General features: G+C 53.8%; 1 protein-coding gene across 3 annotated transcripts; it reads right to left on the reverse strand.

The window, feature by feature from the left end:
- Positions 1-32,992: 32,992 nt before the first annotated feature.
- On the reverse strand, positions 32,993-60,665 carry WNT9A (Wnt family member 9A). Of its 3 annotated transcripts, XM_053911692.1 has the most exons (5): positions 60,454-60,665; positions 39,091-39,347; positions 38,040-38,290; positions 36,506-36,647; positions 35,683-35,979 (listed from the first exon to the last, which is right to left on the reverse strand). In XM_053911692.1, the coding sequence occupies exons 1-5, from the start codon at positions 60,546-60,548 to the stop codon at positions 35,822-35,824; spliced, it is 903 nt and encodes a 300-aa protein (XP_053767667.1). In that variant the 5' UTR covers positions 60,549-60,665; the 3' UTR covers positions 35,683-35,821. The 3 variants fall into 3 exon arrangements, with proteins under 3 accessions (XP_053767666.1, XP_053767665.1, XP_053767667.1); XM_053911691.2 differs by lacking the exon at positions 36,506-36,647 and having other exon boundaries at positions 32,993-35,979; positions 60,454-60,663; XM_053911690.1 differs by lacking the exon at positions 36,506-36,647 and having other exon boundaries at positions 32,993-35,979; positions 38,028-38,290; positions 60,454-60,661.
- Positions 60,666-69,902: the final 9,237 nt, after the last annotated feature.

Genomic DNA, 69,902 nt, shown 5'->3' on the forward strand with positions numbered 1-69,902 from the left:
TTGCCATATGACCATGGGAGCTGTTGGGCCCACCACCTCTAATGCAGTTCAGAAGCTGCACTTCACTGGCCTCTGGAAGATGCAGCTGAGGCACCAGTTTGGTGGTAAAACCCTGTAGGACAGGGTGCCGTTTCAGGGTGTGGCATGCACCTTAACCGATGGCTGCCATGCAGTGCAGAGATCTTGGCTCTCAAAAGTGAAGATACTGCCCTGTTTTTCCCCGTTCTCTCTCCCTTATTCTCTCTCTCTCTGAAAAAAAATTTTTTAATCCTCACCTGGGGATATGTGTGTGTGTATATATATGTAGTGCATATATGTACTGCATATATATATACACACACATATCCCCAGGTGAGGATTAAAAAAAAATGTGAAGCTGCCTTCACCAGGGAATGCGGTGAGAGTCCCACAGACTTCCAGCGATGGCTTCCACCTGATCAGCCCATCTGCTACAAGGCCTAGGGGCCTTGTCACCATGAGGTTATGGCCTGGGGCCACATAACAGAGGGGGGGCAAAAAGACATGTGTAGGACCAAGGTGAACCCTAGGGGTGTCCCTCACTCTTCCATGCCCAGCTTCAACTTTAGTGGCAAGTGAGGTCACCATGTCCTAAGAAGGGTCTCAGTATCCTCAGGGAAGAGGACCTGTGTTAACCCGTCCCCAGGCAGGCCAGAAGGCCAGTAGAGGGGAGTGAATGTAGAATGGAGGGGTGGGAGGGGAAACGGCTAGTATCAAGACTCAGCACCAACTGCCATAGCTGGATCATGGTTTATTCCATTAACTGTCGTTCTCAACCTTTTCTCAGAAATTGTGACCAGCAGAACCCCAAGGAAGCTGTCTAGATAGAGTGGATCCACAAGGGAAGCAAGGGTGTGGCTTCCTCCCAGATCCTCTGAAGGAGTGGTACCCACCAGCCAGCTGCTGTTAGTATTGGCTGGAGCAGCGCACAGCTGTTTCCTCTGTGAGTGCAATCCTCACCCAAGTGGGAGTGCCTGGCCTGAGATGCAACACTGCCCCCTGAGGGCAGACTGTAGCCTGCTAGGCTGAAGGCATAGCCAGCTACCAGCTCTCGGACAAGAGTTTCCTGTAGCTTCAGTGCAGACCACATTCTGGCTCTGCTCTCTCCTCTGCCTGGGTTGCTCCCCACACTTCTGAGAGTGCCCTTCCCTCCACCAGCCTGCTCTAATCATTTAGTCAGTTCAATCCAAGACAGGTTCATCTACCCAGGAGTAAATCTAGCAAAGTTATGTACAAGGCCTCTACTCAAAAAACTGCAGATGGTATTGAGAGAAGTGAAAGACTATGTAGATAAACCAAGAGCTGTGTCATGGCCATGAGTTAAAACACCCAATCCTGCAAGGTGTCAATTCTCCCCAAACTGAACTATAAAGTTCATGCTATTGAGACAAAAGTTCTATCATGTCACGTAAATTGACACGCTGACTCTAAAATTTATATAGAAGTGCAAAGGGACAAATAGCCAAGACAGAATTATCAAAGACAGAATGTGGTGGAATGATTTTCTCCACTGGGCATAATCACCTGCAGAGTTAAGACAGTGAGGTAGGTTTAGTGTAGGATAAAACAATGGGCTGGGGGTGGAACAGAAAGCTGACAAGTAGACACATCTCCATGTGGACACCTGATACAGGGAAAAGGAACTGGGCAGGGTTGGGGAGAAGGGGGTATTTTCAATGTCTGTTTGGAAAATAATAAAACCCAACCCCTCCTTCCCACATTGTCAATGCCAGGTACACTTAGATCCAACTGTGAAAGACAAAACAAAGTTTTTAGAAGATGATGTAAAATATCTTCACCACATGGTTGTAGGCAAATATTTCCTTAAAAGGGTGTTCATACACAGAAAAAGCATTCGCCATGAGGGAAAATGTAAAATTTTTGAGATTATAATTAGAATTTTCTATTCATCAGAAGACACTATTAAGGCAGTGAAAAGCCACAAAATTTAAGAAAATATGTGTAACTCACAAAACTGACAAATATAAAGAATTCCCAAAATATCCAGAAAAAGATAACCCAATAGAAAAATGGATGAGACTTTAATGGGAACTTAGTAAAAGAATTCAAATGACCAACATCATTACTCATCAGGGAAATGCAAATTAAAACTATAATGGGATACAATTACATACCTACCTCAATACCTAATTTAAAAAAAACAAAAACCTGACTATGTGGGACAATTAAAATTTTTTATGCACTGCTGGGAAAAATTTAAATTGGTTCAGTTGGTTTGGAAAACAGTTAAGCATAATCTACTAAAGTTGAATATGCTTCCATCCTTTAACCTAGCAATCTATTTTTAAGTGTATACCCAAAAGAATCACATGCATATGTACACCAAGAAATACAAAGTTTTGTTCGTAGCCTCATTATTCACAGTTGTCTCAAACAGGAAAAAAGAATCTAGTAACAGAAGAAGGTATTTAAAAAGTAGTGGTAAATTCATACAATACAATACTTTCATCAGTGAAAATACACAGACTACAACCGTAAGCAGTGACATGCAGGATCTGACAGTTCTAGCACTGAGCCAAAGAAGCTGAACACAACAGAATATATACTGTGAGGTTCCATTTATGTAAAGTTCAAAAAATAGGTGAGACTGGGCTAAGGTATGTAGGAATGACGATGTAAGAAAAACAAACAAACTGTTATTGTAAAGTCAAAATAGTGGTTTTCTGCAGGAAATTACAAGGAGGAATAAAGACAAAGTTATTGGGAGGGGCAGAAGGATGCTTCTGGGGTACTGGACACATTCTGTTTCTTGGTCTAGGTGGTGTTCCCACCATGAAGGTATTTCCTTTAGGATGACTTTTCAGTTTAACAGTCTTGTTTTATGAAATTTTCTGGATAGATACTATTTTTCAGAATAAAATGTTTTTTAAATGAGAAATGAAGGTTGCACTTACACAGCACACAAAAGCAAACCTCCAGGAATTAACAGACTTTTTAAATGTAACTTCTAGAAATGTAAAATATCACTGAAATTTAAAAAAAGACATGGTGGACGGTAGCAGATTAGACATAGTTGAAGAGAGAAGTACTGAAGTAGATGGCACACCCAGTGAATTTATCCAGAAGGCAGCAGGAGATACAGAGATGGAAAATACAAAAGACAGATTAAGAGACGTGAGGGGATACAATAAGAGGATTTAATCTGTGTCTATTTGGCATCTCTGAAAAAGATAATGGTAAAAATTGATTTAGGAATGGCCGCATACATTGAAAGAATTATGTATTAAGAGAATTTTCCAGAACTGATGAAAAGTATAAATCTACAGATAGAGGAAGCACAACATATCCTACACCTAGATATATTATGTGAGATTGAAGAAGAGCAAGAACACAGTATCTCGCAAGAACCTGAGAGGAGAAATCACCACTCAAGGAAGTGTATGCAGACTTCTGAACCTCAGCAATGGAAGCAACTGTGGCAGCCTCCACAAGAGCCTCCAGCAGTTCTCCCCTCCTGAAAGGTGTGCCTTTGTGTTGACCAGTCCCTGTGTGACCAATAGGATATGGAGGAAGTGATGATGTCAGGCTAGGGCATAAATAGCACTTTGGCACTTGCACCTGGGTCTGTTGGGTTGCAGATTCTGGAGGATTGTGGAGAGATCCTCATGAAGAGAAACCCACAGCCCCAGTCAGCACCTGCCTGCAACCTCACAATAGATCCTGAGGCCAAACAGACCAGCCAAGCCGCCCCCCAATTCCTGACCCACAGAAACCATAGACCATGAAGTCTGGTAATCCACTAAGTTTAACATAATTTGTTACACAGCAGTAAATCATCGGTTCATTAGAGTAACAGCTACAAAGTGTTGAACAAATATGAATGTCAACCTAGGATTAGGAATTTAACACCAAGGCCTGCTCCCAAGGAATTTTCAAGTGTGTGCTTGGAAAAGGACACAATCTGGAGGGAGATGGAGAGTGTGTGAGCGATTGATGCACCAACAAAACACTAACGTGGATGAATCCAAGCAAACGTCCATAAAATTAGAAACAGCATCTAAGGTGTGAGGTTAAAGATGGAACTGAAACATTCAGCAGCATTAAGTTGGAAAGCGTGTTTTCCAACTTAAAACGCTTAAAGCAGTCATTAGAACTAAAACATTCTCAAGACCTTTTATGGCCTTGGAAGTGGTCAAGTATTATTTAAGTATTTGTTAACTTAAATAGGCAAGTAACTGCTCAGAGGCCAGCACTGAAAGAATAGTCACCATGCATAAATTTCAAGCCCATATAGAGAGAAAAATTAATATGGGGAAAGAGTAGTAAAACAAGATCGTCACTTAAAAACAAGGGAAGAGAGGGGAAAGTGGTAAAACTGGAAATAAAAATGATAGAAATAATTCCAAACATACCAATAATTATAGTAAATACATGGACTTTTCTACCACCTAGAAAACTTTGTCAGATGGACTTTTAGAAAGCCACAACCCCTAGCTCTGTGCTGTTTTCAGAAAACACATTTAAAATAATGCCACGCAGGGACAGTTAAAGCCAGAAAGGGAATGGTGCATCAGGCCAATGCTGGTGGAAAGAGAGCTGGTAAGCGACGTTCCTGTCTTACATGGTCAGGCAGGACCGGCACTGATGGAGAAAAGGTGTCCCAGCAGCTCACCCAGCACGCAGGCAGTCCGCTGCCGTGGGCACACCTCCCCAGGTGCCCACAGTCTCTGTAAAAACCAACCTTTTCTTAAGCCATGAAACAACTTTCCACACATTTCCAGCAGCATGGACCATATAGACCAAAGTCTCTGGCTGCAAAACAATTCAGTTAGTTAATACCACACAAAAAATTTTAAATCCCCATACCTTTAGAAAGAGAACTGCTAAAGAAGTTTACAAGGTGGCTGGATTTAAGACCGGTACAGTCATTTGGAGCAACAAACCATTAGAAAATACTTTTTAAAATAAAAACACCATTTACAATAGCACCAGCAACCGTCCAAAATAATGTACACCTGGCAATCAATCTAGATAACATGCCAAACCTGCCTAGGTCAGAAAACCACGCACACAGCCAGGAGGTCAGAGGGGCACTGTCGTCATTGGGGCACGAGGGGTGCTGGCAGGGGCCAGTGCAGGGCTTGGTCTGAGAGTGGGGCTGGGGCCGCCTGGAACCAGCAGTTCCTCAGGTCCTCAGAACCCCTACCAAGAGGCGGCCAGGCCAGGATGGTCGTCCTGAGTACGAGCCCACAGGGGCCTCTGCCCTGGCGGCTGCTCCCTGCAGGCAAGCCTCGCGATTCTGCTGCCAACGCCGGTCCATCTGCCCCACGTCCCAGCTTAAGAGCCACCAGGGGCCGGGTGGCAGCCGTCCTGGAGGCAACACCCGCGCAAGCGCATGTGAGAGGGACAGGTGTAGCCTACTCGCCCATCCCTGTAGGAACAGGAGCGCCCAGTTCTCTGAAGACCTGAGAGCCGGGGTGCTGCAGGGTGGGGAAGGACACCCCAATCGCCACCCCCCTCCGACCTCCAATGTATGCCCAAGGCAAGGTCATGAGAGCCAGGACACACCTCCAGGCAGGTAGTCCCGGCAGGTCAGTCTGCAGCACATAGGCCTCCACGCCGGCCAACTGCAGCATCACCACACTTCCCAAGGGCAGGTGGTCACCCCGCCCACTGACGCTCTTAGTGAATCTGCACTGAGCCTGCAGGGGCCCAGATCTGGGCTGGGGGCTGCGGGGCTGGGCTCTCCCAGCGTGGGGGCAAGCTCAGGCTGGGGGCGGGGCCAGTGGGCTGGAGTGCTCCCTGAGTGGGGTCGAGGCCGAGGCGGGGCCAAGCCAGGGGCAGGGCGTGCTGGGCCCCAAAGTGCAATGGGCAGACTGGCTAGCGCCCGTGGGCAAGGGGAAAGGGCAATGAGTGTCCTGGGTAATGGAGATGGGCTTCGGGGCCATAGCGCAGGGGTGGGATGTGAGGGCGAGTCCAGCGTGGAGAGAAATAGAGGATCTTGAAGTGGAGGAATGTCACATGGCCTTTAAGTACCCCTTTTCCTGAACATTTTCAAAATGTACTACAGTAAAAAGTAGTTTCTATCATTATCCAACGGTCCTGAGGGGTGCCCGGGGCTGGGCCATCCAAGACCATTTGTCCCCAGTCCTAGGGGACATGAGTCTTCCCGCATAGATGGGGCAGTAGAATGCAGGCTGCTCAGCAAGGATGGGGCACTGGGGTCTCCATCAGGGAGGCCACTGCCCCTTTCCCTGGCTCACAGTCACCCTTCACCATCTCCTGTGTCCACCCTAGACTTGCCCACTGGGATGGGGTGGGGGTCTCAGCCCATGGTAGAGCCTTGGGAATTAGTGAGGTCACTGAGCAGAGGCAGGTGGGCCCACTGTGAGCAGCCCCTACCCTGGGCTTGACTCTCAGTCACTGAACAAAGACTGGGCAGCAAGGGGAATAGGTCTTAGCAGGATTAAGTTGCTCCAGGCTAAAGCACAGAGGACAGGCAGTGGGAGTTGGGTGGAGGGGCCTGCCAGGCTGAGGGTCTGGACAGGGCTGTGCTCTGGATGGCCAAGTGGGGGTGGGGAGCAGGGGAGCAGTGGGAGAGGCAGAAAGGCTGGTTTTTATGGCCTGGCCACCACACCCTCCCTCTGCCTGCTGCTCCTCCTGTCTATTAGTTCCACTGTCTGTCTCTCTAGCTCATGCACACCCATCATCTGATAGGTCTATCTTCTCCCCTTGGCCCTGCCACCACTGTGGCCCAGGCTGACCACTCAGCCTCTCTGAGCCTCAGTGGACGGTGTGCCTGGTAGAGGCCTCATGTGGAGAGCACCTGGGTGTTGGAAGACAGGGTGTGGCCCCTGCTGGCCCCTTGCCTCTCACCCGGCTTCTGTTCCTCACACAGTGGTGTTGGGGGTGGGCTCCACAAGACTATCGCTCCCCAGGAGTTCTCACAGCTCAACAGAAGGGATGCTCCTGTGCCCCCAAATCCCCAAACTCACATAGCCCCCAACCCCAACCAACACGCAGCCAGCCTCTCAGCTTCCAAACTCAGGGATGACATGGCCCCATATGCTGCCTCCACCTGCCCAGTAAGGAGACCCCACAGGGAGTCTGCTCCCGGCCGCCCCTCTACCTGGGGATAAGGAGGTCTTTTAACCTCTGAGGCCATTTCCTCACCTGTGAGATGGCTCCTAACACACTGCCCTCAAACAGTGTGCTGAGCCAGGGCCCACAGGCGAGCGGATGCCTCCATCTCTGCTGGGGAACTAAGCCCCTCACTGGGCAGTCTGGCAGGTCCCTGGGGAAGGTGTTCCACCCTGGAGCCCACATGCCCAGATAGGCAAGAGGGAGTGGGGACAGATGGGCCTGGCACATCCATCTCCACAGAACAGACTGGGAAGACTCTCTAGGAGGCCAGGGGTTCAGCCAGGACAGCCACTGCCAGCTGTTCTGGGTCAGGGAGAAGGCCAGGCGCCCAACCTCAAGGTTGAGGCTGTGGCCTCATGGTGAGGCACCAGGAGGGTCACAGCAATCAGGCCAGCCACCCCAGGCACCAGGCTATCTACTGGTTCTGCTACCTTCCTGGGGTCCCACTGTGGCTGCCCCTTCCTGGAATCATTTGAGACAAATAGCGTTCAGATTTCCTGCAAGGCTGTGGCTTCTGAGTGGGTTTTTGTTGGGCAGTTCAGCTGGGGCCCCCGTCAGGGACCTAGGAGATGAGGATGGCAGGAGGAGGGCTCCAGGGCACAGGAGCCCAGTCCCCCTCCGAACTAGGCAGAACACTTGGATGGTGGGTCCCCCAGCCCTGCTGATGAGGCCACAGCCTCAGCTTTGATCACCCTGGGACTTCTGGGGCCTGCCCAAAGCCCTTCCTAACCCTCCTCGGAAGCTCCCTCCTCTCCTGGGAAAGCCCCTCTCCTCTCCCCACCCCTCCCAGGTACTCTCCTTGCTCCTGGATGACAGGCTTGGGGTGCAGGGCAGGTCTGGGGCCATCCTTCAGGGAGAAGCAGATTTAAGTGTGATATCTGTTCCCTGCAAAGGGGATTGGAGCGGCACTGCTGTGGGCCATTGTCCTGCTGCCCCTGGTCCCAAGGGGTCTGTGGAAAGGCACCTGCACACCCCAAGGCAGGGTCTTCTCACCATTTGCAGGTGAGTAACTTACAGGAATTCAAACCAGGCTACAGGCTTAGACCCCTGCAAGGCCCCTCCCACCAGGACTCTCCTTCCTCTCCTCAGCAGTGCTTGGGGTTCTGCATACTGTCAGTGCTTAATAAGTCCTGGGGATTGATGCCCAACTGTAGCCTTCAGAAGGGTTGGAGTAAAGCCACCCACCACAAGGAAACGAGTAGAGAGGATGCCAAGGTTACCTCACCCACCCACTGGGGCCTGGACCCCCCACCTACCCTGTGTGTGTATGGCAGAGGGAGTCTTCCACCCCGGCTGCCCCAGAATTGCTTCGAGAGAGAGGCCACGTTAAGTGCTGCACCCCCAGCCTACCTCTGTAGTAAGGCCAGCTCTCTGATCTGCCCCAGGTTGCATTGACCACTGAGCTCTGGGATCCCAGGCAGGACTGGGAAGGGGGTGAGTCGCCTTTGACCAGGTGGGCAGGACCCAAGGCCCTGCTTCCAGGAACCCCCACTTCAGCTTCTAGTCCCAATCCCAATCCCAGTCAGGCCCGCCACCCGCACAGCAGAAGGGAGACCTGAGCTGGGGTCATGGGGAGGTGGGTCCTCTCAGGCTCCCCTACCCCAGTGGCCCCAGGGGACACACACCCTGATGATCACAACCCTGACACACACACCTGCCAGTACCACCCACGCAGCTTAGGACCCCACACAGACCCAGGCCCAGGGGCTCTCTGAGGCTGGGCCAGGGGAGACCCAGGGAAGACTGCCGAGCCCCCTCCCTCTGTCTCAATTTCACAGGGTCATGGGTCAGCAAGGGTGGCCCAACAGGGGCGGGGGGCTGTTTTCATGATCCACCATCTCCCCAGCCCTGACCAGAGCTGGGGAAAATGCCCACGTAGGTACATACAGTTTTTAAGAGAGCTGGTACCTCTGTGTGGAATTACAGCATCCAGTCCCAGCCAGCCCCATGCCTGTCTGTCCTCCCAGAACAGGACAGGCTGACGCAGCAACACAGATATGGAAGAGGAGGGGCCTGGGGAGAGGATATGGCCCCCACAGGGAGCGTGTGCAGGACCAGCAGTGGGATTGTGGGGCTTCAGGTCCTCAAGACCCCACCCCCACTGGCTCTGTCCAGGAGAGGAGGGATACCGATGGATTCTGGAGCACCACCCAGTCTCCCCTCCCAGGACCCCCTCTTCCCCCACGAGTGCTGCCTGGGCCTCCCTCTCCCTGGCCAGGGAGCCAGCCCTGCTCTCAGCTCTTAAGTGGGGCTCTTGGTTCTTTACAAGGCTCCCACTCCATAAAAAGATCACCACTGTGCACGGTCCAGAACCTCAGGAAACAGCTGGCCACAGCCCCTGTCCCACCCACTCCACCCTGGGTTCTCTGGCCGTGGGAAGCACAGGCCCACAACCCAAGTGCAGGCGCTCCTTGGCCTTGGTCTTGCTCTCTCTGCAGGCCTGGGCCTGGTTGCAGTGGCCTCGGGCGCAGCCAGTCTGGCCTCAGACAGTGTGGACAGCTGCCACCCTATACTGCCAGCCCTCCGCTGACGCTGAGGCAGGCCTAGACAGTCCCCCAGGCCCAGGCCCTCTCAGGAATGTCCAGAGGGGTCAGGCAGGGGCTGGCTGCAAGTGCCTCCGTCAATAAAGGTTTGATGGGAATTTTGTGTGTCCACATAGATCCTAAATATTTTCCAGGAACACCTGGTGGAGGCAGAGCTCTGTTTACAATTCCCAATGAGAACACTTTTTTAGGTCCTCAGTCTGCCTCCTTCCCTGGGCCAGGCGGCCCACCTCTCATCTGGGAGAAGACACTCACTAGGATGGGCCCGGAACCTGCTCTGCCCACCTGCCACTCTGCCTCCTCCATCCCTGCCTCCTCTCAGTATCTGAAACCAGTTCCCTGTGGGGGTGGGGCATCTGTCCTGGACACTGCCATTCCACAGGTACTTGGCCTAGGAGGGACTGTGGGGGCAAGATGGGGTCTCCCAGCCTCTTCTCTGAGTGGGGGGTGGGCTGTAGCCTCCTTTTCTCCTCCCCCACTTTTCCTGGTTCCAGCACCCACCCAGGACCTGGGGCTTCAGGGGTCCTTGAGGGTAGGCTCCAGCTTAGAAAAGACAGGGCCTTGCAACCTAGGGTCTGTCTGAGGTGGTGACAAGGGAGACCTGAACTCCTGGGCAGAGGGGTGCCCAGGGCAGAGGTCAGGGAAGGGGTGTGCCCTGGGCTCACCTGGAGGTGAGAGGTCAGGGGTGAGGTTAGCACCACCACAAGACCAGCACTGGGACTAACCCCGGGACTGCAGGCCTTCTCTGTGGAGGCGTTCTTAGTTGGGGGGAGGGGGTATGGAGTGGGGTTGATCAGAGAAGATCTTGTGATAAGTCAGGCTCCAACCAGAACTATGTGAAGGAGATAAAAGCCAGGCAAGATGTGCCCTCCAAGGACCCCAGACCTCCAGCCCTAATCCCAGGGTGGGCAGGGGGACAGTGAATGTGGGATCCTGGGCTGAGGCCAGCATGGGCCCCAATACCTCCCTGGGCTGCCCTGCAGGGGCCATGAGCCTATACATCTGAATGTGCCAGCTGGGCCCAGCTTGCCCCTACTGCCCATGCCACGTGTGTGGTCCCTGTGGGACTTCTGTTTGTCTTCCCTCTTTCTTCTTAATAAAACGCAGTGGGGCCAGAGGGCAATGCCACCTCCCATGTCCTATAAACTGCCTGTGCATGCTGTGAGCAGGCGGGTGCCCCCTTGCCAGGCCACTGGACAGCCCCACTACCACCTCTGGGTCCTGATGGATCTCAGGGTTGGCCTGAGGACCACCAGACACTTGCACAGGGAGGGGCTGAGCCCACTGGACAGGAGAGCCACCTAGGAGGGGACTTTGGGCAGAGCTGGAGCATGGGACCCAAGAGCAGGATTGGGCCCACTGTCAGGGACCTTAGACAAGGTGCCCCCGAGGCTGTCACAGGGCTTGGAATTTAGCCTGCATCCCCTTAGAGTGACTCGGTGGAAAGAGGCCTGCTTTCTGCCCCACCCCCCACCACTGGGCCAGTGTGAGGGTGCCTGGCTGCTGTGGGTGGAGAGGGGGTAGGGAGTTGTGGGGAGGTGGGGCAGCCCCCATCTCAGCGTCAGCTCCTAAACATTTGCTCTGAACTACAGCTGACATTTCCTAATCTTTGCTGCCTCAACCCCCACCAAGGCAGACACCCACAAGATTACCCAGGCCCAGGATTTCTAGGCCCAGAGGACAGGAGAGCCCAGCGGGTAGAGGGGCCAGGCCAGCTCTTTGTCCCCACCCAAGGCAGGCAGGCAGGGGCCTGCCCACATCTACCCAGAAGCCTGTCCACCTGCCGGCATTGACAGGGCCTCCTCTCCAGCCCGGCACAGAGGGCTCATCTGTCAGCCCAGCGCCACCACCTCCATGGGCACCCACATCACACTCAGGCTGCTCCCTCTGTCCTTGGCACACCCATCCTGGGGCTCCTAGCACCTGGGTCAAGAGCCGCCTGTCTCCAGATTCTCCTGAGCCTTAGACCCTCAGGGCCAGCCCCTGTTACGTGTGCCCCTCCCTGTACCCCCACTCGTCAAGGGCCCCACTCAGTTGCAACTCCCCTGTCAGATCTGTCCACCCTCCCAACCCTCAGCCCCAGCCTCCCTCCTAGTTCTCAGAGACACCACCTCCATCCCGCACCCTGCCTCTTCCCCAGCGCCCAGCAAGAACCCACCTTTCTTCCTCACATTAGACTCAGCCCCGGGCAGCTCCTGCCCAACACCTGCTTGACTGCACTTGCCTGAGGTTTCCTAGAAATATTGCCCCAGCCACAATGGCAGCCATTTCCTCCCCTGCCTGCCTTCAGAAGGATCTCTGACACAACAAGACCCTGCTGGACTGGGGACAGAGCATCTGGGAGTGGAACTGTAGTCCCCGGCCTCTCCAGCCCCTCAGCTTCTCTCAGGCTTGGACAGGGCCTCTGCTCAAGGGACATCCTGATAGAGCTCAGTGCCTTGGGATGGAGGGACTCACTGGGGGTGGGGACATGGAGGATGCAGCTGGACCCCTGCCCTACAAAGCAACTGGAATCTCTGCAAGGGAAACATCTCCAGGATCTCCTCCCCTGGGCCTGGCAGTACTGGGGCCTGGGCTCAGGGCTCAGGGTCATGACTGGGAATAGGTGAAACCTCTCCAAAGCTGTCCTGGCCCTAAGCCACAGATCCTGCTTAGTGTCCCCTGGTTGTCAGCCACCTGTTGTGTTCTCTAAGCAACTCTGTGACCAGCCTTCTCCATGTGGAAGCAACAGATGGGCTTCCTGGACTTCATGCCCCAGGGGCTCTTCCAACTATGAACCCAGGTGGCCCTGTGGCCCACAGACTCCCAAACTGAGGTAAGTGCAGCTCAGGCCCCCTGGACTGCCTGCTCAAGGACAACTGCCACCATGCCATGGGGACTTGGGCAGCCTATGGAAAGGCCCATGAGGACACTGAGACCCAGCCCAGCAGTTGGGTCCCAGTCTATCCCAGCAGAGGACAAGGACTGCAGAGCTTCGAGTGCTGGCCCAGAGCACACAGGGTCTGCTCAGCTGCACTTGCATGCACACATACCCAGGAGAATGCATGCTCACACATGCATGCAAATGTGGTTGCCAAAGGAGCCTGGGTGTTCCCTCAGTTTCTGGCCTGTAGCTGGAGGAGGCAGTCACTGGCTGGCCCCTCCCTGACCCTGACTCAGGAAGCTTTGTGAGCAAGTGGGATAGGGGGCAGCTGGCACCTGGGCCCCAGACCCAGGCTGGAGAAGCCTGGCACTAGCCCCAGAGGCTATGCACACGTGTAAGAGACACACCAAGCCTGGCGTGTGTATACAGTAGACCTGGGTCTGACGACAGGGTCCTGCACATGTGTCAAAGGCATCATGCTAAGCACCAGCGTAAAAATAATATATACTTACCACAACGTTTTTATGACCTTCCCAGCCCTGCTCTGGAATGCTGGATCCAGCAGGTGAAATAACACCGAGTCGGCGGCTGCTTTGGGCCACTGCAGACTTGGGGCCTAGGAAGCAGGGATGCTGCTTCAGGGCCTACATCCTCTGGGAGAGCAGGATCCAGTGAGTGTGGGCGCAACCCTGAAACACAGACCCACGGTTTGGACAGGCTGGGCATATAGACAGTGGGGCACTGCCCACTGGGCCTCCCTTCACCCCCAGTCTGTGCCAGGGCAGGATGCAGAGGCCAAGGTGGGAGAGTCTGCACAGGGCTGCTGCTGCGGGGCCAGGACTCCGAGCCACTGCCAGGACCTCATTACAGGAAAGCATGATCCTGCCTTGGTGAGGCCCTCTGACACAGGAGATAGGGCAGGTGATATAGGTGAGGGGAAGCTGCAACCTCATCCGCCAGGAAGGCCGAGATGTATCAGCCAACTGTGGCTGTGAAAAAGCATCCCAGTCACACTAGGGACATCCCCAAGTGGAGGGTGTCCCCACACGGAGGGTGGCTCCATGCAGAGGGTATTTCCCCATGGAGAGTGTCCCCACACAGAGAAAGACCCTGGCCTGGGGTAGCACCCTTGTCCCTGCATCTGGAGGTAACTTTCTGTGTAAAGCTATGTGGCACAGAGGCCTGGTCATGGGCCCTCACAACGTGTCTGTCGGGTGACTGGGCAGCCCCAGCCCTGGCACAACAGCCACACAGTTGGCCCTTTCTCTCCAGGGCCACAGCAGCAAAGGTGTGACCTGCCCTTTGGCTGTGGCCCTTGTGCCCACATTCTGTTGCAGGCCCACTGCTCCCTCTGGGCTGCAGCTTCTCCCCTGAAGCCTGCCAGAGCTGGCCAGGCTGCTGCTGGGCTCCAGCCCCTGCAGTAGAAATAGTCTCTGGTCAGCTCCTACACCACCCTGGCCCTGCTCGCTGCCTGGCAGGACTTCGGTTCAGGGCGCTTCCTACATTGGCGTCTCACATACCAGGGTGCCTGCAGTCAGAGACTCAGTCTTGACCACACAGAGGCCATGGTGAGTTTGGGATGGAGGCTGCAGCCAGGACCCTTGGGACCAGGCATGGGCCAGCCCTGGAGGGACATGTCTATCCAGACGGCAGGTGTCTGAGGCCAGATGAAGCTGCAAATGACCAAGTGGTGGGGACAAGCGGGGAAGGTGGTGGCAAGGAGGATGCCAGAAGACCCCTGCCCACCCCCAAGTGCCACAAAAGTCTCCGGGTATGGGGGCGGTGGTGCCTGAGGGTCCTGCTGTCTGAGTGCAGAGGGATGGCCTGGTCAGGGAGAGAGCATAGGTGGCACACAGGGGTGGGTGGGGCACAAGAGGCAGCCTCATGCCCCACCCCAAGTCTCCTAGAATATGGGCCTCCCCACTCAGGCTGGCTGAAGGTGGCCAGAGTGTCGGCTCAGTCCTCTAGGCAGAAGGGCCCTGGCCTAACTCGGCCCTGGTGCCCTCCGCCCATGGTTCCTCTGAGCTCTGCCCAATGAGGGGGCCTGGGCGAGGGGAGGCCTCTCTGAGTGTGAGGGGGTTGGAGGTGGGGTAGGCCTGCCTTAGGTCACATCAGGCCTTTTGTGGGGGTCTCATGGGGGTCTGAGCACCCCATGCCCAACAGGCCCAGGACTGAGGGACCCATGAGAAGGTGTCAGCCCAGAAGCCTGTGCACCAGGGCAGGGTCTATAGAAGTGGCCGTGGGAGGGCCTGGTGGATGTCCACAAAGTAGGCAGGTCCCTCAGGAGTAGGAAGTGGGCTGTGAGGTGCCATCCACCCTGGAGGAACCCCTGTCCCCCGTAGGTTCCTAGGCCTCTCTCAGTGCTTCCATGGGGCACAGGCCCCCATCTGCACCAGGTCTGTTGGGGGCCTCGGGACACCACGGTGTCAAAGCTGGCTGGAATTTCCAGCAAGGGTGGGCTGGAGTTGGGGGATGGGAGTCTAACAGCAGACAAATATGGAATTAAGATTTGTAATAAATGAGGAGAAGGAAAAACGAGGACCCAGAGAGAAGGTGTTGGGTGAGTGGCTAGGACAGGACCCTCCGAGGACCAGAAGGAGAAACTGCCCACAAGGCTTCACTATGGGAGGGAAGGAAAGGGCCAGTGACGAGGTGCAAAGGCCTTGGAGGCAAGACTGAGGTGGCTTCCCCTGGCCACAGGTGTCCCTCTCCAGGGCCGGTGGGCTGTGTACCCCTGGCAGGGGGCAGTGTGCTCTTTTACCCACAGAGCTCCTGTGTTTTCCAGGAATGCTGCCAAGATATTTCGGGTCACAGTCTCAGACCTCCCCACTGGGAAGAGGGGAGCTCTGTGATCCTTGGACATGGGGATGATGACCTCCAAGGTCAGGCATCCCAGGGACACAGCTTCCACCTGGGTCACCACCATGCTGTGAGGAAGCCGAGTAGATGAGCCCACAAGTCCTGTGGGGCCCTCCAGTCCCTGCAGGCACATGGAGTGGGAACCAGCCATCCATCATTTCCTGTCCCAGCCAAGCCCCTGAGCAGGCCAAGCTCCTGAGCAGGAGGAGTGTTGCTGCTGGGAGTGAACCTGTCTCACATGGAGCACCACGTCCCCAACCCCCACTGGCCCCTGGATGATGGTGATGGGCAGTAGGCTCTGAGAGGCTGCAGGCACCACTGAACACTGTCCTGGACCTGAGCCTGGAGACCACAGGGCAAGCAATGGACGGAAGTGCTGGGCCTCGGCTCCTGGGCCCCCTGGCCAGAAAGACTGAGAAGGAATTCTGGGAATCCACAGGGAGATGGAAGAAAACCAAGAAGGGAGGAGGGTACCTTGCCTGCTGGTTCTCTGAGGGGTGGTGCACACTTTTCTTCTTCTTTCCTGGTCAACAGATGAGTCTGTGTTATGTTCATAACCAGAAAAAGCAACTTTTAGCCCTTAACAGTTCCCACCCTCAGGCTAAGGCCACACTTTCCAGTCCCTGCTGACCCTGCGGTCCCTGTGACTGCTGCTTCCCCCAGGTCCTACTCAGGGTCCACAGTGGTTTCACATGCTTTTACTGCCAGCAGCCAGGTGCAAAGGTGAGACAGGACCTCCACCCAAGGTCCCACCTCAAAGCTAGGACAGGCAAATCAAGGACACACAGCCAGGGCCAGCTCAGCAGGTGACACCGTACCCTACCTCGGGGTCTAGAGAGGACCCACAGGGTCTCAGGGCTATGTGTCTGGCCCCTAGCTCCTGAGCATGGCTCTAGCAGACAGTGGGACCAGGCTGGGGGCAGGCATCTCGCTTCCATACTGGCACTGTCAGTCTTGGGCCCCCTGGGGTTTGATGCTGTGGAGGGAAGTGGGTATGCAAGGCATGCTCACATCCCTGGGAGAAAAGGAGAGAGCAGCACTGCCCCAACCTCCATTCTTCAGCAGGCCATGGGTGCCCCAGGGGCCTATCTTCCCAGGCTACTAGGCAGTGGTTCAGCTGCAGCCCTGCTTGACAGTGAGCCAGAAAGCCAGGAGAAGGGAGGAGGCTCATACTCTGGCCCCACAGCCCCTCCCCCAGCAAGTTGCACAGGTCCTGTGAGAAAGCTTGCCACGCCCAGGCCAGAGCAGGTATTGCAGCCTCAGGGGGCACCTCCACAAGGTGGGGAAGTCTCCCAGCAAAGGGCCCTGAGAGGGCTCTGCAGAGGAAGGAACACAAGCCAGGTGTCCCTGTCTGGCATTTTGGGGTCTCTGAAGTCCCCTCCCCTTGGCCACACTGACTTCCTCAAAACCTGGGAGGGGGTGGGCATCATCCTGACCAACCATCACCTCCTCCTGTAGGAACCCCAACATCTTCCCCTTCAAGTGTCCAGACCACTGTTGGAGATGTAGGAAGAGTCTGCAGTAGGAGGATCTGGTGTTGGGTGGGGCAGGGCAGCCTGGGAGCTAGAGTCCCAGTTGGAGCATATAGGGTGTCTCCAAATGACCACCTCCAGACATGATTCAGGGGCCCACCAGCCTCCACCACCCAAGTCCCGGTTCTCAAACATTCAGACTCAGGAAACAGCAAGAACAAAACACCGAATAAGGCAAAGGAAGCTGACTTATCTCCTGGAGCATCTGGACATGTGTCTCCTGAATTTTAGGAAAATTAACTGTGTCTTAGAAATGTGGCTTGGGGAGAAGGGGAGCAAGTGGGTTGGTGGGGTGCAGCCTAGGGGCACAGGGCAGGTGTGACCCAGAGGGCCTGGGAGCCTGCATAGCCCCCACACACTCAAGACTCACTCACTATAGGGGCCCTCGGAGCCTGGAGATGGGAAGACCTGGAGGTGGGGGAACTTGGTGGACAAGGATGAGGGAGCCCCCATGAGGAGAGGCCTGGCAGAAAGAAGGGTGCAGGGCAGAGGCTGCAGCCAGCTTCTCCAGGACCACGGGCCTGCTGCCCAGGAGCCCTTACGCCCCGCAGGCCCAGAGGCCAGCTGGCGACCAGCGTTCAGGGTTCACATGGCATTCCCAGGTGGCCACTCTCCCTTGCCTGCCATGCTGTGCGACCCTCTGGGTTGTGGGTTCCCACTGCTCTCAGACCACATCATGGAGACTCAGGCAGTTTCCTCACCTGCCTCCCCTCTCCCAAATGCAGGTACACTCAGCCACAGCCACTCTTGGCTCCAGGGGCCATGAACTGGGCAGAAGACCAGGCTCCCAGCACCCCAGGTGGGGCCTGAGGCCTAACCCATGGCCCCTTGGACCCTGGGTCTTTGATTCCTCCAGTCTCAGCTGCCTTTCCCAGGAGGTACTCTGTGAGTGGAAGTGGCCACACAGGGCCTGTGGGGAGAGGAAAACCCAATGGAACTCCAGTCCTATAGCCCTGAGCTGCCTCAGCTCTGGGGCTTGGCCAGGCAGGACAGCACAGTCCTGCTGGGTTCCAGAGCCTCATTTCTGACTTTCTATCCAAGGGCCAGATCCGAGAGGCAGGAGTCTTCTGAGTATGCCCAGGCCAGCTGCCTGTACTGGACTCCCGCTGGGCAAAGGCACCAGCTTCCAGCTCCCCCCACCCCAGCCCAGCCTCACTCCCAGGAGCAGGGCCTAGCCGGCTGTCACTAGCAAAGCCTGAGGACAAAGCACGCTTGTCCTCAAGCTTAAAGTGAGCCTCATTTGGTATAGCCAGCTCCCTCCCCTCTCCAAACCAGTTTCTCCATCTGGGCATCCCCCTCCATCCATCTGCTCAGTCATTCGTTCATTAGTTCATCCATTCATTAAGAGGTTTATTCACTCAAACCCATCACAGGCCCAGGAGCCCAAATGTTCAGAGAGATCTGATCAGATCACTGGGGAAGAGTAGGGAGGGGCCACAGGGGAAGACTATGGTAAAGAGCCTAGGACAGGATTGGCTGAGAGGCTGAATGCCTCTTGAGCACATGGAATTATGGGTGAGAAGATTTGAAATAAAAAGGGCCCTGGGACTCTCAGAGAGGGGCTGGCTCTCTCAGGCTCTCTTTTCCTCAAAGATGCCTGGATGATTGGGCTGCAGCTGCGCATGTTTCCCAGTGGGCAGTATTTTGGATAGGAAGGAACTCCAGGCGCAGCCTAGGTAGAGTCCAGCTGGCCTGGCAGAGGGTGGCAGGGTTATTCGTCTTTGGGTGTTCTAGAGGGCATGGGCTGTGAGGCAGAATCCTGCCATTCTTCCAAAATTGTGCAGCTTTTGTATCTCATGTTTTAGTTTGTAAACTAATCCTATAGAAATAAGATAATTAAAACTAACAGGGGGAAATAATCAGAGAACCCAGGTGTTAAAGATTTTAGCCTTAATTGATAGGCTTAAGTGACGAAGGGGTGTAGAAACTGTTATTCCAAAATTGTGTCTCTTTTGAAGACTCCTTTCCTTTATCACCAAACCTGTCTCTGGAATTTGCCTGAAGGGTGGTGGCAGGCAGCAGGACTCCACTCCCTGTTTAGTAATAAGACCCCAGACCACCCTGGACAGCCCACAGTCAGACACACAAGCAGAGAGTGGGAAGAGAAGCAGCGTCCAGGGCCAGCAGCTGGCCCTCCCTCCAGAGTGTAGTCAGGCAGGCAGTCTAGGCAAGCGGGCTTTTGAGATAGGCTTTGCAGTGCAAGCAGGAATTCACTGAGCAGCTGAAGTCTTAAAGGAGGGTGCTGCTTAGGGGTCAGAGGCTGTGGGGCCCTGTGCCTGAAGCCAGAGCCTGGGCGAGATGTGCAGACAGACTGAGGGCCAGGTAGGCAAAGGCAGCTCCTGGCAGTGACAAGGAGGACGGGTTCACCCTTGAAGGCTCAGGTAGTAATACCCCTTCCTCCCCCCTTCTCCCAAAGCTGTGACCCACCCCTACCCCTATCTCTACTTGGGCTGGGCCTCTACATAGCTTACAGGGGACACAGCCTGACCAGTGGGGGCCCAGGTGGTCTCCTTAGGCCTTTGGGATGGCCTCAGCAGTCCCAGATACCCACAGAGCACCCACCACATTCGAGAGAGGGAGATTACGGGTTAGAGTCCCACGCATGAGGCCTGTGTCTGGGGCCACCCTCCACCCTGCCCCCCAGTGCCTCAGTGTCCTTACCAGGGAAATGGGCAAATGAAGGCCACCCCAGGACCTCGAAGAGGGCCAAGGGAGCCCTGGTTGTTGTCCATGCCCCCTCCCTGCCCACCCTCCACCCTGAGGCCAGGCTGCCCAGTCAGAGGGAGCAGGTCCAGCAGAGTCACCTCCCTTTTTATTGGTTCCCTTCAAACTGTTGCCTGCTTACAATGGGACTCTGCCTTCAAATCGTGTGTTAATTAACCACATTAATTTTTCTGTTTTTAAAAAGCACTGAAACTTGATTTTTAAAACCCCCCTCACATAGTAAGACTAGAAGGGATCAGAAAGGCCTGACAACTGGGAGTTAGCAGGCTTCCTCTGGGCCGTGCAGCCCCTGGTGGGGGTGGGGGCATCTCCCCCTAGCACATGGCCTCCTCTGGGAATTTGCAGAACACAGAACACGTAGCTCTCTGTGACGCTCCCTAAGCACCAGTGATGCCAAAGCCCGGCTCATACTCTGAGCAGCAGGGGCCATGACAGGACATGTCCGCTCTCACTGTGGAGGGTGGAGGGATGCTGCAGGCCAGGCAGGAAGTCAGTGCAGGAAGGAGTCTTGGCCCTTTCCTCATGGTCCAAAGATAACTGCTGCCCACCACATCTCACATCTATATCCCAGGCCAATGATGGGAGTGAGGACAAAGACCAGAATGGGTCAGACAGCCTCCTTCTTTTGTGGGAGTTTCACCCACACAGGTGGGCAGGCTTCCTCCCAACACCTGCTGATATCTCTCTGACCATGGGGCCCGAGGAAGGGTGGGGGGACAGTGCTGCCCCTCAGTGAGTCCCAGGGAAGAGAAGGCCCATGACTCAATGACTCTGGGGTTCAGAAAAACATCCCCAGGAGGGGTCTCCTGAGTGAAGGTGTGGAGTGGGTGCTGAGTTGGGGATTGCACCAGGCTCTGTCCCGGGGCCACAAACCTGGCAGGGGGAGCAGTGGGAAGGCATGGTACCCCGGATGTAGGTTGTTCAGTGACTTCATTATGTGACCAAGAGGGAAGGGGCATTTCAGGGTGGGCAGGTGGTGGCCCCCTGAATGAATTTGGCAAAGTGACCCTACTCATTGGGCGCCTGGTGCCACGGCAGACACCTCTAGTGTCAACATGGGCTTTGTCCACCATTGTGCTGCACAGGAAGCTGGCCCTGGTCCCAGGATGGCACACTGCAAGAGGCAGGGCCCTGGCCCAGCCCTGGGGCACCCACTGAGGTCCTGAGTGGCAGAAAGCAGAGCCTAGGTGGAGCCAGGGGAGCAGGCCAGGGTCTGGCCATGCAGGGTCCATGCCTGAGGCAGGCGCAGTCAGGGCACTGGGGATGCCACCTGAGGTGGGCACGGCAGACTCCCCTGGGGCACTCATCCCACTGCTCTGGGATCGGAGGGTCACAGTGCTGGATCCTGCTCTGAGCCAGATGCTGGGAGGAGGAACTGCCAACTGCTGACAGGTTCCAAACTGTCTCACAGTGGGAAATCTCTTATTTCCTGGGCTTGGGAAGGAGGGACTGGGTAGGGGGAGGAAGGGGGAACCTTGGGTGGGAGTGCATGGCTGAATTGGGGTATGGGGTCAACCTAGTACTCTGTGTCCAACTGACCCTGCCTGGAGACCCCTGCAGTCTCCTGAGCCATGGGAGGCCGCCCCCCTCCTAGAGCAGCCAGTGGTTCTGGGGAACCATCCTCCACGTCAGCTCTGCCAGGCATGGAGACCACCAGCTCCCCAACATGGGGTGGGTCTCAGGTGGAAATAGGGCTATGTTCTTGTTGCAGGCTGCAGGGTCCCTGACAGTGCTTTTCCCAGGCGCTCAGAGTCAGCCTCAGCAACGAGATGATGAATGGATGACTGGATGGATGGACGAATGAAGGAACGAAGGAACGAAGGAACGAACAAATGAGTAGATTAATAAATGAATACATTTGTGTGACCGAATGTCCTTAGCCCCCATCCCCACGTGTCTTGTGCATTCTCTGTTCTTGGCATTTTTGTCAAGTTATTTCTCCCTTTGTTGCTGGGTTGTCTATCACTGTGTCTCTTCCTAGAATGTTCTCTCCTGATGTTGGTTGGTACTGTGACTGAGTCTGGCAGGAGCATGGTGGCCTGGCCTCTCATTCTCTCAGCTGCCCTTTGCCGATCACCATTGTCACTGTCCATCCGTTTTAATGCCTACAAAATGGGAACAGAAATGTCTGACCTGAGAGGGCCCTCTGAGCAGCTGGGCAATAGGGAACATGTGCACTGCAGTGTGGCCCCTTCCAGCACCCTCCCCCCCCCAGCACCAGTGCCTCTCACCAGTTCCCCCTTATCCCTATGCAGCTATGGAGCACCAACGGGGTGCAGGCCCATTCCCCGGGCTCACAGTCTCCTGGAATAGGGCCAAATCACACAGGGGCCTACCTGGGTGTCAGCCACCCAGATGAGCAGCCCTCTCTCCCCAAGTCCTCCCTCCTCTAGCGCTGGAGCCAGGGAAGGAGAAGGCACAGAACCCACCCTCCAAGTCCCTCCCCTGATGTGTCCACCACCAGTGGACTCTGAGGGTTTTCTTCCCCCCATTTTGCTGCTGATGCTCCAGGTGCTGTAACACCCCCACTCTTGGGTGGGCTCTGGGCCCGTCCCAGACCTTCCCCAAGCCTCTGGGAAAGCACTAGCTCCCCTCCCTCTGCTCCCTCCCTCCCTGAAAGGAGGATGACCTCACCCAGCCAGAATCTGGCAGCAGGCAGTATTTACATAAGCACTTGGGGGGAACCCCCACCCTACCCCCTTGCCCCAGGAACTGAAGTGTAGAAAGGTGGGTAAGCTGCTCAGCTCCCCCTCACCCCTGGGCCCAGGCAGCCAGCCCAGACCACTGTCACTCTCTGGAGCTACTTCTTGGGATGCAAATGAGGCCAATTAAGCATCCCCTCCATGTGCAATCCCAGGTAGCAGAATGCCAGGAGTCCCGTGCTGTGCCATGGCTCTCCATGGCCAGTCCACCCTGACCCCAGAAGGGCCCCCTCTCCCTGGATAGATCTACTCCACTGAGAATAAAAATGTTCTCACTCAGGGGTTCACCTAGACCTGGATCAGGCAGTCTGGGAAGGCAACCTGCAGTAGGCAGCAGCATCATTGACTCTTGTGTAACGAGATTTCATCAGCAGATGAGAGGGTCAGGACCCAAGCAGAGTTCAGAGGCCTTGAAAGGGTTCAGGCCACAGGAAGGGAGGGGATGCTGGCCACTGTAAACAAAATACAAGGGTGGGCCTGAGGTCACCCAAAGGCAAAGGGCAGCTCCCAGCTTTCTGCATTTGAGAAGACTGGGTGGGGAGAGACTGCAGGGAGCAGCCAAATGGATGCGAATGCTCAGGGAGATGGTGGTGTTGGGGAGGTGCCCAGGGCAGAAGCTTGATGGCAACTTCAGTGAGGGTAACCGGCTGCCTCTGGGGCAAGCTGATAACACTCACTCCAGCACCCCCATGTTCTGTGGCCACTCCCCTCTGACCAGACTAGGGCTCCTGAGGGTGTCAGAGCAGCTTCTACCAGTTCCAGGCCTTTGCTTCCCGGGTGCCATGCCAGAGGGGGCAGCTTTGAGTGTGGACACCGCTCATCCAGTGGGGATGAGGGCCACCTGGACCTGGGGCCCAAGGGCCAAGGCCTTAAACCAGATACCTGGGCTCTTGAGCATCGTCAGGGGGCAAGAGTTATGCTGGCTCCAGCCCTTCAGGCCTCAGTTTCCTCATCAGTGCATTGAGGAAGTTGAGAAGGTCCCCCAGGGTCCATGAGGACCCGAACAGCTCTGGTCACTGGATAGAGACAAAGCGAGAGCCAGTGCAGAGAGGAGCGAGGAGTGAGGGGCGTTGGGTACTTGCTGCCATTCTGAGCCCAGGGAGTAGAGGCTACAGGCAAAAGGAGCTGTCCTGGACCCCACAGACCTACTTCTGTGGGTACCCGGCCTGAGACAGAGATGCTGTCCCAGGTGTGGAAACCCAGAGGGCCCAGAAGCATGGTAGGGCTCCCCACACCCCACAACTGCATGATGCTGAGGTGGCCACCAGACACCCAAGCTATGTGGAATGAGGGGATTGCCAGCTGACTGCTCATCCTCCATCTCCCCAAGGCCTCTGGGTCTCAGACCCCACCTGAGAGAAGTACAGGTTCAGGAACTTAGCCTGATCTGGAGAGGATCTGGAGCTGTCCCTGGGGCCTGGGGGACATGGCTCTGCTCTGGGTCTGGCCTGGGGGAAATGGCCCTATTGCCCTGGGGTCTGGGGAACATGCCTTTCTGGGTAGGTTTTGATGAGGGGACACAGATATGCCCTAGAGTCTGGTCTGGGGCTTCCAACTATAATCAGAAGGGCTGGCCAGCCAGATGCCCAACTGAGCCAGGAGCTAAGCCATTTCCAGGCCATGACCTCTGTGTGGCTGCAGGGTGTCTCCCACCCTTGGGCCCAGCTGGCCGCAGGGTATCTTGAATTCTCATCAGCTGCCGGAGCATGTCCCTTCTTCAGTCCAAGCCTCATCTCTTCAAGAGCCCTCTTCGAGGCTGGGATGGGACCCCCTGACATCCAGGACCTGAGCCTGCATGGCCAGGCCCTCCCATGGCCTGCCGCTCAGGGATCCTGCCACCTGGGCCCACAGCAGGAGGCAGGGGAATGTGAAGAAAGCCCTTCAGGCCCCACACAGGCCCAGCCTGAGAGGCACATCAACTGCCAATAGATGTGGTTGTAGGTTCCTGCAAAGTCATTTGTGCAGAGCAGGATGGGACCCTCTAGGACCCCCTGGGTGCGGTCTAACTGCACTCAGTTCTCCTTCAGGAGGCATCAGGGGGCCAGGGCCCTTGCACAGCTATATCCGGATGTGAGAGTCCAGGGAACCCCACCTCCGGAAGGGCTGGCTTCTATTAGGCCTGCCTGTCTTCTCAGAGTCTGCTCCACTCGTGAGCACACATTGAGCTCACTGTGTGCCTGAGCTCTCAGCCCCTCTCAGCTGGGTGGGAGAATGCTGGCGATGCCCAGCCCCCTCCCAGCCTGGCTGGACAAGGGAATCCAGCCCAGGCAGGGCTGCTGAGACATTCCCTGGCTTGATGAGTTACATACTTGGCAGAAATTGGACCCAGGTGGCAGCCAGGAGGACCATTCAGCCCAGATGCCTGTAGTGAAGCTGATACAGTCACTGTCACCCTGGTTTTATGTGTTTGTCACATTCAGCCCTGTTGAGCGCTCTGGCAGGGAATTGCCCAACTGCCAGAGCAACATAAACATCACTGAGCATGAACACCATCACCAGTGATGTGGCCAATGTCCCAGCCAGCACCAGGCTTGTCCTGCTTCCCACCTGCTATGTGGCCTTTGGGAGTTCTCCCTCTCTCTGGGCTCCCCACCTGAAATGAGCTTGGAGTGGAAAACATCTCAGAGTGCAGGACTGTGGGTCTGATGCAGTCATGGCCACACAGAGAAGTGGTCATCATGACACTTGAGGTTCCCCTCCAGGACCACTACTGTTCCCCTGGGCAAGGAGCCTTCGGCCACCAAGCACTAGGCCTGAGCTGATGGGGCTGGATCTCCATTGCATTTCCCACAGTGGCCCAGCTGCTAGGTAGCCCCACAGGGAAGACGGTTCCCCAGTTCACATCCCAGAAGCTTCCCAGCTCTGCTTCAGCTGCCCTGCCCTGGACGCACCCGTTCTCAGACCCTAAGAAGCACTGGCTCCATAGCATCTAGCCCAGAGCTGGAGGCCTGCCAGCAATCTCAGCTCTCACACACCCACTCACACATACACACACTCTCACACTCACACATAACCACCAACATTCACACACACATAAGACTCACAGGCATTCACATATACACACTCATACATTCACACACATAACCACAATCAGACACCCACACACTCACACATAACCATGTCACACATTCACATACACACATAATCAAACATTATACACACACACACATTCACACACACTCACACATTCATACACATAGTCACACATTTACATACATACCCAATCAAATAATTACACATTCACACACATGCACCATCATAGACCCAGTTACTGACACACAACCACACACACTCACACATAACCACCATTCACACACATTCCCATACCCACACACAATCGCAATCATTCATGCACATACACACTCAGACATACATATACACATTCATATACATAACCACCATCAAACATTCACACTCACATGCATACTCATTCACACACATGCACACTCAAATTCACACACAGTCACACAAGCACTCACACATTTACACACAAACACAAACACACACATACACATTTGGGTGTAGGGGATGCCTCTGAGGGTGGGCAGGAAAGGGGCTCCAGCTTTGGGGAGGAAGCCCCTCCCAAACCCCTGCCTTCTGCCAGGGCATGACACCCCCGCCCCTCCACCATCACCTTCATCTAGCCACTGCAGACATTGCCCCTGCTGAGGCTCTGGGCCCAGCCCCAGCAGCCACGTTCTCACTGTCCCCATGCCTTCCATGTCCACCATTCCAGTCTCCCCATGGAGACCCTCAATGCCCTGCCTCCAGCGACCCCCAGGCCACACCTCACCTTACCTGTCTGCACCTGGACAGCTGCCCATAGGGGATGGCCAGCAGGCCCACCCTCACCTTGACCCATCCCAGGGCCCATAAGCCAGCATCCCCTGCTCACTTCTGGCTCCTGGCCCCAGCTCTCCCCTGCAGGAAGCAATGCCCTCTGTCCTGCACCACCAGTTGCTCCCTCATTTCCACTCACCCTGAGCAGGGCCCCTCCCCCATGCTTCTGTCTTTAGGGTGCCTCTGGTCTGAGACTACCCCAATGGTGGGTTGCCCTGTGCACATCTGTAAATTTTTAATTTACCTGAGTGGTGCTGCAGTTCGACTAGTCTACTCCGACGTTTTCCTCTGGGCCCTGCTTTGGCGCCAAGCTGTGTTGCTATCTGGCTCAGTCTAGCCATGTCCATCATCCCCTTCCAGCCTCCTGGTGGTGGGGCGGGGCCCTGGGTGAACAAGAGGCAGCAGCACTTGGCTCTCTGCCCCTGCAATCCTGTGCTTGAGTTGTGGCCAGTACAAAGATGTGTGTCCTGCTTCCCAGGACAGTGATGGGGACATGGCTGTGCTGTGGCTCTGAGCGCATCCACAGTCCAGTTCCTGTGGGGTGGCATGTGTTTCCAGGCCCTGGCAGAAGTGCCTCTGTGGGCAGACACTGGTATAATCAACATCAGTCCTCTGATTTCTCCTTGTGCTCTTGTGGTGCTTTCACTGACATTTTCACAAATCTATTTCCCTCCCTTAAGCTGATAGTTTTCATGTTCAAATCCTTAATTTCAGCATTCGCATGTATCAGGTGTCCAACAGGGGTTTGAACAAGTGAATGAATGAAGGACTCTTTTTTAAAAAAGGCACCCGGGGCACACCCTCTCCCCTCGACCCCCCAGGGTCTGCATTTCCATCCCCTCTGACCTCTCCACTGCCCTGGGTCGCCGCCCCTGCCCAGCCACTCCCAGTTCTTCCCTACTCTCCAGGTGGAGCCTCATTCTCTGCATCCCTTCAATTGCTCTGTGCAGTGCTTTTTCAAATAATTTCCAAGGAAGAGTGTGAAACAGAAGTGAACTTCCTGAGAACTCATCTGCCCTCAAATGCCTCTCTTGTGGTTTTTTATGCAAGCCTGCCTAGGCACTGACTTCTAGGTTGGAGATGGAAGGTATGGCTGCACTGTAGTCTAGTGTCACCACTACTGACAGTGCCAGATACTTGTCCATCCTTCTCCAGGCTCCATGTGCACATGGGTTAGGAATGACCTGGTTGGCAGATAACAAAACCCAACCAATGTGGGAACACACACACATGCACACATGAGAAACAGATGAGGTAATGGGGGTCACTCTATGGAGTCACTAGGAAACCAAGCCTTTTCTATTTTTACCTCTCCATTTTTCATGCATGGCTTCCATGCTTATGGTGCCAGGATGGCTGCTGCAACTCCTCCATCATGGCCTATGTTCCAGGCCAGAAAAGGCTGGAAGGGTAGAGGTAATGAGCAAAACAGGCATTCTCTTAGCAAGCTTTGCCTTTTCATTAGAGAAGGGGCCCTCTCCACAGGAATTTATCACCACACCTCCCTGGCCAAAACTCTCAGGTGATCTCCGTGGCCACCAGATGGCAAAAGAGAGGTTATCTATATTTCATTTGCTATATCTTTATTTCCAATAGTTCACTTTTCTTCTTCTTATTGTTACTTTCCCATTGACTCTATTCTTGTTTTGTGTAATTCCTTCACAAATCTTTCTAATGATACTAATGATTGTACTTAAAACTTGCATCTCTGTCCTGAATTATCTCTACTTCTTCCAGTGTCATCTTTTTATATATCTCCCAAGAGCAGCCAGAGTGATTCTGTGACCACATTTTACTCCCATGTAAGACCCCAGAAAGACAGGATGCCTTTACAGACTGAGAGAAGGATGGAGGAGCCACTTGGAGGGGCTTCCCAGCCATACCTGGAAAAACATCAGCCCTCAAAACTTAACAAGAACATTGGGGCATAAGCTTCAAATTGAGAAAGAGACAATTTGCGAAACAGTAAAAAGTCGATGAAAGAACGTTTCCTTACAGAACCACGTGTAGTAACTGCAGCTGGAGTGATAGGGTGACAGAATTAGGGCATCACCAGGAGAGCTCCTGGAGCCCATGGCAGAGCAGAGGAGGGTGGCTACAGCCCTGCCCAGGACACAGCTCAGCAGCCTTGAAGTCTTTGTGGGCCCAGATCAGGAAAAAAAAAAACACAATGAGGTTTTTCCTCCATGTTCAGTTGTTGGGAGTCTTGTGAGTGAGTGCCCACAGGAAGAGGCACTGAGAGTGACAGGGGACGCGTTGGGATGGGCCAATGACTCTTAGACGGTAAATTAGATGTGTGTTTCTAGAGAGAGTTCAAAGCAAATGTGATTAAGTTAACAGCCAGTGAATAGGGCACAGGGTCTGGCTGGGCTTGTAGAAGGCAGACACACAGAGCCCCTGCTCCCTGGCCGTGGGCAGAACTCACTACAGGGTGGCTAGAAATTCTCCTTCACAGCTGGGAGCAGAATCACTAGAAGACTGCACTGGGCCCCTGTGACAAACCCCGCACCAAGGCCCTGTGGGCTGCCCAGCCCCAGGCCTCCCTTCACTTCAGTTCCTGCCCTCCTGGTCCCCACATTCCAGCACCTCCCTGCAGCCTGTCCTGCTGCCTGGTGTTCGGCTCCTTCTCATCCTCACTCCATGCAGACTGGCAGCAGGCCTCCCACCATCCACTGCAGTATCCTGTCATCGAACCACAGCATCTATGTTCCCTACCCTGCCCTCTGCCCCCTCCTCTCTGCTCTCTCCTTTGCCCTGCCCTTCCTCTTCTTGCCCTCCCTCCTCCTCCTGCCTCCTCTTTCTCTCCCTTTCCCCTCCTTTTCTCTCCTCTCTCCTCTTTTCCCTTGCTCTGGGAAGGGCCTCTGGCTACCCAGCTAATAACCACAGCAGGAACCTCTGGGCTCCTGCTCCAGCCGTTTCCATGGATGAGGGCCCAATACAAACATGGATGCTACAGCTCTCCTGCCAGCCCAGGACCCCCCACAGCACAGGGTTGGTGGGCAAATGAGGTCATTGCCACAGGAACAGCAGGGGGAGGGATGCGAATATTTGTTTGGTCTTGTTACCATAGAAACCTGCTAGACCCCTCCTCCACTCTGCTCACAGTTTGCTAGTTCAGTGGACTAAACTGCCCCAGGCCCCTAGCTCCACCTCCCACCCTGGCCTATCCCCACCCAGAATCCAGGGCTGTCAGGGAGCAGTCAGAAAGGTCCAAAGAATGGGGAAAGTGAGGCCCAGGAACCAGGCAGATCAGACTAAGGTCTCGCTTCACCTGGGAGCTCAGGTGGATGGGGCAGCCCTAGGCCTACAGCCCCATCACCCAGAGCTGGGGTCCAGGCTGTACCCCGCAGCTAACCTGTGCACTGGACTGTGGGCTGAGAGGATGCATCAAGGAGAGGAGACCCCAGCAGTGAAGGGGGGGGGGCCTCAGAGGAGCACGGAGAGAGGGGCCGTGGGTGGCCCAGGTGTGGGAAGGAAGGGAGAAGGCAGCTGGAGTGGAGCTGAGCAGCTGGGTGAGGTGGGGCAGCCTCAGCTGGCCTGGATCTCTAGGGTGCTAGCACACAAGTCCAGTGCACTGTCACTGTAGTCCCATTTGTGTGGCCTTCACCTTCTCTGAGAGGCCCCAGGAGGGGTGGGATACATTCAGACCATAGAACCCCCAGAGCAGGGCTGGCTGTAGAGGCTGTGTGCCCACCTGGATGGGGATGGGATGGCCCTAATCTGCCCTCAGCCTCCCAGCTTTCAGCCCTCCGGGGCGGCCTCCTTCTCCCATCCTTCAGAGGCTACTCCCTGAGTACTGCTGTGGGTGGCTTGGCCATGCCCCAGGTGGGAGCAAGCACCCCCTTTCATGGTCCCAACAGTCCCAGGTTCCCCAGGGTCTCAGTAAGGAGACGCAGTCCTCTCCATGGCCTGGCCCATTGCTGGCCTCACTTTTTCCACCCTCTCTTCTCCCCCTCTCCCCCTCCTCCTTCTCCCCCATTTGTCTCTCCACCTCACCCTCCATCTCTGAAGTCAGCCTGGAAATGCAGGCAGGATCCAGCTGAATACCTTCCTGTCTGAGACATTACCTAACCGTGCCTTCTTCCCTAATCCCTGGGCATCTCCCACCTCCCCCAGCCAGCTGGCTGGGCTCCCACCAGATTTGCCTCTGGCCACCTGTTCATGCATCCTGGGCTGCTTCTACACCTGCAAATGGTGGCCAAGGCCAATCAGCTGGAAGTGGCTCTGAGCAGCCTCCCAGCCTGAGCCCTAAACCCTGCAGACTCTTCTCCTTTTTCTCCTCATTCCATGGGTCTTGCCAGGAAGCTGGAGGGAAGCCCAGTGCTCTGGATCTTCTGGAGGCCTCTTGCCTGCTCCTTCTGAGACAGGAAGCATCTTGCAGTCTACAAGGTGTCTCTGTCCACCTGGCAGATGTGGTCGGATGAGGCAGGTCTTCCCCTGCCTCTGGTGCTGGGCCAGACCAAAGGGAGATTTTCAGCTAGAGGAGGCCAGATATGGGGCAGGACACCATGGTCAGCCAGAGAAGAGAGCAACAGCCCAGTATGTCATCCTCGCAGTCACACACACGTGTGTGGGGGTGTGTGCACATGCAGAAACATGTATGTGCACAAGGACATGTGCATGTGTGGAATCGTGCACACACGTATGGACAGGTGCTCAGACCCAGCCCTTGGCACACTCACACACATGCATACGTGCACACACAGGAACACACACATGGACAAAAGGCCAGCTAGATGCACAGGGCAGAGCCACTCCATTCAGGACCCCAGAGTCTGGGGAAGGCCCATGTGTCTGGAGAGGGCTCCTCAGCAAGGGGCCATGTGCCTGGTCAGGAGAGGGTCAGCCCTGGTGGAGACTCTGCATGAGCCCATCCTGCCCAGTGGTCCCTGTCCTCTCACACTGGGCTGCTTTCAGTTAGTTTCAGCCACCATTGCCTAGGAAGAATGGCCCCATTCAAGTTGCCTTCTCCCAGTTCCCTGGGCAGCTTGCAGCCCCCTCCCACCAGGCACAGGGTCCTGAGACCCCCACCCACCCTTCGGTAGCAGTGCCCAGAAGGAGTCCTCAATAGAACGGTGAGGAAGAGCTGGCCCCTGCGGGTATCCCAAGTGGTGGGAGGCCCCAAGTCTCCTTCAACCCTGCTGCCCCACTGCCCCCACCCGTCCCTCACCCACAGAGCCCAGTGCCTGGCTGAGGGTCCTCACAGTGCTGCCTGGTGGCCTTCAGCCTGCCAGAGGGTCTGGTGCCAGGAGGTGCCCCCGGCCTCTTCATGATGGCATCCATGGGCCAGAGAAGGGGTGCTGCTACCCTCTGCCTGGGCACAGAGATTAGGCAAGTAAACCCACATTTCTCTCTTGGGAACTTAGGGGGCTTGCATGGGACTGGAGGTAGCAGAGAGGCAACCTCCCAGATGACCTACCACAGAGGGTCTAGAAGGGCACTTTGGCACTCGGTTGGGGGGGACACACAAGGCAGTCGAGGGAAAGACAGAGGCCAGCAGGGAGAGTGAAGGGGCCTGGGAACTAGGGACCAATGGGGATTGTGTGTTGTGCATCCCAAATCCACAGCAGGTGGACAGATGGACCAAAGGGCCCTATTGGGGACCCAGTGCTGTGAGGAGGTATGAAGAACCTGGTTCTGGAAGAGGCTGCAGGCTCAGAGAAAAAAGGAGTATAGAGCCCTGGTGGGCATCCTGAGAGCAAGCAGAAGGCCCCCCAAACACCCCTAGGGAAAGGAGAGGGAGGCAGAGGCATGGGTTCCATGTGCTAGAAGGTGGGCTGCCCCTCCAGCATCCCAAAGGCCTCTACCCACTGGTTACTCAAGACCCAAAGCCTTGTTTCCTAAAGCTCAGGAGAAGGAGGTGTGTGTCCTGCCAGCCTGACCCCAGCAGCAGCTCCTTCCTCCTGCCCAGGGTCCACCCCAACCCAGATCTCCACAACTGCCAGGGGTAGAGCTCTGTCCCCCAAAATTCATGTCCACTTTACTCTCAAGGAGGGACTTTCATTGGAAAAGAAGTCTCTGCATATATACTTAATGATCTCAAGATGAGAGCACCCGGATCGTCTGGGGGCCCTGCATGCCATGACAGGTGTCCAGACAGGAACACAGAGGAGAAGCCACATGGCAAGGGAGGTGAGACAGAGAGGCCAGGGGCAGCAGCTGGGGGCAGAGGCAGGAAGGACCCTCCCCTGGAGCCTGCAGAGAAAGTGCAGTCCCCGGACACCTTCATCTCAGACTAGCCTCGAGGTCTGGAGAGACGCGGGTCTGTCTCCAGGCTCATGTGTCCCTCCCTAGTGGGAGGCTATGCTGGGAGAAAGGCCGAGCTGGACATTGCTGGGTACCTGGGACCCCAGTGGCAGCACCATGAGGGGGAAACTGCAGACATTCAATGACCAGGGATCTCAATAGGGTCCCTGTACATGAGCTGTGTCCTCTCCATATATGACCATGGATACACCACCTACTCCAAACCTGGGTCCAGTTGGGCTGTGCTTGGGCTTCAAAAAAGACAAAGCTCCCTAAATACTCTCACATAGTCAGGGTCCACCTGAACAGGTCCCCATGCCTGCCATCCTGCCTCAACTCTCCTCTCTGGGTCTTCAGCCCCAGCATTCAAACTACATACCTCCTCCCTTCTCCCTTAGGCCCTCCTCCCTCAGGTCCTAATCCCTGACATCCTCCTCCCTCATGTCCTCCTCCCTGAGGCCCTCCTCCCTCACATCCTCCTCTCTTATACTCTCCTCTCTGAGGCCCTCCATCCATAGTTTCACCAGAAGTACTCTGAAGTCATCAGACCAAGTCAGGGTATAATTTAAAGTATGTTTATTTAGTGTTTCCATTTGTTTCTGGTTGTGTTACACAAAGCTGTTAAATAAATACATTCTCCAAGTCACTCGAGTACACACCTATTCACTATACAGATGAGGTAGAGAAGTGGGCAGGCCGGCAGGAGAGGTTGAACACCCAGAGGAAAGTTGTCACATATGAATGCCCCTCACCTTCTGACCTCCAGACCCGGACAAACCAAGCCCAGAACCCACATCTGAGTGGCTGGTGGGAAGCACGTGGCTGGGACCCGCCTGGTCCTCAGCATGGTGGCCCATCCCCGCGGCCCCTCGTGAGGCTGAACCCGGGGCTCTGGCCCCACTACCAACATGTTTCCTCAGAGACCCTCTGACACATGAAAGAGAAGCACATTAAGGAGAGGTTCCATCAGTGGGAGTTGTTTCTTCGCTTAGCAAGACATTCTGATATATGTTTATATATAAACAAACCAGCCAGCAGACATTTTCAGTCTGCCTTGTTTAAAAAAATACTTTTCTTAATATTTATGACATATAGCTAAATGTGGTATTTAATAAAAAAAAATCCTTCCTCTGACTTGCCATCTTTCCAGACCCAGTAGTGACTGGCTAGTCTTATCATGGGAGCATGATGCCCCGCCTGCTCTGGGCCCCAGCAGGTGGGGATCCGTGGGGACAACCAGGATGCACCCTCGCTCACCACACCCTGGCCCTGTCCAGCCACGCCTGCAGGGAACAAGGGGCAGGCCCACATCTCCTGCCACTGTGGAGTCTATCTGGCTCCCTTCCAGGATGGGCCTCCACAGCACAATTATTCACGGAGTGTTCTCTGAACCACAGGAGAATAAACTTTACTATTTACACTATAAAACAGGGACTAAGAGACCCACATTAACATAAATAGGTTTTCTTTTAAAAACACAGTTCCCTGGGGTTCCTGGAGCCCCCTGGGACTCTGAGGAACACCCTAGCTCAGTAGTTCCCGCTTCCACACTGCCTGCACCCTTGGAGCACAGCCACCCAGCCAAGCAGTACAGGCCTATGGCAGAGGCTCCAGAGCCAAGACTGCCATTCACGTCAACGTGGGAAGGAGAGGCCCATGCTAAAGAGGGACACAGGGTGGAGGCCATATCCAGCCACCCACAGACCACACCAACATACACATGAGCACATGCTCACACACATGCACACACACCACCCATGTGCCCCCCCCCACATAACACATGCATATAACACGTCCTCAGGTGCATGCATCCATGTACACGCGCATAGCCACGAACACATGCATGTATCCATACTCATGCACACACACCAGATACAGACAAGCTCACACATGTGCACTCATGTGTGCACAGATCACATATGCTAACACACATGCATCTGTGTACACACTACACATGCATACACATGCACCACACACCAAAACCAAGCCAGGTCAGTGTAGGCCATCCTTTTCCCCTTCTGTCAAAGACAAGAGGATGGCCAAGGAACATAGCCTTCCATTCGCCAAATCCTAGCCCCGGACACTCTCTATCACATCTCTCCCCACCCTGCTTCCCCACAGTGACAAAGAGCAAACTGTGTCTTCTTTGTGAAATAAACACTCCAAGAGGCTGGCCCTGCCCCTCTGCCCATGCATAGCCCTTGGGGAGGGCAGGGCAGCCTCTGCCACTCCCAGCCCCAGAATCTGCATTTGGGAGCTGGAGTGCAGGGCTGTGTGCCTACAGGCACCCTTCCCAGGATGGCCTCCCTGTGGGCGGCAGCCTGGACCTGACTTTTGGAAGCCCTGAGGGAGGAGGCCAGACACAACTCGCTTTAATTTAGAATAACGACAGCAACATCTCTCTTGACTTAGTGGTTTCAAACACAAAGCAGATCAGGCAAAGAAGTCTGGGAATCGGGGGCGAGGAAAGAAGAAGGGGCTCCTCCAGTCTGGAAGAGCCATGGTCTGGGATACAGTGGGGCCAGAGAAAATAATAATTATATATTAGTTAAATAAAAATAACTTAAAAATCACTGTTATCACTCCAAACAGAAGTGTTTGATGTCGGGGCGGGGGGGCAGCGACAGTGTCCCCCACACCTGGGTGGTTGGCTGTCCCTCTCCTAGTGGTTTGACTCTAGCCAGAGCTGGTGGAGGACAGCCCATAGGCTGCTGCAGAGGCTCTGTGTGGTTGGTCATGAAAATGCACTGCACTCCTCAGAGGGAGCCCAAGTGTTGAGGGGCACTATGATACAGGAACTGGAGTCTTAGGGACAGACACAGCCTGGATAGCATCAGTGCAATGCTGTTGGGTCCCTGGGAGGGACAAGCAGAGGGCATGTGGAAGTCAGACCAGGCCTTTGAGGGGAGACAGAAAGGCAGAGACGGCTCCCCAGCCTGCCCTGGGCTCCTGCTCCTACCTCATGCCCAAATGTGCTGGGGGCACCCAGTCTGGGGCTCAGTCTGCAAGTGTGGATGCCTCTGCCACACATGCTGTCTGCACCCCCAGGACAGCCTGGCCAACTGGCACTAGCCCTTGCAGGTGTAGACCTCCTCCCGCTGAGTGCACTGTCTGCACTCCACATAGCAGCACCAGCGCACCTGGCACTGGCAGGGCCGTGTCACCACCCGGCTCTGTGTGTTATGGCCACGCCCGCAGCAGATGCTCTCACAGTTCTTCTCGCGGTGGCACCTGCGGCCCGCAGTGCCTGGAGAGAAGCGGCCAGCCAGGCAGAAACTGGGTGAGTCGTCCAAGTGCACCAGCTCTGGTGTACGGGGCAGTGGGTCACCACCTGTGCTCAAAGCCCGGCCCCTGGGCGGAGAGATGGCACCCGCCTCACCAGCAGCCTCATTAGTGGTACTGCCCACCTTGAGTGCTGTCTCGTACTTGTACTTCAGGCGCTTGCCCACCTCGTGGAAGGGTGCCAGCTGTCGCCAGCACGTCCGCACGGTACAGGAGCCCGACACACCATGGCACTTGCACGTGGTCTCCACCCCAGCCTTGATCACCTGGAAGGAGGAAGAGAAGTGAGCCTGAGGGCCACACCTGGCACAATCAGACCAGACCCCATGGATGACTCCAAAGGGGTCAAAAACCAGCACCCACCTCACGACCAAATGCCATTGCCCCCAGACCCAGGCACAGCCCAGGGGGCCACCACCACCCATCATGCAGGCTCCCTGGCTTACACACCCATCCCTCCGCCTTCAAGTCCCAGACCACCTAGGACACAGCCCTACAGCTATCAGCGTGGCCTCCAGAGTGGCCACCACAGCACCTGTGGCACTGTGAAGATACTCCCTTCCCGCCCAGATGTTCCTCCCTATGTATAGGACTGCCCCTGCAAGGCCTGGACAGGCCACCCTCCAGCCCCGCCATCAGCACCCCATCCGCCAGAACCTAGCAGTGTGCTCTCTGCACAGTTGCATGCCCAGTAGGCAGGATTAGCCACTGGAGCCTACAACTGAGCTGACCACATCCCTGCCTGAGCATTGGGGCCTGGTTTGCTGCAAACACAGGTGCCACCTGACCGACCCAGAAGTGGGAGGCAGCTGGCTGTGGGAGGCAGCTGGCCAGGACAGGAGCAGGTGTGGCCCAGCACCAAGTTCTGCTCAGGCTCTGGGAAGCTACCCGAGACCCAGACAGGATCCTTCCTCTTCCAGAACTTGGGTGTTACCTGCAAAGACAGAAGGTCAGGCCAGCTGCCCCACTGAGCCTCCTGGCAGCTGCTCAAAAGAGGCGCGTGGGGGGATGTGGGAAGGAAGAGCAGGGAAGCCCTCGCCACTGGCCCAAGCCAAGCCTGAGCTCCCTAGAGGGCCACCTAAGGGGATTAAGAAACAGCCCTGTTCCCCGGCCATGTAACAGAAGAGTCGCATTTAATGCTATTTTGCTGAGAAACATGACAAATTTAATTAAAACACTGCTTACCCAGGCGTGGAGCTAATGGAGTACTTTTCGTATTCTGACTTTTCACTTATTGTTTATAAGAGGTAAGTACAAAGGAAAAGAAAGGGCCTTGCCTGGGGGATTTAATCTCCCCACTACCCTCCCCACAGGACAGAAGGAGGGAAGGAACTTCCCCACCAAGACTCAGAACTCCAGCTAGTCACTAACAAGGCTGAGGCGAGTAGGCTGTCTCTCATTACATGTCCCCTGGCTAGGGCTCCACATTCCCAGCATCCCGTGCAGGTCCTAGGCAATGGCTGAGCCTGGGGGGCATTTGGTAGCCCAAGTTGCTGGGGTACTAAGGGCTTGGTGTTCCCCACACAGTAAGGACTACAGGTATGGGCCTGACACCTAGTCCAGTGTTGTGGGCCAGGAAGCCGAGGGCCTGCAGGGAGGGTGAAGGGTGGCAAGAGACAGGTCCCCTTGCCACGCTTGCAGCCAGCAGCCCCCAGGAGGGCCCAGCCCAAAACATCAAGACACACCTTTTCCTGAGTCTTCTGAGCTGGGTTCACTCAGAGGAAAGTCCTGGCCACAGAAGAGAACCCTGAGGCAGAAGTACCCCCCCCACACATACACACACTTAGACCAGCAGTACCCCAGCCTTTCCCCAGGACTCCTAGCCTGCACACTCCCCATACTGCCTCCACCCAGGTCCCTGGTAACAGCACCGCTTGCCTCTTGGCCCTGGCAGGCAGGCTCTCAGTCTGCCCTCCTCCTGGATAGATGGTACCCATGACAGAGACCTTCCTGGTAGCCTTGACTACCCAGGGCCAGATGCAGATGGGTCCAGGCCCACCTGGCTCCACCCCAACCAGCAGAAAGGAGGCCTTCCAGCTCCACCTCTCCATGGGAGGCCAGAGGACACTCTCCACAGAAGGCCATGGGCACCCTCTGTGACAACTAGCATCTCCATCTATTTGGCAGGTAATGAGCCTTATATAAGCTGAGACTGGAGGACCCTGGCTGGTACTACCGGGCTAGAACAAAAGCATAGAGACAGCAGACCCCATCTCCTCCCAGCCCCCCAACCCTCTCTGAGCCTAGCCTGCCCGTCACCACCATCCCCACGGCAGCCCTCCCCCACCTGGTGCCTTGCCCCCTCCCCGCTTGCCTTCACACCCACGAGGTTGTTGTGGAAGTCCACACGGGCACGCAGGTCCTTGCTTGATCGCCGGCCCAGAAACTCCTTGACGAACTTGCTGCTGTACTTGAGGTTGTCCCCACAGCCGCCCCACTGCCAGGCCTCACGGTTCTCCAGGTCAGGCGCCTCATCACAGGTGCAGCGCTCCATGCGGCCTGCGCTGCAGGCCTTAGCCAGTGCATGCGTGAGGCCAGCCGAGGAGATAGCATAGAGGAAAGCCGTCTCCTTGAAGCCTGGGAAGGCAGTGGGGCTGGTCAGCGGTGGAACAGCAGCAGCCCCCCATCACTTTTCGCAGCTGAACCATAGCATTCCAGATGAAGCCCTGAATCCCTGACTGCTGGCAGGATCCTTCCCATGATCCACTTGGGGTGCAGGGAGGGGAGAATACCTGCCTAGGCTGATGGTGTACGTGGGGGAGAGACTCTCCTATGTGCATGAGTAAGGTGGGACAGGGAAGATCCAGGGGTACCAGGGCCTTGGTTCTGCCTGGCAATCAGTGACCCCATTCATCTGGGTCTCCCACCCACCAGTATGGCCCAGGGCCCTAGAGAGACCCTGCCTGGGCCTGAGGTGCCTGGTTTTTAAACAAGGACATCAAGATGCTCTTAAAGTTCCCAACAGCTCCCACGTGTGGAGGAGACAGGAGAGATGAGATGAAGCTCTGTGCTAGGAGCACCTGCTGGACCCCTGCTGGCAGTGGGCCTTGGCCACAGGCATGTGGCAAAAGCCATCAGAGCTGCCTGGGGCCCTGTCAAAGCTGCCAAAGGCTCCTAGTCCTGCCAGCAACAGTTCAGGATTTTGTGGCAACAGGGCAGGAGAAAGAGGTTGGGGCAGGAGGACAGGGACGGAGGAATTGGGAGGGGCACAGGCAGAGGGTGGGGGTGAGGCAGTTGGGCAGGGCGGGGCAGGAGCTGGCTCCAGAGTCTTCTAGGCACCAGCTCCTCTTCCTTGACCTGGGACTCCTCCAATGGTGCACCAGGGGTTGGTGCACCTGGGCCCGGCAGCCCGCTGCCCCACCTCCAGTGCTGCGCACCTCTCTTGAGCAGGCTGGCCCGGTATCGGCCTTCCAGGGTACAGTTCCAGCGCTCAAAGCGGAACTGGTACTGACACTCCAGGGCGCTCATGCTGACTGCCTCCACCAGTGTCTCGGCCACGCCCGGGTCCCTGCGGCACATGCGCCTCTGTTTCCGCTCCAGCTTCAGTCGATCGCAGGCCTTGTAATGCGCCTGCGTGGCCGCCTCAGGATCCAGGGTCAGCGGGAGGATGGTCAGGGGCTCGCTGCCGGTCAGCCTGTGCAGAGAGACCAGGGTGAGCACTGCCCCAGCGGAAGAGCGTCTGCACGCCCACACCCCAGCCTTGAGAGCTCATGTGGCACACATGCCCCCCCAGTCTCCTGCCCACTTACCCAGGTGGAGGAACTCACATCTGCCAGCCCCCGCTGGTGGTGGGCCCTTGGGAGGGTCCTAGTACACTCCTTGCCCTCCAGAAGCCTGCCCACATGGCCCCCAGGATCCCAACAGATCTGCCAAAATGCCTGCACCAGAGCAGACCTCCCAGCCCAGGACCCAGGTGCCACTAGAAAACCAGCCCATTTTTCCCACAGCTCCATCCTGGGCCCTGGCCTGCAGGGTCTGTAATCTGGCCCCCTGACCTGCTCCATCCAGGGACTGACAGGGCTGGCCTCCTGTATGCTATGGTGTCAGTGTCCCCAGAGAGACAACTGCTCGTTTGGGCCCCAGACATGTCCATGCAGAGCCACACCCAGACCCTTTGCACTTGGGAGGGAGAGAGGCCCACCTGGACAGGGGCAGAGCTTAGAGTCCCCATTCGAGCATCTTGGAAACAAGCCTCCCATACCAGCCCACCCAAGGGAAATGTGGTCCCTCACCACACCTCATGCTCCCCCCTGCTGCTCCTGGAAAGGCCCCACTGAGGGGCACAGTGGCCATGGGGCTGGCTCCCAGAGCCACAGCTTTCTTCAGAAGGGATTGGTGGGCCTTCCTAGAACCCACCCTATAGTAGATCCTAGCAGCAATGCTCCTCTGGGGACAACCTGGATACTGACTTTCAAAGCTCCCCTGCCCCCCACTCCCTTTCAGGGCTACCCCATACATACCCCAGCATGGCCTCTCCCAGGCCCTGCCTGGGGTGGGAACATCTACCCTGCTGAGGACCCGGCTGGGCCCCCAGACTCTGAAGGGGCAGGGCCCACCTCTTTCATTCCAACCAGCTCTCTGAGGGCAGGAGAACCAGTGGGGTGCCAGGAAACACTGAGGGACACCAGGGCAAAAAGCCCCAGGGTGCAAAGGGGAGTAGCAGACAGGCAGGAGCAAGGTATCCCTAGAGGGTCACAGAGGCCACAGAGGCAGGCCCCAGACCAAGGGTGTGCCCCACACCCCATCCCTTCCACACTCTGGCTCAGTGAGAAGACCCATCCCAGGCCTGGGCCCTACTCCCCATATGCTCAGAGCGAGCATGGCACCAGAGTAGAGCCCCGGCCATGTCCTCACTAGCTCCCATTGCTGTAGACTTCACTGCAGGGCCAGCTCTCTTCTGAATGATGCTCTGAGCCAGGAGCCACCCTTGCCCCCTCCCCATGCACAGTGGGAGGCCAGCATGGGCAAAGGCTGCGGGAGAACCCCAAAGGTCCCTGAGGCACAGGACAGGCCCAGAATGGGTGGCCCAGAGTTGCAGGTAGAGAGGCATCAAGGCCTTCAAGAAGGTCCCTATGAGCTCCAAGCTGGGATGCTGTGCTAGAGAAAAAGCGAGTAAGGGAGGAGGCAAGCAAGCCAGCCAGAGACCTGCACCCCCAATGCCACTTCAGGGTTTAGGGCTTCATGACTAAAGGCACAGGAACACAGCAGGGACTGCCATGGGCAGCCTTACAGACTTCCAGGCCTCCTGCCCAAAGACAGCTGCTGAGGCAGACGGGGAATAGGCAGGGGCCCACAGACCCCAAGCTTGAGGCTAGAAAAGCCGTGCTCCCCACACAAAGGCAGCTCACACAGTGGAGACTTGTCCCCAGACAGGAATGTCAACAGCTGTGCCCAGAACGAGTGCCAGGCAGCAGAAACCCTGCAGCCTCCAACTTGCATGAGATTAACCAAGTTCCAGGCGGTGCCAAAACATTCTAGCATCCAAGAGGACCCCCTAAGGCGGGGCCAATGTGAGAGAACCTGGGGCCAGCCTAGGCAGGGAAGCTATGAGGATGAACAAGGAGAGAGGAAGGAGGGCGGGCCAGGGTGCCTCCCAACCACCTTGTACATGGGAGAAGAGGACAGGGGTCCCCCACCAGGGTTGTACCCAGGCCACAGTGCACATGGGGGCTAAAGGCAGGAGCCCACCATACCTGGGGCCATGCTGCCTCCCTATCCAGGGAGGCTGAGGACAGGGGTCCCCCCCATACTTGGGGTCCCCTCATCCACACTGCATATGGGGCCAAGAAGAAGAGTCCCATGACACCCAGGGCTGACTGTGTCCACACTACACATTCAGGGCAAGGGGAGGACTCCCCCACCCATACAGGTGGCATGAGGCTGCAACCCCAATACAGGTACACTGTTCTGCTCCCATGGCAGCCCATCCCCAACTCTCCAACACCAGCACCAAGACAGCCCCTGCCCAGACCCCTAAACTGTTGGGGAGTGTTCAGTTCGTGGCCCTGCCTCAGGGCTCACAGCCTGGGGTGCAGAGGACAGATCCTTATGGAGGTGTCAGGTGGCAAGAGAAGTGGGCAGATGATGTCTGGGGTCAGGGAGCAGGGCTGGCCTGGCCTCGATGGAAGAGGCCCCGGTGATGGGGTCCAGGGATCCAGGACAGGAACCCAAACCCAGAGGAACCACAGCAGTGCTGGAGGGAAGAGGAGAGGTTTATAGACCACGCCTAGACTCCGGCAGGCTTTTTCCAGAGTGACTCAATCCAGAAGACCTTGAGAAAGTATTAAATTTGACTCTAAAAACACAATAATGTCTGCACAGTGAAAAAGTAGCATAGAGTTTTAAGAAAACAATAAACAAGAGTTGGGGGAAATGTTGCAACTCGGATCCCACACCAAGGACCCACACTTCCTTTGCTTGTGTGCTGTGCATGTGCACATGTGTGTATGTGTGTATTTTCTTTAAAATCAATAGTGAAAGGAGTCAATTGCAAAGGACACAAGTGTGAACTTACCATTCAAAGGAAGGAAATACAGCTGCTGCTAAAGCTTAGCCTCCACCCCAATCAAAGGAATACAAAATAAAAATATACTGATGTTATTTTTCATTCCTCAGATGAGCACAAATCTGATAAGATTATTGTCAAGGATGAGGAGAGGTGTCCTTCCATGGCTGGAATTCTGGACTCATGTATCTACAAAAATTCACCCACCAATTCTCTTTCTATAAATACAGGCTACAAAAGTATTACCTTAAAATGTACACATATCACTCACACTTTACCCAACTCAGTGCTCTCACACTAATACTCTGGACGTGTTGTTGGTTATACAATCAATCCCTTATCTGCAGGAATATGTTCCAAGACATATGTTCTCAGTGGATGCTTAAACCTGCATAGTGTACCAAACCCTTCACATGCTGTGATTTTTCCCATACTTACACACTTATGATAAAGTTTAGTTCATAAATTAGGCACAGTAACAGATTAACAACAACTACTAGTAAAATAGAACAATTCTAAGATACACTGTATAGATGTTCATTGAATGTGGCCTCTCTGATAACCAAGCTGATCACCAGGACAGGTACTCAGAGACTGACAGGCAGGGAGTGTCTACAATGTAGGAATGCTGGGCAAAGGGATAAGTTACATCCTGGGTGGAATGGAGCAGAGAGTGTGAGATTTCATCATGCTACTCAAAAATATCACACAATTTAAAACTTATGAATTGGAACTTCCAGCCAAGAGGGAGGCGTAGGGTAGACACACTGTGCCTCCTTGCACAACCAAAAGAAGGACAACAGCAAATTTAAAAACAAAAAACAATCAGAACTGACAGAAAATCGAACTGTATGGAAGTCCGACAACCAAGGAGATAAAGAGGAAACATTCATCCAGACCGTTAGGCGGGGCGGAAAAGGGCAGCCAGGCAGAGAGGACTCGGGGCAAGGCGATGGCTGGCGGACCCAGCGAGGTGGTAGATTGTGGAGCAGGGTGGGCAAAGCTGCAGCTGGCAGCAAGGCAGCAGCTGGTGGACCAGGTGACATACCGCGCAACCCAGGGCTCCAGCATGGGGAAATAATGCCTCAAACCACTGATTGAAAACACCTGTGGGGGTTGAGGCAGCAGCAGGAGAAACTCCCAGCCTCACAGGAGAGTTCGTTGGAGAGACTCACAGGGGCCTAGAACATACACAAACCCTCCCACCCGGGAATCAGCACCAGAAGGGCCCAATTTGATTGTGGGTAGCACAGGGAGTGACTGAAAACTGGCAGAGAGCGGAGCAAGCAGCATTGCTCCCTATCGGACCCCTCTCTCACGTACGGCATCACAGTGCAGCAAAGAGCGTTACCCCGCCCCAGTGAACACCTAAGGCTCTGCCCCTTTATGTAACAGGCACGCCAAGACCCCCCTCCAAAAAAAAAAAAATGGCCCAAATGAAAGAACAGATCAAACCTCCAGAAAAAATACAACTAAGCAATGAAGAGATAGCCAATCTATCAGATGCACAGTTCAAAACACTGGTGATCAGGAAGCTCACAGAATTGGTTAAATTTGGTCACAAATCAGATGAAAAAATGAAGGCTATGCTAAGAGAAACAAAGGCAAATGTACAGGGAACCAATAGTGATGAGAAGGAAACTGGGACTCAAATCAATGGTGTGGACCAGAAGGAAGAAAGAAACATCCAACCAGAAAAGAATGAAGAAACAAGAATTCGGAAAAATGAGGAGAGGCTTAGGAACCTCCAGGACATCTCGAAACGTTCCAACATCCGAATTATAGGGGTGCCAGAAGGAGAAGAGGAAGAACAAAAAATTGAAAACTTATTTGAGCAAATAATGAAAGAGAACTTCCCCAATCTGGCAAAGGAAATAGACTTCCAGGAAATCCAGGAAGCTCAGAGAGTCCCAAAGAAGCTGGACCCAAGGAGGAACACACCAAGGCACATCATAATTACATTACTCAAGATGAAACAGAAGGAGAGAATCTTAAAGGCAGCAAGAGAAAAGGAGACAGTTACCTACAAAGGAGTTCCCATAAGACTGTCAGCTGATTTCTCAAAAGAGACCTTACAGGCAAGAAGGGGCTGGCAAGAAGTATTCCAAGTCATGAAAGGCAAGGACCTACATCCAAGATTACTCTATCCAGCAAAGCTATCATTTAGAATGGAAGGGCAGATAAAGTGCTTCCCAGATAAGGTCAAGTTAAAGGAGTTCATCATCATCGAGCCCTTATTATGTGAAATGCTAAAGGGATTTATCTAAGAAAAAGAAGATCAAAAATATGAACATAAAATGACAGCAAACTCACAGTTATTAACAACCACACCTAAAACAAAAACAAAAGCAAACTAAGCAAACAACTAGAACAGGAACAGAACCATAGAGATGGAGATCACATGGAGGGTTATCAATAGGGGATTGGGAGGGGGAGAGAGGGGGGAAGGTACAGAGAATAAGTAGCATAGATGATAGGTGGAAAATAGACAGGGGGAGGGTAAGAATAGTGTAGGAAATGTAGAAGCCAAAGAACTTACATGTATGACCCATGGACATGAACTAAAGGGAGGGGGTGTGCAGGATGGAATGGAATGAAGGGGGGAGAAATGGGACAACTGTAATAGCATAATCAATAAAATATATTTAAAAAATAATAAAAAATAACACTTATGAATTGTTTATTGCTAGAATTTTCCGTTTAATATTTCTGATCACAGCAACTGGAACTGCATAAAGCAAAACTGACTGCAAATTAGGGGGCTACTGTACAAAAAACTAGAGATGAACTGAACACCTGGATCCATCCCTCCATGGCAGACTCGGCCTGCCTGCCTCAGTCCTGCATGTTTCGTCTGCAAGTACAGGGGCAACCTAGGACACAGGTGGCGTGGGGCGCAGGAAACACCCCTCTCTTGCCCTGTGGCCTGTGAGCTTCTGACATATTGTCCTGTGCGTGTGTGACATATCCAAAACAACATTCAGCATACAGCAGGTGGCACAGGTTGAGTCCCTCATCTCACCCTCCATCCAAGTGCAGGCCCTCAGCCCTGTACTCTAGCCTGACAAGGAGCCTCACCTGCCTTGGGGGCTGTGCCTTCCAGTGCCAAAAGTGGCCCAGGCCACCTGGCATAGCACAGGCCCCAGCTCAGCCTGTCCAGCTGCTCAACGCAGCTGCCACGCCTCACCCCCACCCCAAGCAAACATCTGGCCCAAGGCAGACAAGCCCACAAGCCTACACAGGCAGCCTGTGGAGGCAGTGAGCCCCTAGAGAGGCAGCAGAATCCCTCCAACCTCTGTTTCATCTGGCTGGCCACCTCTCACAGTGCTGCACCTGCTTCCCAGGAAGAAATAACAATAAGACCTAAATGCACTTTACCACATTCAGGTATTTCCCTTTAACCTTTAACATTCTCAAAAGATAGAGTATATCCAGGGAAGTGTAGAAGCAACCCTCACTCAAGAAACAGACAAACATTTAAAGAAAAATTAATATGTATCCTTCTTAAACTACTGTAAAAATTTAAGAGGGAGGAAATGCTTCCAAGCTCATTTTATGGAGCCAGCGTTAACCCTGATACCAAAATCAATAAAACCACTACCAAAAAGAGAGAAAGAGAGACAGTGTGGGGTGGGGTGGGGTGTGAGAATTACAGGCCAATATCCTTGATGAACAGAGATGTGAAAATTCCTGACAATATATTAGCAAACTGGATTCAAGAGCACATTAAAAGGATTATACTCCATGACTAAGTGTAATTCACACCAGGGATGCAAAGGTGGTTCAACATCCATAAATAAATTAATACAAAACATCACATTAACAAAATAAAAGATAAAAACTATCATTTCAGTAGAAGCAGAAAAAGCATTTGACAAAATTCAACATCTTATTATGACAAAAACTCCCAACAAAGTGGGCATAAAAAGAACATACTTCATTATAAAGGCCATACATGACAAACCCACAGCTAACATCATGCTCAACAGTGAAAAGCTAAAAGCACTTTCCTTAAGGTTAGGAACAAGACAGGGATGACCACTTTCATCACTTTTATTCAACACAGTACTGGAAGCCCTGGCCACAGCAATAAGACAAGAGAAAGAAATAAAAGATACCCAAGTCAGAAAGGAAGAAGTAAAACTCTCATTATTCGCAGTACAGACTCCACCAAAAACTACAGGTGTTTTGTAGTTTTGAACTAATAAATGACTTCAGTAGAGTTGCAAGATACAAAACCAATATACGAAAATCAGTTGCATTTTTATATACCAATAATGAACTATCAGAAAGACAAATTAAGAAAACAACTGCATTTACAATTTCATCAAAAAGTATAAAATGCCTAGGAATAAATTTAACTAAAGAAGTGAAAGACCTATACTCTGGAAACTGTAAGACAATGAAGAAATTAAATTAAACACATAAATAAATGGAAAGATATACCTTGCTCATGGGTTGGAAGAATTAAATTGTTAAAATGTCCACTCTACCCAAAGCAATCTGTAGATTCAATGCAGTTGCTATTAGATACCAATGGCATTCTTCTCAGAACTAGAACAAATAATCCTAAAAGTTACATGGAACCACTAAAGATCCCAAATAGTCCCAGCAAGCTTGAGAAAGAACAAAGTGGGAGGTATCACACTACCTGATATTAAATTATACTACAAGTCCATAGTAATCAAAACAGCATAGTACTGGCATAAAAACAGACGCACAGACAAATGGAACAGAATAGAATCCAGAAATAAACCCACACCTACATGGTCAATCTATGACAAGGGAGGCAAGAATATACAGTGGGGTAAAGACAGTCTCTTCAATAAATGGTTTGGGAAATTGGACACACACATGCAAAAAAATGAAACTGGACCGCTTTCTACCATACATAAAAATAAACTCAAAATGGACCAAAGACTTCAATGTTAGACCTGAAACTATAAAATTCCTAGAAGAAAATATAGGCAGTAAACTCTTTGACATTGCTCTCACTTATATATACATATATTTGGATATCATCTCCTTGAGCAAGGGAATAAAAAGAAAAAATAAACAAATGGGACTACATCAAAATAAAAAGGTTTTCACAGTAAAGGAAACCATCAATAAAATGAAAAGATAATCCACTGAATGGAAGAAGATATTTGCAAATGATACATCCAATAAGGGGTTAATATCCAAAATATATAAAGAGCTCACACAACTCAGCACACCGAAACACACAACACACTCAAACTCAATCTGATTTAAAAAGGGGGCAGAGGACATGAAGAGACACTTCTCCAGAGGACAAACAGGTGGTCAACAGACATATGAAGAGATGCTCAACATCACTCATCATCAGAGAAATGCAAATTAAAACCACAGTGAAACATCACCTCACAACGTTTAGAAGGCTAACATTGACAAATCAACAAACAACAAGCACTGGTGAGATTCTGGAAAAGGGGAACCCTCTTGCACTGTTAGTTTGATTGTAAATTGGTGCGGCCACTGTGAAAAGTAGTATGGAATTCCCTCAAAAATTAAAAATGGAATGGCCTTATGATACAGCGATTCCACTTCTGGGTGTTAATCCAAAGAAAACTGAAAATACTAATTTGAAAAGATATATGCACCACTATGTTCACTGTGGCTTTACTAGTAATAGTCAACATACAGAAGCAACCTAGATGTCCATCAATAGACAAATAGATAAAGAAGATGTGGTGCATGTATGCAACAGAATATTATTCAACAATAAAAAAGAATGAAATCTTGCCATTTGCAACAACATGGACAGACCTAGAGGTCTGTTATGCTAAGTGAAATAAGTCAAACAAAGAAAGACAAATACCATATGATTTCTCCTATACATGGAATCTAAAAAAGTGAATGAATAAACAAAACAGAAACAGACCCATGATATAGAGAACCAGCTGATAGCTGCCAAAGAGAAGGCAGTGGGGGGTTGCGGGGAGTAAAATAGCCAAAGCAACTTAAAAAAAAGAAGAAAGTTGGAGGGCTGACACTACCTGACTTCAAGACTTATTATAAAGCTCAGTAACCAAAGAAGTATGGTGTTTTTGTCAACATAGACAAATGAAGAAAAGGAACAAAATACAAGTGCCCAGAAATAGGCCCACACATATATGGGAAACAGATTTTGCTAATAAAGGTGCAAAGGAAACTTGGTGCAGAAAGAATCATCTTTTCAACAAATGGCAGTGGAGCAATTAGATAGCCATATGCAAATAAATACCTGATCCATACTTTCTACTGTATACAAATATTCATGTATTAACTTAATACAGATCATAGACTTAAATGTAAAGCCTAAACCTTTAGCACTTTCTAAAAAGAAAGACACGGCCTTGTGCTGGGGAGTTCCTGAGTCCCTTCCCACAGAGGTCAGAGGAGACCACCATCCAATCCCCACAGCACCCACACCGGGTATAAACGTCCTGCAGGAAGGGTGGGCATTACCCCTATTCCTGGATGAAGGCTACCTTTCCATTCTCTTCATGATGTCTTTCTGTAAACAAAAGTTCTTAACTTTATTGCACCTCAATGTTTAGCCTTCTCCTGTCTGTTACTTCTGTCTCATTTTAGAAACCCACCCTTGTTCTAATATCATGAATACACTTCCCTAAATATCCTCCAAAAGCTCCCCATCTTGCTGTGTACCAACGCTAGGAAGTGGAGACCCTCTGCTTTGCCATGTCCCCTCCACATGCACAAACTCATGTGGGAGACGAGGGTGCTCTGAAGGCTGGCAGGACTGCAAGGCCAGAGGCTGGGAAAGTGTACCCACACTCAGAGCCGGGACACACATACTGTGTGATAAGAAGACTCCCATCTTGCCTGAGGGGCTAAGACAGCCAGCATCAGCCCCATTTGGACAAGGGTGGCAGCAGGCATCACCATCTACTGGTCTCAAAGAGAAGCTTTTGCCACTTCACTGTGAAATATGAAGTTCACTGAGTGCCTCCCATGTATCAGGATACAGAGGTTCCCTCTGCTTTTAGTTTGCTAAGAGCCTTTTAAACATCATAAATGGATGCTGAACTTCATCCACTGTCACTCCCATACCTTTTGGTATGTGACTTTTCTCCTTTGATTGGCTACAGTGGGGATTCCCACGCTGGACGGCAGTGATCCTGGCATGATGGATCTCAGTGGCGCTTTGTCTGGGCCTTTCGCATCTCTAATTTTCTTCTCTGTGCTCTTCCTGCTGAGTTTAGGTGGCTGAGTGTTCTTTCTTAAATCTCCTAAAAGAGTTGTGTCTACATAACTGTTTGGTAGGACCTGTCATTGAAGGCACACAGGCTCACCTTTTCCGGGTGGAACGACTTCCTTTCTGGTCCAATTTCTCTCTTCTCTCTCTTTTTTTAAAATAACTTTATTGAGATATAACTCACCTACCATAGAATTTAATGTGCACAATTCAGTGTTTTGTAAGATAATCACAAGTATGGGCAAATAGTCACTTTTAGGGTATTTTCATCACCTGAAATATAATACCCTTTGGCAATCAACAACCCGCTCAGCCTGGCAACCACTAACCCACTTCCTGTCTCTGTGGATCTGCCTATCCTGGACGGTTCATATAATGAAATCACACACCGTGTGGCTGCCTTCTGTCCCTGAGCACATTTTCAAGATTCATCCAGTTGCAGCAAGTGTCCGTGCCTCACCCCTTTTTATTTTCAAATAACGTCCCACTTTAGGATGGAGCCCGTCCTGTTTACCCCTCAGCTGACAGACATCTGAGGAGGCGCTCACCCGTTAGCTCTGATGCACAGTGCCACTATGACCACTAACACACGCACTGGCTCATTTCTCACAAGCATGGCCCCAGTGGAGCTTCTGGGTCACAGAAGAAATCCATGTTTAATTGTAGAAATGCCACATGGTTTCCACAGTAGTCCCACCATTTACATTTCAGTGACCAAATTTCTTTACTTATTATGGTATTAGTTAACATTTCTCTATCTTGAGTTTGTTTCTGTTAGTTTTCTGGTTTTCTCTATTTCCTCTGAATTTTCAGATTTACTGGCATGAAATCCTTCATTACGTCCCCCTTGCTTTGTTCTGTGCAATCTGTGAGGCGTTCCCCACAGCAGGACACACATCCTATGCCTCCTCCTCAGCCATTCCCCCAGACCTTCGCAGATGCAGATCTACTCACCTCCAACTCCAGTGTTTCCCTTCTGTCCATTTCTCACCACTACTTCATGCCCTCCACATTCTTTGGATTTAGCTAACTGTTGTCCTCCTTACTTCTGTGACAGATGCTTGCCGAGGACTTGTGAGCTTCTCTCCACTTCTAAAACATGCATTTAAGTTGCCACAGTCACTGCTTTGGTCTCTCCAGAAGTGAAGCCTCAGGTCCCTGTGCAGAACCTGGGTCACAGTGCATCCTTCAATCTCTTCCCTTGTTTCCCTCTTTGTCTTACGGCCCGCAGAGTTGCCGTGTTGTCTCCTACACCCTCTCTGTGTCTCCTGCACATGGCCTGGTTAGCTAGGAGCTGACCACAACCCTCTCACCTCAGTCTGACACCAGGGGCTTTAGTTCATCCTTTCTACTGGCCGTGCCTGTTTCCTCTTTTTCTCCTCTCTTGCCTCCCTTTGGGTTATTTTTACTGTTCTATTTTCCCCTTTGTAATCTGGAGTTTTACATTTCCATTATTTTCATGAATACCCTCAAAATTACATGAAGCTATAACTCACCCACGTCCAAGTGGTCAACACTGTCCCCTCTGGGCAATAGGAGGCCTGAGAGCACAACCTCTTAATGCTGGATGGTGTGCTGCTGTGTAGTCAGTTCTGCATTTAGAACCTGACAAGAGGTTGGTCAGTGCTCCCTGTCCCTTCACACGACTGTCTCCTCATTTTACTCCTTCCCCTGCCTGGAGCGTGGCAGGGTGCTCCCCAGGCCTGAGCTGAGCATGCCTGTCTCCTTCAGAGCACCTTGGAAATGTCTTGATCTCACCGTGCTATGGGCAGTTACTTTCTTTCCCACGCCACATCTCTGGGGAATTGTCAGCTCGAGGACTCTCAGGAGGGTGGTGACCTGCATTCTGTTTCTCAGACTGCTTTACAATTCTGTGCTCAGTGTTTTGTGCTCCCAAGTTCTTATATTGCAGCCTGAACTTTCACGTTTCTGCTTGGAAAGACACTGGGCCTCCTCAGTCCCCTGGACTGCTCCCAGAAGTTTCAGGGAATCCTTGGCCATTCTCTCCAGACACTGCCCTGCCCCCACCTCTGGGCACTGGTGAGGGTGCAGGGCCTCCTATGGGCCCCGGTCTCACACCCTCTGTTTGCTGTGGTCTCTGACCCAGGCCACACCCCAGGAATGTCTCCTCACCTATCCTCCAGTTTGCTAATTCTCTTCAGCAGTTTCTAACCTGCTTTTAAATCCGTCCATTACCCAAAATTTTTTTCCCAATTCTACTTGGGCTTCCAGACTTGGTGGGTCAATCTGTGTATCTCATTCCTTGAACTTGCTTTATGCTGCACAATGACTCACCCACTGCCATCATTTCTGCGTGGCTTTGGTCACGCTTCCCTGCGGCCTGGTGATCCCTGATCCCACTGGTCACCGTGTTTGACAATCTGTTCGCAAGAATAAGCTGAGCAAAGGATAAAGGGACCCATCCCTTTATCTCGCACCCATCCAGAACCCCAAAATGCGACCTTACTTGGAATAAGGATGTCTGCAGATGTGACCCAGGTGAGGGACAGGAGACAAGGCTGTCCTACGTTGGGCCCCACACTGTTGGGAACCTCGCCCTGACCACCCCTGACTGCCTGCAGCAGCTCAGCAGGGATCCCAGCTTTGCTGTACAGCAAGTGCGAAAGAGCCTAGGACAGTGAGGGCCAAGTCTGTGGACACCTGTCCCTCTCTGAGGGCCAGGCCTGAGGCCATTATGCATGTGTGCTTAGGGACAGGGGCCACCCCTCTCAGCTGGTCACACACCATCACACCTGCCCCCAAGGGCAGCCAGGTGACAGATGGACACTGCTAGATGAGGGTTGGGGGTGCAGGTATGACCCAGGCTGGGGCTAGAGATGTCCTTGCCCTTAGGGCCCCACCCCTGAACAGCCCAGCCAGGCTTGGCCCACCTTGTCCAGCAGCCCCAACCCAGTGTCTTGCTTCTTTCTGCCGGGGATGGGGTGGTGACAGATTCTGACTGCCCTTCCTCCTGCCAACAAGCCTGGCCACCCCAAGGGCCACCCTGCCCACAAACTCAGCTCCCCGGGTGTAGGGGAAGCTGAGACCCTGAGCTGGGTGGAGGGGAAAAGGCTGGAGTTCCAGAAGCCGCAGTGCCCTGCCAAAGAAACCTCAGCCCCACCAGACGGCATTTAATTTCTGTGTGAATCAAATTCAAAACAAATTCCAGTGCTGAGACACTGGTTCTGAGGTTAACCCTCCACTCTCCTGCAGCCTGCAGCCCCCCTGCCCAGCACATGGGTGTCAGAGATGGGGGGGGGGGGGCGGCGGGGTAGAGACGCTGACCAGGTCTAGGTGCTTCTGAGTGCTCCACTGCCACCCAGTGCCCAGCATGTCAAAGAGGCCAGGACAGGAGGCTGTGGACAGGAGGACAGCCCCACAGGGACAGGCCATTCACACTGAGGCAGTGTGAATAGCCCCATGTCTCTAATGGCTGTCACCTCCATCAGCTGGGTGAGCTGCAGGACCCCTGTTTCCCTACCTCATGGGGCCCCAATATTCAAGGGCACAAAGAGCTCCCAGTTCCATCACTGACTGGCCACCCAAGGGAAGCTTCTCACCCAGGTCCAGCCACTCTGAGAGTCAGTTGGCAGACATATGACTCAGCAAATCCCAGGACACAGGGACCTGTGCTCTGCCTAGAAATGTCTGTCTACCCTTGGCGGTCCCCAGAGCGAACAGAACCCACAGGACCCACAGATCCTGAGGGTTGCTGGTGACTGGCCTCTTCCAGGAGCAGGATGCTAGAGCCCGGAGTGGAAGGGGGGCCTGTGGGATCCCAGCTTCACTGATGGCTGAAAGGAGAAGACCAGCAGTGGTGGCTTCGTGGAGGAACCAGAGCAGTGAGGCCACCTCTGTGCCCCAGTCACCATACCTAGATGGCCATAGATTCACAGGAATGTTATGGAAGTGCAGGCAAGAGGCCAGACAGGTGCTTGAAGGGCATGGGAGGATCCCATCTCGGCCACCCCAAGAGTCACCTCAATGACTGGCTTCCTCCCCAGAGCGGGCCTGCCAGGTACAGGGCACAGACAGGGTGGCCGAGCTGGGAGGGAGTGGCCCTGACATGTGCTGGTCTGGGAGCCCCTGGCAGCCTCTCCACAAAGGCCAGACCACTTCCCTGGCCACATCTACCTCAGGTATCGCTAAGAAAAACAAACGCAGCTTGAGGCTTGCCTTTTTCCATTCCCTCGTCCGGCTGCCGGTCTCGAGGTGCAGCGCCTGCCAGCTGGGCGGCTGGGCTTCCTCCTGTGGCCAGAGGCACCAGGCCAGCAGAGAACCGCTGGGAGGGGTAGGGGAGGACACGGGCCGGTCCTCGGGTCACAGAGCCTGGTTGCCTCTCACCACCCAGGTTGGGGGCTGCCCTCCTGTGGTGGCCCCAGCACAGCCACCTGCCAACCAGACGGGCCCAGACCACAGATGTCCCTCAGTGATTAGCCCTCTTGGGAAAGTCATTGCCCAGCCCAGGCCACTGGGCCTGAAGCACAGCCAGCCACCCTGCCCCGCCCTCATCTGGCAGAGCCCCAGGCTCTTACCCTGCACCCTTGCCCTGGGAACCCCAGGGTGTCCTCCACCCCTCATCACAGTGCCCATGCCACCCACAAAGCCAGCATCCAGATATCCACCCAAGGCCAGCATGTGTGAGGGTGGCAGGCAGAGGTCAGAGCAGGGGCTGGCCTGCCTGGTGAATGCCTTGGACCCCACACTGGGCTTCTGGGCCCAGGGCCAGGGGAGGCCTCTGGCCCAGCACAGTTTAGAGGAGACCCTATGAGGAGCCCTCCTGGCCTCTTCAGAGGGGAGCTGGGGCTACAGTGAAGTACGATGTTACTGGACTATCCTCTGGCTTCCTAGAGCAGTTGACAGCTGAAGCTGACCTGGAGCATGGTGGCCCTGCCCTACCTGCCAGGGGCTCACCTCCCAGTGGGGCTTGGTCTTGGCCACCTTCAGACAACTGGGCCTCAACCTCACCCCCCAGCCCGGTGAGCCGGTTGGGCTCACAGGGGCACTCACCACCACCACCCGTAGGGACAATACACAAAGGGAGCTGGTGCCCCCAAGCCAGGATTAAGGGGACTGAGTGCTGGCCCCTGACAGGTGTCGTTTTTCTTTGGCCAGGAGAGCAGAGCCAGGCCCATATCAGCTCATCACTCCTCCCAAGTCCAGGGCCTATGGCCCACGGGGAGGAATCGTGTGTGCAGATTCTTTCCCATGAGAAAAGCTGCCCGCACACTTCTCCTATTGTCCTCAATACTGAGATGCCCCTGGGCAGGGGTGTCCTTGGCTGGGGCCACCTTGGAGCCTCCTACGCAGGGTCCTGCTGGTGCCTGAGCCATGGAGTCAGTTCCAGGGCCACAGTGGCAAGAACAGGAGCAAGATTAGACCAGCTGTCCAACACCCCCACCCAATCCAGACAGCCACCAGCTGTGGCAGGATGTCTGCTCACACAGCTGAGGGAGTCAGGTGGCTGCTGCTTCCTCCTCACCTCAGGGCCAGCACAAGGCTCGCACACAGCACTCCCTGTCACAAGACCCCAGCCCAGAGCCCTGTCCTGGCCCTGTGCTCCCACCTGCCTTTATCTGGTCTCTGTATTAGGCAGCCATGGGAGAGCACCCTCCCCTCCCCAGGCCTGTGGAAGGAGGCCAGAACAGGCTACTGCCGGCAGGGTGAGGGGGTTTGTGGTCCCCCAGAGCAGGCTGGCTGGGAGGAGGAGGAAGAGGGACACATACTGGAGACCAGTGATGCAGGAAGTGGCTGGTCCCCCCAACCTCAGTCTATCTGCCTGCTCCTTTCACCTGCCTCCCCAGTACTGCCCCGGACCCACCTGGAAGACTAGGACACCTCAGTCCCTTTGATGGCCTCGGGGACCCCGGGCCATGAGTGCTAGCAGAATCCCCCATCCTTGGAAGGCTGAACGCTAGGCCCCTCCACACACCACCATCCTCCCATGACCTGAGTGCCCCCCTGGCCTGGCATTTGGGGGTCTCACCCATAGGGCATAGGGCCACAACCACAACTTTCTCCATGAGGCCCCTTGGCTGCCCTAGACATGGCAATAAGGTCTTTCACCTGGGTCTCCCTGCCCCTCAGCTCCTGGGAAAAGCCACCCCCTCCCCCAGAGCACTCTGCTCTCCATGGCCTGTCCCCCATACTCTGGTCCAGGCACGGCTGTCCTGAGGTGGGTCTCCGAGGACAGCACCCTCCTGACTATCATCCACAATTCTACCTGCTCCACTCTGGGCACCACTACCCCAGGGGCTGCTGGGGCCTCTCCCTACAGTCCCTTTCTGATCGCCCACAGCTGGGCCTTGGCCCTCATCCCACACACAGCCCCTGCGCCCCACTGGGACTGCCCTACTCTCCCAGTAGCACCCTCTCTTACTTCTCGCCCTCACAGGCCCACCACACAGCCTCATCATCACTCCACAGCAGAGCTGCTCCTCTGGCCCCAGGAAGCTGCCTTCCCTCTTTCTTCCTGGGACCAGATGGACGCCCCTCCTCTGAGCCACCTGCAGGTATGTGCCCACATGCCCGGCCCCCACTGGGCCCCAAGCTGGGTACCCGGAGAAGCAAAGGGAGCCCTCACCTTCCCGACACTGCATGCACGGCTGCCGTGACAGCAGCCCCTCCAGAGCAGCCCCTCCAAGTAGTGCTGGGGCAGCCTCCTCAGCCAGGTCCCCCACCAGGCCCCCCACCAGGCCCCCAGAACAGACTCTGGTAGACAGACAAGCAGCTGCACCCTGGCTCCTCACACAGTTAAGCTGGAGGCCAAGCTAGGAAGACCTGTGGGAGCAGCCTCCTTGTGCAGGGGCCAGACAGTGGGCTGTCACAGGTCAAGAAGCCAGGTTCTCCTCAGTTCAAGAAAGATCCAAAATATATAAAGAGCTCTTACAACTTAACAACAAAAAAGAGAAACTCAACCAAAAATTGAGCAAAGGAACAGAACAGAAATTACTCCAAAGAAGACACACAGGCGTCCAGCAAGCCCATGAAAAGACATCACCTCACCAGTCACCAGAGATGTGCACTCCTGCCCACCAGGGTGGTGAGTATAAGAACAGTTAAAAATTATAAAACCACAGAATAACAATCATTGACAAAGACCTGGGGAAACTGGAGCCTTTGGGCACCACATGTGGGAATGTGAAATGGTGCCCCCACTGTAGAAAACATTTTGGTGGTTCCTCCCAATGTTAAACAGAATTATCATGTGACCCAGCAACTCCACTTTAGTGTACACCCAAAAGAATTGAAAACATACACCCCCCCAAAAACCTGTACACCCATGTTCACAGCAGCATTACCCACAACAGCAAAAAGGTGGGAACAACCCCAAAACCAACTGAACAGATGAGAAAAACTGCATGTGTCCATCCAACTGAATGTGTTCAGTCACAAAAAGGAACAAAGCACTGGCACGCTGCAACGTGGATGAACACTGAAAATGACATGCTCGGTGAAATAAGCCAGACACAAAAGGCCACATATCGTATGATTCCATTTCTATGAAACATCCAGAACAGGCAAATCCAGAGACAGAAAGTGGATTAGTGGTTGCCAGGGGCTGGGGGTGGGGCAGTGGGATATGAGGTTTCTGGGATGATGAAAATATTCTGGAATTAGATAGGGTGCTGGCTACACAGCTTTGTGGATGACTAAAAACCACTGAGCTGTCCACTGTAACAGGATGAATTTACAGGATGTGAGTTACATGTCAATAACAAAAACAGCCTCACACCCACTTGGCCCCCCATTCACAGTGGTACAGAGCACCTCAGCTGCCTTTCAGACCTGCTCTGAGTACCCCTCACACTCCAATGCCAATAACCAGCCAGGGTGCGGAGCCCTCAGTGCCACACCTAGTGCTGCCTCCTCCATAGAGGCCTCCAGGCAGCCTGGACCAGGGAGGTAGGACCAGCCTGCAGATTGTGGGGTGCAGGGGACAACACTATGAGATAGCCTCAGGACTCCTGACACCCCTTCCTTACTTGTTTTAAAGAGTAACCAGGTTGGAAGCCACAGGCAGCCCTGTGATGCAGGTCTAGTGACCTCACTGGAGCCCCTGCTGTGGGCTGCCAAAGTATGCATCTGGATCTAGAAGCAAAGGGCAGTGAGAGGCCCCAGAGCCAGGCACGGTTCCCCATAAGCCCCACATGTGGCCCTGGGTAGGAACTAGCAGAACCTTGCTCGGGGGTCTGGGGAGTCCCTTTGTGACCAAATTTCAGCACATACCTGAGGATACAGCCAGGAGAGGGGCTAGGCGCTGGCGAGTACCACCCCCTACCAACACCCAAGGCAGACCAAAGCTGTCAGCCCACCCAGGTCTGTGAGTCTGTATCCCCAACTCTCCAAGAAGCCTGGGGCAGCCCTCCTGCTGGGAGCCAGGCTCCGCCCTCCTTCCAAGAGGGCATTGGGCCAAGGGGGCTAGGCCCCCCAGCACAGGCATCTCCACAGCCCCAGAAGAACCAGATGGAAATGCCACCTGCTAAGCATGCCAGAGAAGGACCAGGTCTGGGGGAAGAGGATAGCCAGCAGGCAGCCTGGAGGGTCCTGCCTAGTGGCCAGAGGCCAGAGGAGGGCAGCAGGAGCAGGGCAGTGGATCGAGGGTTGGGTTGCAGACTCACAGAGGGGGCAGGGAGGACTCCCGCTGCCCACGTGACCCTCCCCCAGGCCAGCCTCTCCGGGTTTCTGGGTTGTAACTGGAGCTGCCCTGACTGTGAGCCTTCGGCCTCGGTGCCAGGCAGAGATTTCAGAGAGGGGGAAGGGATAAGAGGGCCTGGATCAGGTCCTCCCTCCTGCTCCCTCTGCCCTGCACACTGAATACAGAGGCCCACTGGATCCAGCAGGACCCTGCCTCCTTTAGGCCATCTCCTACTCCCTCTCCCTCCCGCTTCTGCCCCTGTGCTGGGCCAGGAGAAAGGAGACCTTGGCCCAGCAGGTCACCATGGGCCAGAGGCAGGGCCTCCATACACAGTGGCACAGAGCACAGGATGTGTTACCCAGTTCCCTTCTCCCAGGCCTGGCCCCACCTTGGGAATCCACCCTGTCCACACTGTCCTGAGGTGTATGCTGTGTGTGAACCCCTCCAGCACCCATCCCTTTCCTCTTCTCCCAGTCCAGCTGGTGCTGGTCCTACCGCCCTCACCCTCCAGGCCCACCAAGCAGAGCCCTGACTCCAGCCTAGTGCCAGGGGTGGCAGTGATTCCAGCAGAGCCAGCTGTCACCAGGGCAGCACATCTGCCTCCAAGCACCTCAGAAGCCTCATTTGATCGGGCCTTTGGGGCCAAAAAGCAGAACCAAGTGAGTTGGCTGGAGAAACCACGGGGCACCAAGCTTTGCCCACATGCCACATGGCCACCAGGACTTTTCTCTGAGGGAGCTAAAATAGACACACTAACAGCTCAAAGACTTCCCCAGAAGTGCACAGTGCAGGAAAAGTGGGGAGAGATGCTGCAGGGGTGGGGGGGAAGGATTGGAAGCCAAGAGCCCAACCTCCCCTTGAACTGATCTTCCCTAGCAGGAGTGGGGCAGCAGCAGACTCCCAGCAGAGCACAGCCAGAGCAGACAAGCCCGGGGTTTGTCTGGAGCCTGGTGAACAGACCTGTGGCTGGGCCAGGACAGCAAGAAGGCATAGCTGGCTGACAGGCCAGTGTGACTCACTCATGGACGGCCATCCTCTGACCCTCCCTCTGCCCATGAGGGTGAGGTGAAGGCTGCACAGATGGCGTGCAGGGGCGTGCCAGCCTCCCAACAGCCTGGGCCCCAGTCAGGGCCAGCCCCACAGGCAGCCAGGGGAAGGCCCTGGGGTAGGGGCTCCAGGTAAGGGGACACGGAGCTGACCCTGGAAGACAACCCAAGACAAAGGAACAGAAGGAGAAAGGGGAGGGGGAGATAAACACAAAGGAAAAGTTTCCCATGAAAATATTTTATTTTCTTTGAGAACAGGATACACCTGCAGGGCTCCTCGCCCAGTCAGCCTCTCCCTGCCCCGGCGGCGCCACATTTCTGGACCAACAGGGCCCTCTGCCGGCCAGGCCGCCGCCCGCTGGCGCGGGGGCCAGGGGCTAGGGAACAGGTGAAGGGCGGAGGGCAGCGGCCCAGCGCAGCCGAAGGGCGCCTCGGACAGGGGTTGGGCGGAGAGAGTGGGCATGACTTCAGGGTCGGCGTGGGGCGGGAAGTGGGGGGCAGACTGAGGAAAGCCGGAAGGCTGCCCGAATTGGTGCCACCCCAAACTTCAGTGTGACCATATGCGTATCGCATCGAGGGTCTCCAAAGGTCGCTGGGTTGGATATCCCAGACCTGGAAGTGAGGGGCAAGCCAAGGGAGGGAGGAGCGGCGGACAGGGACGCGTCAAAACCACTCACACTGCTGCTGCGGAGAAGCGCACGGGGCAGCGACCCCCGAGACGGCAGACGGCGGCCTCGCCGGGCCCTGCGCTCCGGCCGGGTCCCACAGACGCGCTCCCGAGAGCCGGGGCCCGAATAAGCGTCAGAAGCAAAGCGCAAGAAAAATAAATTCCTCCGGCTTGGAGTTATTTTTTTTCCTTTGGGGCTCAGTGCAAGGAACATCTGGATTTTGTACGTATTTTTTTGTTGTTGTTAAATTAACTTCTCGAGGAGAGAAAGGAGGGGGAAGCTGCAAGGGGGGTGGGTGGGCAAGGGCTGGGAGGCTCCAGCCGTTTGGCAAGAACTAGGCGGCCTAAGGGAGCAGGGACCACACCTTGGTCTCTGAGCTGCAGGGAGCCCGGCGCTTGGCTGCGGCCGCGGCAACGACTCCGGAGTTACAGAGGACAGCGGCCCCACGCCAGTCCGTCGGGTACGCGGGCCCCTCTCCCCGCGCCGCGCAGAGGGACACGGACTCCCGGACCCAGCGACGCGCACGCCGCAAACAAACAGCTCCAGGCAACCCGGCGGCCCCCGCCAGTCCAGCCCCACGCACCTGGTGGCCCCCGCCCCCGCACCGCCCCCGCCCCGGGCCTGCCCGCCAGTCTCCCAGCCCGCCGGGCCGCCAGGCACCTACCCGAAGTAGGCGGCCGAGGGGCGCAGCGCGGCAAGTAGCAGCGCCAGCGCGAAGGCCACGGCCAGCCAGCGCGCCAGCAGGGGCCCATCCAGCATCTTGCCGCGCCACGGCGGCTAACCATCGCGCTCCTGGCCCCGCGCAGGGCGCCCCGCGGCCGCCGCCCTCTTATAGCGCCCGGAGCGCCAGGCCGGGGGCGGGGCCGCCAGCTGGGCCTGGCCCGCCCCGCCCGGGGAGGGGTCACGCCGGCGCCGGGGGCGGGCAGAAACCCGAGCCAGCCCGCCCTCCGCGCTACCTCCCGGCCCCGCGGGCCTCCGGGCGCGTCCCGCGCTTGGGGTGGGGAGACTAGCGAGGGGCGGTGGGACCTCGGGGACCGGCGGCGGCAGGGGCGGGTACGCGCAGCGGGCAGAGGAAGGGAACACGCTCCTGGGCGGCCGTGGAGGCGGAGCCTGGGCAGAGCGTGGGCGGCCCCGGGACCAGGCGGCTGTGGGGGCGGGGCGGGCTCTGGGTGGAAGTCCGTCTGCCAGCGGGGTAGGAGCCCGGGGCGGGGCGTCGGGGGAGCTGCAGGGAGAAGTTGGGGCAGCGACGGTGACGGGGCGGGCCGGAGGGGCCCGGAGTGGAACTTGAGGCCGGAACGCCGGGGACTGGTGCTGTCGGGGACCCGGTGTCAGCCCGAGCTGAACTGCGCCCCTCTGCTCCCCGGGGACTTTGGAGGAAAGGGAGCCGGGATAGCAGGTTAGCAGGTGATGTCCGCGCCCTTGGCGAAACCTGACCGCTCAGAAAGGGAGGGGCGAGGTTTGGGGGCACTGCTCTCTCGTCTGTTGACCTGGGAATGAGGCGACCTGGCCAGCTCAGGACCGGCCGAGGAGCTCAAGCTTTTGGGACCTCTGTCTCCCCATCCTGAACTAGAAGATGAGGTAGAGGCTAAGGTCACAACCACTGCTGATCTTCTGGCGACCCCCTTCTCGGAACCTTTGTATAGGGGAGACCGGAGAGAGGGGGCCCCAGGGGTCGGGGAGGCTTGGAGTGTGTAGAGGCAGAAAACAGAGGAGATAGAGCCACTTCTGAAGTAAATCGTGTCAGAGACCCTAAAACCTAAATTAAAACACAAATGAGCGGAAACGGCTGGGGGTGTGGTCTCAGAACCTTTACAAGCCCCTGGGCCAGGGCTTCTCCAGTCAGCAGCTGCTATACGAGGGAGGGCAGCATGGCTCTGAGTCCCGCTGGGCTGCGCTGGACGCCCACACAATGTTGGTGGCCCTTACATGACACTGACTGCGCCGTGGGCTGACCAGGCCACCCTGGGAGGAGCCTGAAGACTGGGTCAACTGGACCGAGTGCAGCTCCCTGGCAGCGCCTGAACATGGAGGGCCAGCTTTCCTGTCCTGGGCCCTGAGAACCTAACCTGGGTGACCTGTCTCTAGGCAGTGCTGAGAGGCAAAGCAGAGGGGCGGAAAATGTACTCCCGCGGTGGCCCTGGTGCAGGACATCATTCGGTTCCTGCTGCTCTGGGAAGGCCACCCAGGTGAGCAGGCCTCAACCTCCTGGGGAGCTCCTGGTGCATGGCTAGGTAAGGGTGTGCAGGAAGGAACAGGACCTGGGCAAATCCCTACTCTCCGGGCCTGTTTCCCTATCAAAGACCTATCAACCCCCAGGCAGCTGTGGCCCTTTCTGAGTTGTGGTATGTTGTGAAAGCCCCACCATGGCTCTGCCTCTTCATGGGTGTGACAGCCTCATGTCATTCCCCACTCCAGGGACCCTTGCCCACTCGGTCACCTCACCAACAAGCAGGCTGGTACAGCAGAGAGAGCTCCAGCCCACCCAGGCTGCAGGACTGGGGGCACCCTGCCCTCCCCACCACAGTGGGGAACAGCCCCGGCACCTCCACCTGAAGGTGTGGGCCCCACACCCGGGAAATGTGAGGCGTGGCATGGGGGGCACAGAGTGATGACATGTTTAAAGGCACTGAGATTTCGTCCAAGAAAAACGAAGTGTGAGGTTGTGAATGTGAGTTTGGAAGGCATTGCCAGCAACACAGGCTCCCTTCCTGGGGAGTGACAGGTTCTCGTTCGTTAGCCACCCAGCACATTTGAGGAAGGAGGCAGCCGCCTGAGGCCCACCCTGGTACCCATGGGCAGGAGCTGGCACAAGGGGGCTGGAAAGACAAGTACCTCTTGTGGACTCGGGATGGGGAAGGCCACCATGGTCCTGTCAGCCTGGCCAGTTGAGAGCAGTCCCACCATACCCTGTTTGAAACCCCAGGTATTGGCAGGGGAGACTACTGAAGAGACCACTTCAGGGCAGGGCTGGGGGAGGGGGCAAGGCCTACAGAAGAACAAGCCTTTACCAGGCCACATGGTAGGGGGCAATGCCCAGTGCATAGTGCTGGGATGTTGGGGGTTCACTGGACTTCTGGGAGGGGCTGCCCCTGCCCCTGCACCTGGGGAGATGGCAGCAGACAGAGGTGGTACCATCAGCTACCCTGACCCTAGCTGGACTTTGGACACAGGCTCCCTCGTCCTAGGCAGGTTGAGGCAGCCAGGCCTTGAAACCCATCCCAGCTCCCTTTAGGGCCTTGCCCTGCCTCTGCCTCCATTCCCATCTCTCCCACAGTTGCTGGGGGCCTTCCTAAATTGCAGAGAGAGAGCAAAGTTGGCCTTCAAGGCACCTGTGGAGCCCAGCCCTCTCCAGAGGGGACCTGGGTGCTTCCACCTCTGTGCCTGCAGCTCCCACCTCCCCCACACGTGGCCCAGTCCACCTGTGCTAACTGGCCACCAGTAACACCTCTCCTGACAACTCCAATTCTGAAAGTGAACTCACAGGAAAACAGTTGTTGAAAGATCAGCACCTGCACAGTTGATCCTGGATGGTAAACTGAGGCCTAGACAACTCCTGCTGAAGGGCACAGGACAAGCTGGGGACAAACGCGTGAGTCCAACCTCCTGCTTTCCCAGCTTAGTCACTTCAAAGATGATCTCACTAACCTTAGGCACAGTGTGAGGAGCAGTGTTTCCTCAGAGGGCAAACCTCCCGTCCAGCATGGTGTGTTCCAGCCAATGGCAAAGCGGCCCTGTGTTGGAGAGGCCAGGCTTTGGGCTTCCTTCATCCCCAAGGCCCCCAGACCTGCCTGGCATAGACTAGATAGGCAGGAGTGGACATCCAGAGGCAAGAGAAGGCCAAGCTGTAACTGGTCCAGGGACTCAGCTTCCCTGTGCAGAACAGGGCAGACCAGAAGTGGTCTAGGCTGGGCTGCGTCTGTCTCTGCCCTGCACACTTTCCTAAGAAGCGTTAGAACACAGGTAGCAAACACCAGGCCCACAGGCTGAATCCAGCCCTCTACCTTGTTTTATCCAGCCCAGCACCTTGTTTCTACCTGGCAGTAGTGCCAAGCTCCTTGCCCCTAGTTAAGGAGTAGTTACATTTATACAATCCTAAAATTACATTCGGCTCTTTCAAGGCAATCATGAGGCTAATGGGGCCCCAGTTAAAACGAGTTTGATATCCCTGCATTAGAACGTGCACAGCCCCAAGAGGACTGTGTGGGCGCCAGGGAAGGCTGTGTGCTCTGAAGCAAGCCCACTCAGGGAGGGAAAGCACCAAGGCAGCAGGCCGTGAACACTCACTGGACTGAGCGCTTCTGCAGACACCCAGCTTCATGAGACCTCGGCCTGTGAACTGCTGGGGTCAGCACAGCAACAGGTCTTGAGTATGCCAACACAGGGAAGGGGCCTAGCCATGCAGATGCCTCACCAAACAGCAAACTCCTGCAAAGTCAGGGGTGCCCACCATGACCTCAGGCTGGGCAACGGCAAGCCACTCAACATATTCAAGGCTCCATATGGTGCAGTGGTGAGGCCTCACCTGCCCACTCAGAGACCTCCTCAGACCCCTTCTCCCTGCACAAGAGACAGAGACAGAGGGAGAGGGGAGAAGGAGACAGGATAGGAGGCCTGCCTTCACAGTTGGCTGGGGAGGCCACGTTGTTGGGCTGCTGCCTGGGAGGGGGAGCAGTTCTCTCGGGTGGTCTGGGAGAGTGGGTGAACAGCCACTTATCAGGAAGCATTGCCTAATTGGGGAGGTTTATGGGGCCAGGCAGGGGGTCTCCCTGGGGGAGACAGCAAAAGCCACTCATGAGTCATTTGAAACTGAGCTGGACAAAGAGCTCAAGGAGAAATGATCCCACCCAGCCTGCCAGTCGTGGGCAGAATGAGCTCATGGGTTGTGGAGTGTGCGTGTGTGTGTGTGTGCATGTGTGTGTGGCATGTGGTGTGTGGCAGGGCGGGGTGCGGAAGGGGGGAGAACACTGTGCTGACACAGCTGGGACTGGGAAGCGGAGCCCAGCAGCGCCTTCACGGTAGCCTTTTCCCTGTATGGCCAGGCTGCCCCCTGCAGGTTGGCAAGGGAAGGGCCCAGCATCCAGTCCAGCATCCTCATCCAGTGTCCAATCCAGTGTCCTCATCCAGCATCCAGTCCAGCATCCTCATCCAGCATTCAGCCCGGCATCCTGGTCCAGCATGCTCACACCCTGTAGGCAGCACCCAGCACAGGACCTTTCTTGGGACAGATGCCAAATACATGTGGAGCTTATTCTTCATGGTGGGACACCATCTGTTCATACCACCTTGTCCCCTGTGAGATATGTATTGGAGGCATGGGTGTATAATACACATTTTTAATGGCTTCAAAAATTTTAAAACCTTGTTCCAATTGAACTGTAGATTCACGTGCAGTTGTAAAAAAATAACAAAGAGAGTCCTTGTACACTTTTCTCACTTCCCCCAACAATACTATCTCTCAAAATCTTAGGGTGATATGCCAGAAAACTGACATAGACATAGTCCATTGACCTCACTACAGGTGCTCATCTGTGTGAACATGTGTTTAGTTCTGTGCTCTTTTATCGCATGTGGAGGTTCATGTGTCTATCACCAGTTATACTGAACATCTCCATCAGCAGGGGATCCCTTGAACTGCTCCCCCTACCTCCTGGCAAACAAATCTGCTAACACTTGTGTGCTCAAAAATGCTGTAGACATGGAATCATATAGCATGTAGCCTTTTGGGATTGACTTTTGCACTGAGCACAATTCCCTGGAGAGTCACCCAGGTTGTCCAGAGTAGCCACAGTTCCTGTTCATTGCTGCATAGGAATTCACTGAATGAATGTCCCCCAATCTGTTTAACCAGTTGCCCATTGAAAAACATATGGGCTGTGTCCAGTTTTTGGCTACTACAAACAAAACTACTATGAATGTTTGTGTGCAGTGTTTGCATGGATGTAGATTTTGTTTCACTGGGACTAATGCCCAGGAGGGCAATATCTGGGTAATGTGGTGTTTGCATGTTAAATTTTGTAAGAAACCGCCAAATTGTTTCCAGAGAGGCTGACCGTTCGTTCTCATCAGCAGTGTGTAAGTGGTCCAGCTTCTCATATCCTTGTCAGCACTTGAGGTTGTCGCTGTGTTTCTTTTAGCCACTGATATCGTGTACTGATATCTCATTGTGGTTTTAATTTGCATTTACCTCATGGCTAATGATGTTGAATATTAATGATTTTTATTTGCTATCTGTATCTCCTCTTTGATGAAATGTTTGTACATCTTTTGCCCATTTTCTACTTGGATTATTGTATGTTGAGTTAGAAAGTTCTTTATATATTGAGGGTATGATTCTTTTTTTCAGGTGCCTAGTTTGCAAATATTTTCTACCAGTCAGTAAGTAGCTTAGCTTCTCATCCCCTTCATTTGGACTTTTATAGAGCAAAAGTTTTTAATATTGATGAGGTTTATTAATATTACCTTTTACAGTTGTGCTTTTGGTATTGTCTAAACTCTTCAGCTAGCCTAAGATTCTGAAGATTTCTCCTTTTTTAAATAGAAGCTTCATAGTTTTACAGTTTACATTTAAGCCATGAACCAGCACCAGAAATTTGAGTTAATTTTTGTCTAAACTGTGAGGTTTGTGTCACAGTGCATTTCCCCCTGCGGATGTCCAGTAGCTCCAGCACCATTTGTTGAAAAGGCTCTTTCTTCTACCGAAGTGCTTTTGCACACCTGTCAAAGATCAGGTGAGCATGTCTGTGTGGGCCTGTTTGTGGCTTCTCTGTCACCTTCCACTCGTCTGTGTGTCCCTTTGCAATACCACACTGTCATGATCTCTGTAGGTGTAGAGCAGCCCTAATGTCAGGTGGGGTGATACTTCCACTTTCTTCTTTTTCAAGATGTTCTAGCTGCCCCAGGACCTGCACCCTTCCCTGTAAACGTGGGAATGAGCTTGTCTGTGCCTACGAGCAGCTGTGCCGGGATTGTAAGAAGATCATGCTAGACCTGTAGACCAACGTGGGGAGGGTGCAGTCTGCCAGCCTGCAGGCTCGGGACACATTTCTCTCTATTTAGGTCATCTTTGACTTTTTCTGTCAGCACTTTGTAATCTCAGCATGCAGATATTACACATGTTGTTGTGTTCAGTTTATAACTATTTTATTTTCTTTGGAGTGCTGTGCATTCCATCCCAGTTCCCACATGCTCACCATGAGTATGAGGAAATGTGGTTGTTTTGTGCGTTGTTCTTGTACCCTGCAACCTTACAGGACTCACTTAGTTCTAGAAGGCTTGTGGGGGAGGGGAGTTCTTAAGATTTGCTGGGATTTCCCAGATAGATGAGATGTCACCTGTCAATGCGAACAGTTTATTTCTTCCTGTCCTATATGTATGCCTTTTATTCTTTCTTTTATCTTATTCCACTGACTAGAACTCGCAGCACAGTGTGGAATGGGAGTGGTGAGAGCAGACAGCGCTCCTCATTCACATTCTGAGGGGGTGCATGCATCTTTCTCCACCATGTATGGAATGAGCTGTGGTCAGTAGAGGTGTTTCCCCTCTACTCTTTTTTACTGAAAGTTTTATCATGAATGAGTGTTGGCTTCTTTCCAAATGCATTTTTCCTGCATCAATACAATCATATGTTTTTTTTCCTTTAGCTATTGATATGCTAAATTACATTGATTGACTTCAAAAGTTGACTGACTCAGACTTGCAGACCTGGAACGACTGCCACTTGGTCATGGTGTATAATTCTTTTCATACATTGCTAGGTTCAGTTGGCTAATATTTTGTCGCAGATTTTTGCTCCTACATTCATAAGGGGTATTAGTCTGTAGGTTTCTCTTTTTTGTACTGTCTGCCTGGTTTGGGTGTCAGGCAGGGCAATACTACCTTTCTAAAATGTGGTCTGTTCTCATCTCCTCTATTTCCTAGAAGGGATTGTATAAAATTGGTGTTACTTCTTCTTTAAAAGTCTGGTAGAGGTCTCCAGTGAAACCATGTGGTTATGGAGATTTCTTTTATGGGAGCTTCTTTTTTTTTCAGTTACAGTTGACATTCAATATTATATTAGTTTCAGGTGTACAGCATAGTGGTCAGACATTTTTATAACTTATGGAACAATCCCCCTAATAAGTCCAGTGCCCACCTGGCACCATACATGGTTATTACAGTATTATTGACTGTATTTCCTGTGCTGCACTTTACATCCCTGTGACGATGTTGTAATTGCTGACTCCCTCAACCTTTTCCACTCATTCCCCCAACCACCGGCCCATCTGGCAACCCTTAGTTTGTTCTCTGAATCTATGAGTCTGTTTTTCATTTACACCAATTTTTTAAAATGGTTGTAGGACTATTCAGGTTGTTTATTTCATCTTGGTTGACTTTTTGTGGTCTAGTTTGTGAGGAATTGGTCCATGTCTTCTAAGTTGTTGAATTTCTGATCAGGAAATTGTTCCTAGCTTGACCTCATTATCACTGTTATGTCCAGGGGTCTGTAGTGATGTCCCCTGTTTCATCCTAACTGATGACTTGTGTGTTCTTTCTTTTTTGTCTTCTTCAGTCTTACTAGAGGTTTATAAACATCTTTTTTTTTTTGAAGAGCCACCTTATCTTCACTGATTTCTTTATTGTTTTCCTGCTTACTTCCTTCCTACTTGCTTTGGTTTTATTTTGCTCCTCTTTTTCTAGTTTCTTCAGACAAGAACTTAGAATGTTGACTTGAGAACTGTCATCTTGTTGAATGTAAGCATTCAGGACTATTAACTCCCCTCTCAGCATGGCTTTAACTGCATCCCACATATTTGATATGTTGTATTTTCATTGTGATTTCTGAATATGTGCAAACCAAACAACATAGCCTCAACATCCATGAAGTGAAAACTGATAGAGCTGAGAAGAGATGTAGACAAACCCACAATTGTCGGAGACATCGATGCCACTCAGTGAGCAGTGGGAAGGATTACTAGACAGAAAATCAGCAAGGATATCAAGGAATTCGATAATCCAAGAGGTCTGATTGATACCTAGCCAGCAGCAGCAGAACATGCCTGCTTTTCAAATGGCTGTGGAACATAGACCAAACCTCCGGACATGAAATAAACCTGCGTAAGTGTGAAAGGACTGAAGTCACTGGGATATGTTCTCTGACCACAGTGGAATCAAACTAGAACTCAGTGCCAGAAAGGTACCTGGAAGTTTTCTGAACACTTGGAAATTGAACAACATACTTCTAATAACCCATGAGTCAAAGACTCAAAGGAAATTAAAAGTACATTTTCCAAACTTGTATTTTTTTTTGGAGTAGGGACATTTTAAAAAATATATATTTATTGATTATGCTATTACAGTTGTCCCATTCCCCCCCCCCAACTCCACTCCATCCTGCCCACCCCCTCCCTCCCACATTCCCCTCTATAGATCATGTCCATGGGTCATACTTATAAGTTCTTTGGCTTCTACATTTCCTACACTATTTTTACCCTCCCCCTGTCTATTTTCCACCTATCATCTATGCTACTTACTCTCTGTACCTTTCCCCCCCTCTCCCTCTCCCTCTCCCCTTTTGACAACCCTCCATGTGATCTCCATCTCTATGGTTCTGTTCCTGTTCTAGTTGTTTGCCTACTTTGCTCTCGTTTTTGTTTTAGGTGTGGTCGTTAATAACTGTGAGTTTGCTGTCATTTTTACTGTTCCTATTTTTGATCTTCTTTTTCTTAGGTAACTCCCTTTAACATTTCATATAATAAGGGCTTGGTGATGATGAACTTCTTTAACTTGACCTTATCTGAGAAGCATTTTATCTGCCCTTCCATTATAAATGATAGCTTTGCTGGATACAGTAATCTTGGATGTAGGTCCTTGTATTTAATCTTGGGTAATGTAATTATGATGTGCCTTGGTGTGTTCCTCCTTGGGTCCAGCTTCTTTGGGACTCTCTGAGCTTCCTGGACTTCCTGGAAGTCTATTTCCTTTGCCAGACTGGGGAAGTTCTCCTTCATTATTTGTTCAAATAAGTTTTCAATATTTTGTTCTTCCTCTTCTCCTTCTGGCACCCCTATAATTCGGATGTTGGAACGTTTCAAGATGTCCTAGAGGTTCCTAAACCTCTCCTCATTTTTCCGAGTT

This window comes from Desmodus rotundus, chromosome 9 (genome assembly GCF_022682495.2).
Source record: "Desmodus rotundus isolate HL8 chromosome 9, HLdesRot8A.1, whole genome shotgun sequence".
Classification (NCBI taxonomy): domain Eukaryota; kingdom Metazoa; phylum Chordata; class Mammalia; order Chiroptera; family Phyllostomidae; genus Desmodus; species Desmodus rotundus.

Excerpts from the sequence above, each read along its gene's own strand:
- WNT9A (XM_053911690.1), bottom strand. The coding sequence starts at position 60,548 with ATGCTGGATGGGCCCCTGCTGGCGCGCTGGCTGGCCGTGGCCTTCGCG. Across the intron at positions 39,348-60,453 it reads CCCTCGGCCGCCTACTTCGG|GCTGACCGGCAGCGAGCCCC; the intron begins GTAGGTGCCTGG and ends CTCTCTGCACAG. Across the intron at positions 38,291-39,090 it reads GGCCAGCCTGCTCAAGAGAG|GCTTCAAGGAGACGGCTTTC; the intron begins GTGCGCAGCACT and ends CTGCCTTCCCAG.